Below are 72,089 nucleotides of genomic sequence, written 5' to 3'. Positions count from 1 at the left end.
TCTTTACTGTGGAATGGACTTCCAGCTGACTCATGTTGGGAAAAGGTGAGCTGGGGCATAGGCACCTCATAGCTAGCTTCTAATAATCTGAGGTTCTCATTTGGTAGCAGAATTAGTTGTTTTGAGCATGACTCTGGTGAAGAAGAAATCAAGGAAGAGGGACAGAAAGGGCATTAATAAGAATCCCTGTCTTACTGTGTTACAAAGTGTATAAAAGGGGGTTTATATATGTTATCTCATTGCATTCTGTACATGCTGTATGGCAGTTAACCTTGATCACATTTTAAAATGAAAGACTCAGAGATATTAAGTGATGTGCCCCAGGTCACGTGGTCACATGGTTACAAAAAGTGTACACACACACACACTACATGCCTAGAAAGCTGCAAACTTTCCTCTCTATCAGTCTTAGAAGTGGGGAAGCTACTTCTAAGTTGGCAACTTCAACTCAGTGAAGCAAAGTGCCCTCACAATTAGAGTTCTCTTCGGAACGGCTGTTCTGGTGAGCCCGTGTACTTTCTCTCCACGGAGTTGTTGCAACAGTAGCTGGAAAACATCTTAGGGCAACTGGGAGGTTATCATGAGCATGCACATAAGATCTTTTAAGACCTTCTTGCAGCTGTGAGCATTTGTCTCTCAGCTGGAAGAGATCTGATCTGGGATTCGATTGCCAATTTCTGGGCCTCTTACCATCACCTATCAAAAGAGGATATGGGCTATAATACAGGTTTTAAAATGTTTTTAACTATAGAATCCTTTCTTCAAATGGATTACGTATGTGTTAAGGTAGCTTTTTGGAATCATATATCTATATTTATCTATATTCTGTATACCTAAACCTATATCTCTATTTTTACGTTATCTGTTTACATATCTATTTACACATATCTTTACATATCTTTACTTATCTTTACATATATATTTACACACAGACACACTGAAATATACATAATTGTCTATATTCATTTTGTATATAATTACAAACACACAACACATGTGTATATGTGTGTGATATGTATATGCATGTTCATATATATGTGTATGTGTTTGTCTGTTTAGTTGTTGTATATTTTTGTTTGTTTTGATCACTTCATTTCCCTTTCCAAGCACGATCTTGGTATATTTATCTCAGGAGTATTTTCAGAAGGTGTGAAGTCAACTACTCTCCCCTTATTATGAAAGTGGCCAAGACCAATAACATATTCTGCTTGAGATTTTGAAATTACCTGGCACATATTTCATACAAACTTGAAGATAATTGAAGGGAATAAGACAACATGAAGTGTCATAATAGATATGATAAAGAACTAAATAGATCTTCCAAAAATAAAAAGTGAAATAAAATTAAACGCTAAATGAATATGTTTTCTTGCAGATTGAAGGCCAACAGAAAAGAGAATTATCAACTGAAAGAACAATCAGAATAAATTAGAGTACAACACACAAAAAACAAAACTAGTCTAGTAACTAGAAACTACTAAAGGAAAATGAACACTTTTTATATAGGATGATAATCACAATTCCTATTGGCATTTAAAAAAACAGTATAGAATTAAAATACAAAAATGTTCAGAGACGATAAACGAGGTTAAAAGTCCTAAGTTTCTTGCATTTTCAGGGAGGAGGGTAAATTATTGATTAAATTTAGTTTTGATAGGTTTAACAAAATATGCTGTAATTTTGCCTTTTATTTTTAGTTTACATGTAATAATTGTACATATTTATGAGATACAGAGTGATATTTCAAATACATATATACAATGTATAATGATAAAATCAGCATAAGTAGCATATCCATCACCTGAAACATTTATTATTTTTTTGTGTTGGGAACCTTCAAAATCCTCTCTCCTAGTTCTTTCAAAATATACTATAGATTATTGTTACCTATATTCACTCCACAGTGCTATAGAGCAGTAGAACTCATTCCTCTTATCTAACTGTAACTTGAATCCATTAGCCAACCTCTCCTTCCCTTCCTCCATCCTTTTCCCAGCTTCTAATAATTCTACTCTCTGCTTCTACAATTCTACTCTCTACTTCTATGACTTCATTTTTTTTTAAGATGGAGTCTTACTGTGTTGCCCAGGCTGGAGTGCAATGGCATGATCTCGGCTCACTGCAACCTCCACCTCCTGGGTCCAAGCGATTCTCCTGCCTCAGCTTCCTGAGTAGCTGAGATTACAGGTGCCCACCACCGCACCCGGCTAATTTTTGTATTTTTGGTAGAGACAGGGTTTTGCCATGTTGGCCAGGCTGGTTTTGAACTCCTGATCTCAGGTGATCCTCCTGCCTCAGCCTCCCAAAGTGCTGAGATTACAGGCCTAAGCCACTGTGCTCGGCCTATGACCTCAATTTTTTTTTTTAGTGCCTATATATGAGTTAGAAAGTGGTATTTATGTTTCTGTGCCTGAATTATTTCACTTAGCATAATGACCTCCAGTTCCATCCATGTTGCTGCAAATGACAGGATTTTCTTCTTTTCATGGCTGAATAGTACTCCATTTTGTCTATATACTACATTTTCTTTAGCCATTCATCTGTTGATAGTCACTTAAATGATTTCATATCTTGGCTATTGTGAATAGTGCTGTGATAGTTTTCTTTTCCAAGATGGTAGATTGAAGTCATTGTTAGCATGCCTCTCTTATTTGGAAAGACAAAATAGTGTGTAGAGATTCACGCTGTGAACTTTTTTTTCCAGGAAGCAACACAGGAGCTTAAGAGGAAAATTGAAAGAAACTACAGACTCTTTGAAAGAAGTGGCAAACTGCAGCTTACACCATGAGCCAGGCAGAAAACTCTGAGTCCTCAGAGTGTGAAAGGAAGAGAAACTGCCTCTGGGATATGCACTCCCCCTGGGGAACCTGGCAATCCAGGCCACGGGGAAAACCTTAACCCTACCCAGTGCTGGAGCTTATTTAATGAGCTGAGGGGAGTATATGAGAAGGAGCAGCTTCAGGATGTGCTTTGCTTACACTCCCAGACTCTAATGGGGACAGAGGGAAGCCATTCCTGATCCTACCTCACAGAGGACCATGCAGAAGTCAGCCAGCTAGCTCAGGTGGTGGTCACGGGCTGAGAGAAGCGAGAAGCTCCCAAATGAGATTCACAATATAATCTCTATCAGGGATGGACCTCCTTGACCAGAACGGAGGGGCAAGTGGGAAGTGTGCTGTGCCCACAGGTGTAGGAGCTGGGTGCCCCTGCTTCGCTAGCAGGTCAGGAGGGGCATGGCCTGAGCAGTTTTTATCTTGGCAGCCAGAGAAGGCTTATGGCCTGGGACAGTTTTCAGCTCTGAGCGCAGCCTGCTTGCAACCTAGCTAGCTGCTGCTAGTGGAACACTGTGGGTCTGAGACCTGTCTTGCCAAGTGCAGAGGAGCTGGGTGGGGCTCACTGCTACCTGTACTCCGCACTTCCTACGTGGACTATTCTGTGCAGCAGGGGCAACTGCACTCCTACCTGGAACATTACCCCAGCATCCAGAGAACTGCCCTCTGATCCCCACTGGGGCCACTGATTGCACCTGCATGTGGATAGCCAGAGCGTGAACTTGCCTGACTCAGCCCCGACCTGATTTGCCTTTTTACCCATCCTGGTAGCTTAACAGAAAGGACAGAAACTTTTGGGAGCGTTATGGACCTGCCCATTGCTTGAGACACCAGAGTACCTCCCCTGGTCACATAAGCCAAGCACAAATTCCACCACTACTACTGCAGTCAGTGCTCTTTTGTACCAACTGCACCTCCCGGCTATAGGCCAATCAACATAGTCCATTACAACATCTGTAGGCAGAATAACACAGCACCGGAAGGAGAAAACTTTTGCATGACTACAGCTACCACCATTGCCTGCATCACCCTGGCTAACCAGGTCTTGAGTCTGTTCACGTGACCAGATCATTACTACTACAACTGAAATTAGAGAAAGCCAACACACTAAGGCTATTTGTAACCAAAGAATCTCACGAGTTTACATTACTCCTCTGCCAGCCCCATCAGAGCTGGTGCTGGTACCCACTGCTGGGAGACTTGAGGATAAGTCACATCACTGGACCCTTTGCAGACATTCCCTAGCACCAGCCTGGAATGTAGCAGCCCCACTGGGTGGCCAGATCAAGAGCAGCAGCAGCAATCATAGTAGTCTGGCACTCAGGGACTCCTACTCCTAGGGTAAGCAGGAGTGCACCACATCAAGGGAGCACCCTGTGGGACAAAGGAATCCAGATGGCAGGCTTTCAGTCTCAGAACTTTACACTTGTGGGAAGTTTCTTTCAGCAGAGAGACAGGTGCAGTGCTGGGCTCAGTGAGGAAAGTCTGTGGCTCTACCTCAACAGTCAGGCAGCCCTGGTGCTTGTGAAGGATCTTGGAGAAGAGGACTTCTCCCCGTCATGCACCACTGCTGGCACAGCTGGGGTTTCTCACAAAGGAACTCGGCATGAGTTCACCTGTAGACAGCCTTTCTGGGACACTTGAGGTGACTGCATTCCCACAGGACAAGTGCCCTCCAGGCTCAGGCTTGTATGAGAGATAGAGTCACAATTCATCTCCACATTCTTGCAGCTGAAAAGACGTGTCTATCTGAAGGTCTAACATCCGGTATCTGTAAGGAACTTAAACAAATTTACAAAAAACCCCTAAACCACTCCATTAAAAAGTAGGCAAAGGATATAAACAGACACTTCGCAAAAGAAGACATACATGCTGCCAACAATCATATGAATAAAAACTCCACATTGCTGATCATCAGAGAAATGCAAATCAAAACCACAATGAGATACCACTTCACATCAGTCAGAATGGCTATTACTAAAAAGTCAAAAATAACAGATGCTAGCGAGGTTGTGGAGAAAAAGGATCACTTTCACACTTTCGATGGGAGTGTAAATTAGTTCAACCATCGTGGAAGACAGTATGGTAACTTCTCAAAGACCTAAAGTCAGAAGTACCATTTCATCCAGCAATCCCATTACTGGGTATATACCCAAAGGAATATAAATTGTTCTATTATAAAGACACAGGTGTGTGTATGCTTACTGCAGCACTATTTACCATAGCAAGGACAGGGATCAACCCAAATGCCTGTCAGTGATAGACTGGATAAAGAAGGTGTGGTAGATATACACCATGGAATAGTACACAGTCATAAAAACAATGAGATCATGTCCTTTACAGGGACATGGATGGAGCTGGAGGCCATTATCCTCAGCAAACTAATGCAGGAACAGAAAACCAATACTGCTTGTTCTTATGAGTGCGAGCTAAATGATAAGAACACACATACACACAGAGGGGAACAACACGCATTGGGGCCTTTCAGAGGGTAGAGGGTGGGAGGAGGGAGAGAAGCAGGAACAATAACTGGTAGATACTAGGCTTAATACCTGGGTGATGAAATAATCTTTACAACCAACCCCCCTGACACATGTTTACCTATGTAACAAATCTGCACATCCTGCACATCTACCCCTTAACTTAAAAGTGAAAAAAAAAAAAAAAAGAAAAGAGGTGCCTGTCTGATCTGAATAGCTAGAACACTGGGTCAGGAATGTGACTGGGAGACAGATTGCTTTCCTGGTGGTCTGTGAGGGGATCTGAGGTGGGTCCCTCCCTTCCACCTGAAAAGACCTCAGTGAGTTTCACTGAGCACTCCCCTAGCCACCTCTGTGAAGGCTGGTACTTCCGCCCACCATTGGTTATTGCATTTACCTACCAGCTTTAGCCACAGCCAGGTTTTGCCAGTGGCCACCTCTTACCGGCCTGAAGCCTGAACTGTTCAACCTAGTGAATAAAATACTGGGTAAATAAATAAAGAAATAAATGAGTGAACACCACTGGGGAATGAGATAAGCTTCAAGAGACCTCTGCCATTCCAACTCCACAGGAGACAGTAAATTTGCTCACAACCAAGCACATTGCTACTGTAATCAGCATCTGAGGAAGCCATCATATAAAGAGTCTCTATAACCAAGGAGCTCATACAGAATCTTCACCCCTGTAAGCACCCAGAGCCAAATTAGGTTACAATAACTTATAAACATTAAAGTCACATCCTTAAGGGGAAAAAAAGAAACAAACAACAACAAAAAACACAGTCAAATAAAAAGCGAGCTAGAAATAAATTCAAAAATAATTAGAAGAAATAGTCTACCCAAAAGAGAAGAAAACAGAAAAATAATTCTGGCAATGTGACAGAATAGGGTTCTATAACAACTTCAAAAGATCACAGCAACTCTCCAGAAATGGATCCAAACCAAGATAAAATATTTGAAATACCACCAGCCTGGCCAACATAGTCAGACTCCATCTCTACTAAAAATACAAAAAAAAAAAAAAAAAAAAAAGAAAAGAAAGGAAAATTAGCTGGGTATTGTGGCTTGCACCTCTAGTCCCAGCTACTCAGGAGGCTGAGGAAGGAGGATTGCTTGAACCTGGGAGGCAGGGGTTGCAGTGAGCTGAAATCATACCACTGCACTCCAGCCTGGGTGACACAGTGAGACTGCATCTCAAAAAAAAAATTCTTTGAAATACTAGATAAAGAATTGAAACGGTTGATTATTAAGTTACGGAGATAGAAGAGAAAGGTGAAAACCAATATAAAGAAATGAAAATAACAATTTAGAATATGAGTGAAAAATTTTCTAAAGAGGTAGATCTTTTAAGGAAAAACCAGTTAGAACTTCTGGAAATGAAAAATATATTTAGAGAATTACAAAATGCAGTGGAATTACAAAATGCAGTGGAATGTTTTAACAATAGACTAAACCAAGTAGAAGAAAAAATTTAAAAGACAAGGCTTTAAAATTAACTTAATCAGACAAAAATAAATAAAAAAAATTCAAAGAAATGAACAAAGTCTACAATAAATATGGGATTATGTAAAATGGCTAAACCTAAGAATGGCTGGTGTTCCTGAAGGAGAAGAAAATGCCAAAAGTTTGGGAAATTTATTTGAAGAAATAATTGAAGAAAACTTCCATGGCCTTGCTAGAGATTTAGTCATCCAAATACAAGAAATCCAAAGAACTTCTGGGAGATTTATTGCAAAAAGGACGTTACAAAGGCATATAGTCATCGGGCTATCTAAATTTACTGGGAAGGAAATATTTTTAAGAGCAGTGAGACAAAGGCATCAGGTAACCTATAAAGGAAAGCCTATCAGACTTCTCAGCAGAAACCTTACAAGCTAGAAGGGACTGGGGCCCTGCCTTTAGCCTCCTTAAACAGAATAACTGTCAGCCAAGAGTTTTGTATCCAGCAAAATTATGTTTTATAAATAAAGGAGAAATACAATATTTTTTAGACAAGCAAATGCTAAGGGAATTTGTTACTACCAGGCTAGCCCTAAAAGCAATGCTAAAAGGAATTCCAAATCTTGAAACAAAAGGTTGATATGCACCAGAATAGAACCTTTTGAAAGTATAAAACTCACAGGGTCTATAAAACAATAACACCTGTTCACGCTGATGATAGTTTCTTTTGCTGTGCAGAAGCTCTTTAGTTTAATTAGATCCAAGTTGTCAATTTTGGCTTTTGTTGCCATTGCTTTCGGTGTTTTAGTCATGAAGTCTTTGCCCATGCCTATGTACTAAATGGTATTGCTTAGGTTTTCTTCTAGGGTTATTATGGTTTTAGGCCTTACATTTAAGTCTTTAATCCATCTTGAGTTAATTTTTGTATAAGGTGTAAGGAAGTGGTCCAGTTTCAGTTTTCTGCATATGGCTAGCCAGTTTTCCCAACATCGTTTATTAAATATCATCAGAGTGAACAGGCAACCTACAGAATGGGAGAAAATTTTTGCTATCTATCCTTCTGACAAAGGGCTAATATCCAGAATCTACAAGGAACTTAAACAAATTTACAAGAAAAAAAAAAACAACCCCATCAAAAAGTGGGCAAAGGATATGAACAGATACTTCTCAAAAGAAGACATTTAAGTGGCCAACAAACATATGAAAAAAAACTCCTCATCACTGTTCATTAGAAAAATGCAAATCAGAACCACAAGGAGATACCATCTCATGCCAGTTAGAATGGTGATCATTAAAAAGTCAGGAAACAACAGATGCTGGAGAGGATGTGGAGAAATAGGAATGCTTTCACACTGTTGGTGGGAGTGTAAAGTAGTTCAACCATTGTGGAAGACAGCGTGGTGATTCCTCAAGGATCTAGAACCAAAAATACCATTTGACCCAGCCATCCCATTACTGGGTATATACCCAAAGGATTGTAAATCTTTCTACTGTAAAGACACATGCACATGTATGTTTATTGCAGCACTACTCACAATAGCAAAGACTTGGAATCAACCCAAATGCCATCAAATATAGACTGGATAAAGAAAATGTGGCACATATACCCCATGGAATACTATGCAGCCATGAAAAACAATAAGTTCATGTACTTTGCAGGGACATGCATGAAGCTGGAAACCATCATTTTCAGCAAACTAACACAGGAACAGAAAACCAAATACCACATGTTCTCACACATAAGTGGGAGTTGAACAATGACAACACATGGACACAGGGAGGGGAACATCACACACCAGGGCCTGTCAGTGGGTGGGGATCTAAGGGAGGGATAGCATTAGGACAAATACCTAATGTAGATGACGGGTTGATGGGTGAAGCAAACCACCATGGGACTTGTATACCTATATAACAAATCTGCATGTTCTGGATGTGTATCCCAGAACTTAAAGTAAAAAACAAAAAACAAAGAACAATAACACCATGAAGAAAACAAAGTAACTAGGTAACAATCAATATGATGATGAGGACAGTACTTCACATCTCAATATTAACACTGAATGTAAATGGTCTAAATGCTCTACTTAAAAGATATGGATTGGCATAATGGATAAAAAAATTACAAACCAAATATCTTCTGTTTTCCAGGGATACATATAACACATAAGGATTCTTATAGACTCAAGACAAAGGGGTGGAAAAAGATATTCCATGCAAATGAAAATCAAAACTGAGCAGGAGTAACCATTCTTATATCAGATAAAAGAGACTTTTAAACAACAACAGTAAAAAAAAGACAAAGAAGGTCATTATATAATGATAAAAGGATCAATCCAACAAGAAGATATTACAATCTTAAATATATATGCACCTAACTCTGGAGCTCCCACATTCATAAAACAATTGCTACTAGACCCAGGAAAAGAGATAACAGCAACGCAATAATAGCGGGGGACTTCAAAACTCCGCTGATAGCACTAGACAGAACATCAAGACAGAAAGTCAACCAAAAGACACTGGACTTAAATTGCACTCTAGAACAAATGGACCTAACAGATATTTATAGAACATTTTCCCCAAGAGCTACAGAATATACACTCTTCTCATCAGCACATGAAACATCCTCCAGGATAGATCATATGGTAGGCCACAAAACATGTCTCAATAAATTAAAAACCATCAAAATCACATCACCTATCTTCTCAGACCACATTGGAATAAAAACTAGAAATCAATTCCAAAAAGGAACCCTCAAAACTATACAAATATATGGAAATTAAACAATCTTCTCCTGACTAATTTCAGAGTTAACAATGAAATCAAGATGGAAATTAAAAAATTATTTTAAATAAATGATAATGTGACACAATTCATCAAAATCTGTGGGATACAGCAGAAGCAGTGCTAAGAAGAAGGTTATAGCACTAAATGGTTTTATCAAAAAGTCTGAAAGTAACAAGTTGACAACCTAATGTTATACTTCAAGGAACTAGAGAAACAAGAAAAAATCAAACCCAAAGCTAGAAGAAGAAAATAAATAGCAAAGATCAGAGCAGAACTAAATGAAATTGAAATAAAAAATCCATACAAAAGGTCAAATGAAACAAAAAGTTGGTTCTTTGAAAAGATAAACAAAATCGATAGATCATTAGCTAGACTAAACAAGAAAAGAAGAGTGAAGATTCAAATAAGCTCAATTTGAAATGAAAATAGAGACATTGCAATACAACCAACACCACAGAAATAGAAAAGATCATTCGAGATTGCTATGAACACCTCTATGTACATGTCTAGAGGAAATAAATATCTGGAAACATACAACCCTCCTAGCTTGAATCAGGAAGAAACAGAAATTCTGAGCAGACCAATAACAAGTGGTGAAATTGAATCAGTAATAAAAAAATTGCCAACAATAACAAAAACAACAACAAAAAACTCAGAGCCAGTGGATTCACAGCTGAATTCTACCAGCCATTCAAAGAAAAATTGGTACCAGTCCTACTGAAACTGTTCCAAAAGATTGAGAAGAGGGAATCACCCCAAATTATTCTGTGAAGCCAGTATCACCCTGATACCAAAGCCATGAAAGGTCATAACAACAAAAAAAGAAAACTACAGACCAATATCCCTGATTAACATAGATATAAAAATTCTCAACAAAATATTAGCAAACTAAATCCAACAGAAAATAAAAAAGATAATTCATTATGATCAAGTGAGTTTCAACCCAGGGATGAAGGAATAGTTCAACATACTCAAGTCAATAAATGTGATTCATCACATAAACATAATCAAATACAAAAAGTACACGATAATTTCAATCAACACAGAAAAAGCGTTTGATAAAATTCAGCATTGTTTTATGATAAAACTCTCAACAAACTAGGCATAGAAAGAACGTACTTCAAAATAATAAAAGCCATATATGGCATACCCACAGCTATCTTACATTGAGTGGGAAAAAGTTGAAAGCACTCCCCCTAAGAACTGGAAGAAGACAAGGATGCCCACTTTCCTTTTTTTTCTTCTTTTTTTCCTTTTCTGAGGAGTCTCGCTCTTTCACCCAGGCTGGAGTGCAGTGGCTTGATCTCGGCTCACTGCAGGCTCCGCCCCCCGGGGTTCACGCCATTCTCCTGCCTCAGCCTCCCACGTAGCTGGGACTACAGGCGCCCGCCACCTCGCCTGGCTAATTTTTTGTATTTTTAGTAGAGACGGGATTTCACCGTGTTAGCCAGGATGGTCTCGATCTCCTGACCTTGTGATCCATCCGCCTTGGCCTCCCAAAGTGCTGGGATTACAGGCGTGAGCCACCGTGCCTGGCAAGGGATGCCCACTTTCACCACTTCTATTCAACATAGTACTGGAAGTCCTAGCCAGAGCAATGTGGCAAGAGAAAGAAATAAAAGGGCATCCAAATTGGAAAAGAGGAAGTCAAACTATTTGTGTTTGCCAGTGGTATTATTGCATGCCTAGAAAACCCTAAAAATTCCTACAAAAGACTCCTGGATTTGGTAAATGAATTCAAAAAGTCTCAGGTTGCAAAATCAATGTACACAAATGAGTAGCACTGATACACACCAACAATGACAAAGTTAAATCAAATGAAGAACTTGATCCCTTTTATGATGCCTGCAAGAAAAAAAAAAAACCTGACTATCTAGGAATATACTTAACCAAGGATGTGAAATATTTCTGTGAGGAGAAGTATAGAACACTGCTGAAGGAAATCATAGATGACACAAACAAATGGAGATACATCTCATGCTCATGAATTGGAAGAATCAATATCATTAAAATGACCATACTGCCCAAGGCAATCTACAGATACAATGCAATTCCTATCAAAATACCAATATTGTTTCTCATGAAATTAGAAAAAAAATTAAAATTCATATGAAACCAAAAAAGAGCCTGAATAGCCAAAACAATCCTAAGCAAAAAGAACAAGTCTGGAAGCATCACATTACCTGATTTCATGTTTTTTTTTTATTTTTTTTATTTTTTTTATTTTTTATTTTTTTTATTATACTTTAGGGTTTTAGGGTACATGTGCACAATGTGCAGGTTTGTTACATATGTATCCATGTGCCATGTTGATTTCCTGCACCCATTAACTTGTCATTTAGCATTAGGTGTATCTCCTAATGCTGTCCCTCCCCCCTCCCCCACCCCACAACAGTCCCCGGAGCGTGATGTTCCCCTTCCTGTGTCCATGAGTTCTCATTGTTCAATTCCCACCTATGAGTGAGAACATGCGGTGTTTGGTTTTTTGTCCTTGCGATAGTTTACTGAGAATGATGTTTTCCAGTTTCATCCATGTCCCTACAAAGGACACGAACTCATCATTTTTTATGGCTGCATAGTATTCCATGGTGTATATGTGCCACATTTTCTTAATCCAGTCTATCATTGTTGGACATTTGGGTTGGTTCCAACTCTTTGCTATTGTGAATAGTGCCGCAATAAACATACGTGTGCATGTGTCTTTATAGCAGCATGATTTATAGTCCTTTGGGTATATACCCAGTAATGGGATGGCTGGGTCAAATGGTATTTCTAGTTCGAGATCCCTGAGGAATCGCCACACTGACTTCCACAATGGTTGAACTAGTTTACAGTCCCACCAACAGTGTAAAAGTGTTCCTATTTCTCCACATCCTCTCCAGCACCTGTTGTTTCCTGATTTTTTAATGATGGCCATTCTAACTGGTGTGAGATGGTATCTCACTGTGGTTTTGATTTGCATTTCTCTGATGGCCAGTGATGAGGAGCATTTCTTCATGTGTTTTTTGGCTGCATAAATGTCTTCTTTTGAGAAGTGTCTGTTCATGTCCTCTGCCCACTTTTTGATGGGGTTGTTTGTTTTTTTCTTGTAAATTTGTTTGAGTTCATTGTAGATTCTGGATATTAGCCCTTTGTCAGATGAGTAGGTTGCAAAAATTTTCTCCCATTGTGTAGGTTGCCTGTTCACTCTGATGATAGTTTCTTTTGCTGTGCAGAAGCTCTTTAGTTTAATGAGATCCCATTTGTCGATTTTGGCTTTTGTTGCCATTGCTTTTGGTGTTTTAGACATGAAGTCCTTGCCCACGCCTATGTCCTGAATGGTATTGCCTAGGTTTTCTTGTAGGATTTTAATGGTTTTAGGTCTAACATATAAGTCTTTAATCCATCTTGAATTAATTTTTGTATAAGGTGTAAGGAAGGGATCCAGTTGCAGCTTTCTACATATGGCTAGCCAGTTTTCCCAGCACCATTTATTAAATAGGGAATCCTTTCCCCATTTCTTGTTTTTGTCAGGTTTGTCAAAGATCAGATAGTTGTAGCTATGTGGCATCATTTCTGAGGGCTCTGTTCTGTTCCATTGATCTATGTCTCTGTTGTGGTACCAGTACCATGCTGTTTTGGTTACTGTAGCCTTGTAGTATAGTTTAAAGTCAGGTAGCGTGATGCCTCCAGCTTTGTTCTTTTGGCTTAGGATTGACTTGGCAATGCGGGCTCTTTTTTGGTTCCATATGAACTTTAAAGTAGTTTTTTCCAATTCTGTGAAGAAAGTCATTGGTAGCTTGATGGGGATGGCATTGAATCTATAAATTACCTTGGGCAGTATGGCCATTTTCACGATATTGATTCTTCCAACCCATGAGCATGGAATGTTCTTCCATTTGTTTGTATCCTCTTTTATTTCATTGAGCAGTGGTTTGTAGTTCTCCTTGAAGAGGTCCTTCACATCCCTTGTAAGTTGGATTCCTAGGTATTTTATTGTCTTTGAAGCAATTGTGAATGGGAGTTCACTCATGATTTGGCTCTCTGTTTGTCTGTTATTGGTGTACAAGAATGCTTGTGATTTTTGTACATTAATTTTGTATCCTGAGACTTTGCTGAAGTTGCTAATCAGCTTAAGGAGATTTTGGGCTGAGACAATGGGGTTTTCTAGATATACAATCATGTCATCTGCAAACAGGGACAATTTGACTTCCTCTTTTCCTAATTGAATACCCTTTATTTCCTTCTCCTGCCTGATTGCTCTGGCCAGAACTTCCAGCACTATGTTGAATAGGAGCGGTGAGAGAGGGCATCCCTGTCTTGTGCCAGTTTTCAGAGGGAATGCTTCCAGTTTTTGCCCATTCAGTATGATATTGGCTGTGGGTTTGTTGTAGATAGCTCTTATTATTTTGAGATACGTCCCATCAATACCTAATTTATTGAGAGTTTTTAGCATGAAGGGTTGTTGAATTTTGTCAAAGGCCTTTTCTGCATCTATTGAGATAATCATGTGGTTTTTGTCTTTGGTTCTGTTTATATGCTGGATTACATTTATTGATTTGTGTATGTTGAACCAGCCTTGCATCCCAGGGATGAAGCCCACTTGATTATGGTGGATAAGCTTTTTGATGTGCTGCTGGATTCGGTTTGCCAATATTTTATTGAGGATTTTTGCATCAATGTTCATCAAGGATATTGGTCTGAAATTCTCTTTTTTGGTTATGTCTCTGCCAGGTTTTGGTATCAGGACGATGCTGGCTTTGTAAAATGTGTTAGGGAGGATTCCCTCTTTTTCTATCGATTGGAATAGTTTCAGAAGGAATGGTACCAGTTCCTCCTTGTACCTCTGGTAGAATTCAGCTGTGAATCCATCAGGTCCTGGACTCTTTTTGGTTGGTAAGCTATTGATTATTGCCACAATTTCAGAACCTGTTATTGGTCTATTCAGAGATTCAACTTCTTCCTGGTTTAGTCTTGGGAGGGTGTATTTGTCGAGGAATTTATCCATTTCTTCTAGATTTTCTAGTTTATTTGCATAGAGGTGTTTGTAGTATTCTCTGATGGTAGATTGTATTTCTGTGGGATCGGTGGTGATATCCCCTTTTTCGTTTTTTATTGCATCTATTTGATTCTTCTCTCTTTTCTTCTTTATTAGTCTTGCTAGCGGTCCATCAATTTTGTTGATCTTTTCAAAAAACCAGCTCCTGGATTCATTAATTTTTTGAAGGGTTTTTTGTGTCTCTATTTCCTTCAGTTCTGCTCTGATTTTAGTTATTTCTAGCCTTCTGCTAGCTTTTGAATGTGTTTGCTCTTGCTTTTCTAGTTCTTTTAATTGTGATGTTAGGGTGTCAATTTTGGATCTTTCTTGCTTTCTCTTGTGGGCATTTAGTGCTATAAATTTCCCTCTACACTGCTTTGAACGTGTCCCAGAGATTCTGGTATGTTGTGTCTTTGTTCTCGTTGGTTTCAAAGAACATCTTTATTTCTGCCTTCATTTCATTATGTACCCAATAGTCATTCAGGAGCAGGTTGTTCAGTTTCCATGTAGTTGAGTGGTTTTGAGTGAGTTTCTTAATCCTGAGTTCTAGTTTGATTGCACTGTGGTCTGAGAGACAGTTTGTTATAATCTCTGTTCTTTTACATTTGCTGAGAAGAGCTTTACTTCCAACTATGTGGTCAATTTTGGAATAGGCGTGGTGTGGTGCTGAAAAAAATGTATATTCTGTTGATTTGGGGTGGAGAGTTCTGTAGATGTCTATTAGGTCCACTTTATGTAGAGCTGAGTTCAATTCCTGGATATCCTTGTTAACTTTCTGTCTCGTTGATCTGTCTAATGCTGACAGTGGGGTGTTAAAATCTCCCATTATTATTGTGTGGGAGTTTAAGTCCCTTTGTAGGTCACTGAGGACTTGCTTTATGAATCTGGGTGCTCCTGTGTTGGGTGCATATATATTTAGGATAGTTAGCTCTTCTTGTTGAATTGATCCCTTTACCATTATGTAATGGCCTTCTTTGTCTCTTTTGATCTTTGTTGGTTTAAAGTCTATTTTATCAGAGACTAGGATTGCAACCCCTGCCTTTTTTTGTTTTCCAGTTGCTTGATAGATCTTCCTCCATCCCTTTATTTTGAGTCTATGTGTGTCTCTGCACGTGAGATGGGTTTCCTGAATACAGCACACTGATGGGTCCTGACTCCTTATCCAGTTTGCCAGTCTGTGTCTTTTGATTGGAGCATTTAGCCCATTTACATTTAACGTGAATATTGTTATGTGTGAATCTGATCCTGTCATTATGATGTTAGTTGGTTATTTTGCTCGTTAGTTGCCATAGTTTCTTCCTAGCCTCGATGGTCTTTACAATTTGGCATGTTTTTGCAGTGGCTGGTACCGGTTGTTCCTTTCCATGTTTAGTGCTTCCTTCAGGAGCTCTTTTAGGGCAGGCCTGGTGGTGACAAAATCACTCAGCGTTTGCTTGTCTGTAAAGTATTTTATTTCTCCTTCACTTGTGAAGCTTAGTTTGGCGGGATAGGAAATTCTGGGTTGAAAATTCTTTTCTTTAAGAATGTTGAATATCGGCCCCCACTCTCTTCTGGCTTGTAGAGTTTCTGCTGAGAGATCAGCTGTTAGTCTGATGGGCTTCCCTTTGTGGGTAACCCGACCTTTCTCTCTGGCTGCCCTTAACATTTTTTTTCCTTCATTTCAACTTCGGTGAATCTGACAATTATGTGTCTTGGAGTTGCCCTTCTCGAGGAGTATCTTTGTGGCGTTCTCTGTATTTCCTGAATCTGAATGCTGGCCTGCCTTGCTAGATTGGGGAAGTTCTCCTGGATAATATCTTGCAGAGTGTTTTCCAACTTGGTTCCATTCTCCCCATCATTTTCAGGTACACCAATCAGACGTAGGTTTGGTCTTTTCACATAGTCCCAAATTTCTTGGAGGCTTTGTTCATTTCTTTTTATTCTTTTTTCTCTAAACTTCCCTTCTCTCTTCATTTCATTCATTTCATCTTCTATCAGCGATACCCTTTCTTCCAGTTGATCGCATCTGCTACTGAGGCTTCTGCATTCTTCGCGTAGTTCTCGAAACTTGGCTTTCAGCTCCATCATCTCCTTTAAGCCCTTCTCTCCATTGGTTATTCTAGTTATCCATTCTTCTAATTTTTTTTCAAAGTTTTTAACTTCTTTGCTATTGTTTTGAATTTCCTCTCGTAGCTCAGAGTAGTTTGATCGTCTGAAGCCTTCTTCTCTCAACTCATCAAAGTCATCCTCCATCCAGCTTTGTTCCCGTTGCTGGTGAGGAACTGCGTTCCTTTGGAGGAGGAGAGGTGCTCTGTTTTTTAGAGTTTCCAGTTTTTTTGGTCTGTTTTTTCCCCATCTTTGTGGTTTTGTCTACTTTTTGTCTTCGATGATGGTGATGCACAGATGGGTTTTTGGTGTGGATGTCCTTTCTGTTTGTTAATTTTCCTTCTACCAGACAAGACCCTCAGCTGCAGGTCTGTTGGAGTTTACTAGAGGTCCACTCCAGACCCTGTTTGGCTGGGTGTCAGCAGCGGTGGCTGCAGAACAGCGGATTTTCGTGAGACCACAAATTCAGCTGTCTGATAGTTCCTCTGGAAGTTTTGTCTCAGAGGAGTACCCGGTTGAATGAGGTGTCAGTCTGTCCCTACTGGGGGGTGCCTCCCAGTTAGGCTGCTCAGGGGTGAGGGACCCACTTTAGGAGGCAGTCTGTCCGTTCTCAGATCTCCAGCTGCATGCTGGGAGAACCACTACTCTCTTCAAAGCTGTCAGTCAGACAGGGACATTTAAGGCTGTGGAGGTTCTTGCTGAGTTTTTGGTTGTCTGTGCCCTGCCCCCAGAGGTGGAGCCTACAGAGGCAGGCAGGCCTCCTTGAGCTGTGGTGGGCTCCACCCAGTTCGAGCTTCCTGGCTGCTTTGTTTACCTAAGCAAGCCTGGGCAATGGCGGGCGCCCCTCCCCCAGCCTCGTTGCCGCCTTGCAGCGTGATCTCAGACTGCTGTGCTAGCAATCAGCAAGACTCTGTGGGCATAGGACCCTCCGAGCCAGGTGCGGGACACAATCTCCTAGTGTGCCGTTTTCCAGGCCCGTTGGAAAAGCGCAGTATTAGGACGGGACTGACCCGATATTCCAGGTGCCGTCTGTTTCCCCTTTCTTTGACTAGGAAAGGGAACTCCCTGACCCCTTGTGCTTCCCGAGTGAGGCAATGCCTCACCCTGCTTCGGCTCGTGCACAGTGCGCTTCACCGACTGTCCTGAACCCACTGTTAGGCACTCCCTAGTGAAATGAAACCGGTACCTCAGGCAGAAATGCAGAAATCACCCGTCTTCTGTGTCGCTGGGGCTGGGAGCTGGAGATGGGAGCTGTTCCTATTCGGCCATCTTGGCTCCACCCCTGATTTCATGTTATACTACAAGGATATAGTAAACAAAACAACAGAGTACCGGTACAAAAGTAGGTACATAGAGCAATGGAACCACATAGAGAATCCGGAAATAAAGCCAAATACTTACAATCAACTTATCTTCAAGAAAGCATACAAAAACATGAACTGGGGAAAGGACACCCTATTCAATAAATGTTGCTGGGAAAACTGGCTAACCACATGTGGAAAAATGAAACTGGATCCCTATCTCTGACCATATACAAAAGTCAACTCAAGGTGGTTTACAGACTTAAGTCTAAGACTTGAAATCATACAAATTCTAGAAGAAAACGTAGGAAAAACTCTTCTGGACATTGGCCTAGGCAAATAATTTATGACTAAGACCTCAACAGCAAATGCAACAAAAACAAATATAAAGAAATCAAATCTAATTAAACTAAAAAGCCTCCACACAGCAAAAAAAAAAAATCATTACAGTGAACAAAATGGGAGAAAATATTTTCAAACAATGCATTTGACCAGGGACTAATTTCAAGAATCTACAAGGAATTCAAACAAATCAGCAAGAAAAAACAAATAATCCTATCAAAAAGTGGGCAAATGACATGAACAGACATTTCTCTAAAGAAGATATATAAATGGTCAACAAACATATGAAAAAATTCTCAACATCACTAACCATGAAGGAAATGCAAATTAAAACCACAACTTGATACCACCTTACCCCAGCTAGAATTGCCATCATTAAAACGTCAAAATATAGCAGATGTTGGCATGGATGTGATGAAAGGGGAATGCTTATACACTGCTGGTGGGAAGGTAAATTAGTACACTCTATGGAAAACAGTATGAAGATTCCTCAAAGAACTAAAAGCAGTTCTACCATTTGACTTAGTAACCCCACTACTGGGTATCTACCCAAAGGAAAAGAAGTCATTATATGAAAAAGGCACATGCACACATATGTTTACTGCAGCACTATTCACAACTGCAGAAACATAGAACCAACCTACGTGCCCATTGGACCATGACTGGATAAATAAAATGTGGTGTATATACACTATGAAATACCACTCATCCATAAAAGGAATGAAATAATGTCTTTTGCAGCAACTTGGATGGAATTGGAGGTCATTTTTCCAAGTGAAGTAACTTAGGAATGGAAAGCCAAATACCATATATTTTCACTTACAAGTGAGAGTTAAACTATGGGTACATAAAGGCATAAAGAGTGGTACAATGGACATTGGAGACTCAGAAGAGGGGAGGATGGCAGTTGAGTGACAGATAAAAAACTATATATTGGGTACAAAGTACATTACTTGAGTGACTGGTACACTAAATCTGACTTCATTACTATACAATTCATCCATGTAACCAAAAACCACTTGTACCCCTAAAGCTATTGAAATTTAAAAATAAAGGAAGGAAAGAAGGAGAAAGCAAGACAGCAAGCAAGCAAGCAAGCATGCAAGAAAGAAAATAGTGCTGTGATAAACTTGAGGGTACAGGTATCCCTTTGATATACTGATTTCCTTTCCATTGGGTACATACCCAGTAGTGGGATTGCTGGACCTTATAGTAGTTCTATTTTTAGTTTTATTTAGAAACCTCCATACTGTTTTCCATAATGGTTGTACTAACTTACATTCCCACTAACAGTGTGTAAAAGTTTCCTTTTCATTCATCCTTGCCAGCATTTGTTATTTTTTATCTTTTTGATAATAGCCATTCTAAGTGAGGTGAGATGACATCTCATTGTGGTTTTGATTTGCATTTCCCTGATGGCTAGTGATGCTGAGCAGTTTTAAATACATGTATTGGCCACTTGTATGTCTTTTATAGTGAAAAACGTCTGTTCAGATACCTTGCACATTTAAAACATCAAATTATTAGTTTTTTTTTGCTGTTGAGTTCCTTGTATATACTGGACATTTGTTCCTTATTGGATGCATGGTTTGCAAATATTTTCTTCCATTCTATAGATTGCCTTTTCTCTCTTGATCGTTTTCTTTGCTGAGTAAAAGCTTTGTAGTTTGATATAGTCCCATTGTCTATTTTTTTATTGCTTGTGCTTTTGAAGTCCTACCCATAAAGTCTTTGACTAGACCAATGCCCTGAAGAGATTTCCCTATGTATTGTTCTAGTAGTTTTACAGTTTTTGGTCTTTCATTTAAGTCTTTAATCCACTTTCCTTTGATTTTTGAGAGATAGGGGTCTAGTTTCATTCTTCTGCATATGGATATCCAGATTTCCCGGCATCATTTATTGAAGGGGATGTCCTTTTCTCAGTGTATGTTGTTGGTGCCTTTGCTGAAAATCAGTTGGCTCTAAATTCGTATATTTAATTTGGGGTTCTCTATTCTGTTGCACTGGCCTATGTGTCTGCTTTGTTTATTGATACATAATAATTGTATATATTTATGGAGTACATGTAATATTTCGATCCATGCATACAATATATAATGATCAAATCAGGGTAATTGATCACTATAATCACCTCAAACATTTATCACTTCTTTGTGTTGACAACATTCCAAATCTTTCTTTCTAGTTATTTTGAAATATAAAATAAATTATTGATAACTATAGTCACTCTATTGTGCTCATACAGTAGAAATTATTCCTAATATTTTACTGTATTTATGTAGGATTAACCAACCTCTCTTTATCCCAGCCTCTGGTAATCACCATTTTACTCTCTACCTCCATGAGATCAACTTTTTTAGCTCCCACATGTAAGTGGGAACATGCAACATTTGTCTTTCTGTGCCTGGCTTATTTCACTTAACATATGGGCTTATCCATGTTGCTGCAAATGATAGGATTTTATTCTTGTTTGTGGATGAAATAATATCCCATTGTGTATATATATATATAACAGCTTATGCATCCATCCATTGGTGAACACTTAGGTTGATTTTTCTTTTAAAGAAGAAATAACACAAATGCTTCTCAAACTATTCCAAAACACTGAAGAAGACTAAATTATTTCTAATTTATTCTATGAGGCTAGCTTATCCTGATACAAAAATGAGGCAAGGTCACAAGTGAAAAAGAAAACTATAGGTCAATAACTGATGGACATAAATACAAGACTCCTAAAAAATACTGGAAAATTGAATCTAACATCACATCAAAAAGGTAATGCACCATGATCAAGTGAGATTTATCCCTGTAATGCAAACATAGTTCAACATGCACAAATAAATTAATGCGATATATCACATCCACAGAATGACACACAAAAACCATATGATCATCTCAACAGATACAGAAAAGGCATTGATAAAATTCAACATTCCTTTCTGATAAAAACCATCAACAAATTAGGCATAGAAGAAACATAGCTTAACACAATAAAGGCTGTATATGACAAACACATAGCTGATATCATACTGAAGATATTCTCTAAGAACTGTAACAAGATAAGGATATCCACTTTCAAAACTCTTATTTAACATAGTACTGGAAATCCTAGCCAGAGCAATCAGGCAAGAGAAGAAAATAAAAGACATCCAAGTTGGAAAAGAGAAAGACAAATTGTCCCTCTTTGCAGATGACATGATTGAATGTATTAAAGAACCTAAAGACACTACCAAAAATCTGCTAGAACGGATAAACAAATTCAGTAAAATTGCAGGCTATGAAATCAACGTACAAAAATTGGTGTTTCTATACACCAATAACAAAATAGCTGAAAAAGGAGTCAGGAAAGCAACCCATTTATAATAGCTGTCCAAAACAAACAAACAAAAAGCCCCAAAAAACAAAAACAACAACAACAGAAAAAACAACTAGGTATACATTTAAGCAAGGAGATGAAGGATCTTTACAATGAAAACAACACAACACTGGTGATGAGTTTCTTGCAGGCAGTATAGAATAGGATCTCTCTCTCTCTCGTTTTTTTTTTTTTTTTCTTTCGAGACAGAGTCTTACTCTGTCGCCCAGGCTGGAGTGCAGTGGTATAATGTCGGATCACTGCAACCTCTGCCTCCTGGTTTCAAGGGATTCTCATGCCTCAGCCACCAGAATAGCTGGGATTACAGCTGCGTACCACCACGCCTGGCTAATTTTCATATTTTAAATAGAGACAGGGTTTTGCCATGTTGGCCAGGCTGGTCTTGAACTCCTGACCTCAAGTGATCTGCCTGTCTTGGCCTCCCAAAGTGCTGGAATTACAGGTGTGAGCTACTGTGCCTGGCCTGGATCTCTTTTTAAAATCTGTTCAGCTAGTCTATATACTTTAATTGAGGGAATTTAAAACGTTTATATTCAAGGTTGTTGTTGATAGATGAGAACTTACTTCAATCACTTGTCTTCTGATTGTTTTTTATATCCTTTGTTCTTTTATTACTCTCTAATTATTTATATTTGCAGTTTGGTGGTCTCCTATAGACATAACATTTGATTCCTTTCTCTTTCTCATTTGTGTATCTGCTCTACTAGTGAATTTTATACTTTCATGTATCTTCATTGTGGTATATATTATCCTTTTGTTTACAGATATAGGCCTCCCTCGAGCATTTCTTGTAGAGCCAGTCTAGTGGTGACGAATTCTCCCAGTTTGTGTTTGTCTGGGAAAGACTTTATTTCTTCTTCATTTTGGAAGAAAGCTTTTCTGGGTATAGTACTCTTGATGGGATTTTTTTTTTCTTTTCTTCAGTACTTCGAATACATCATCCTATTTTCTCCTGGCCTGTAAGGTTTCTGCTGAAAAATCCACTGTTAGTCTGATGGGGATTCCCTTATACGTAACTTGATTGATTTCCCCTTGCTGTTTTTAGAATTCTGTCTTTGATTTTAACTTTTGAAAGTTTAATAATTTGCTTCAAACATATATGTTTGCGTTGAATATATTTGGGAATCTTCAGCCTCCTGTATTTGGATGTGTATATTTCTTCTAAAACTTGGGAAGTTTCAGCTATTATTTCATTTAATATATTTCTATGCCTTTTGCCACCTCTTGTCTAATTCCCACAATGAAAATATTTTTTTCACTTAATGGTATCCTATATGTCACATGGGCTTTTTTCATTCATTTTAATTTTTATTTTGTCTGACTGGGTTATTTCAAAAGACCTTTAAAAGTATGAAACACTTCATGAGTTTGCATGTCATCCTTGTGCAGGTGCAATTTATTGTTCCAATTTTAGTATATGTACTGCTGAAGTGAGCACTGTATTTTTATGTAACCACTAAATTAATATAAACAGGTGTATAACTTTCTTATTAGTGGAAGGGAGGAAAGGAAAGGTAAAAAGTAACATGTCCAAGAAAAGGTAAGAGAGAAGAGAAGGGAATGAAAGAGAGAAAGAAAAAATAAATTACCAAGCCATTAAGAGTCATGGAGGACTTTAAATGCATGTCATTAGGTGAAAAAAGCCAATCTGAAAAGCCCACATACTGTATTAGTCCAACTATATGACATTCTGGAAAAGGCGAAAGTATGGAAACTGTAAAACATTCAGTGGTTGCCAGGGGTTGTGAGTGGGGAGAGATAAATAGTTGGATCACAGAGGACTTTTACAGCAGTGAAACTATTCTGTATGATACTGTAATGATGAATACACAACATTATACATTTGTGCAAACCCATAGAACGTATAACACCAGGAGTGAACCCTAATGTAAACTATGGATTTTGAGTGATTATGTTCTGCCAGTGTAGGCTCATCAATTGTAGCAAATGTATTACTCAGAAGGAGAATGTTGATAATGGAGGAGGCTGTGCGTGTGTGGAGTCAGCGGGTGTATAAGAAATCTGTGCATCTTCCTCTCAATTTTTCTGTGAACCTAAAACTGCTCTAAAAAAGTCTTAAAACAACAACAATCCCCTCATCCCCAGTAGAACAGTTGAGGCAAATATAAGTATAAATTAAGTATAGATTTAAAAGCAAATATACCAGGCTTGGTGTGGTGGCTTACAGACATAATCCTAGCTCTTGGGGAGACTGAGGCGGGAGGATCACTTGTGGCCAGGAGTTTGAGACCAGCTTGGCAACATAGCAAGATTCTGTCTCTACAAGAAACAAACAAACAAACAACAACAACAAAACATTAGCCAGGCATGGTGGCACATGTCTGTAGTCCTAGCTACTAGGGAGACTGAGATGGGAAGATAACTTAAGCTCAGGAGTTTAAGGTTGCAGTGAGCTATGATCATGCTACTGCACCCTACCTGGGTGACAGAGCAAGACCCTTTCTCAAACAAAAACAAACAAACAAACACCAAATATATTAATAGCTATATTAAATGTAAACATTATAGATACTCCAGTTAAAAGTCAAAGAATATCAGACAAGTTATAAAAACAAAACATAAATATGTGTGCAGAGCAACAGATTTTTAAAAGTTGAAAGTAAAAGAAAGGAAGCATGTTTGCTATATTTGTAGTAACCAAAAGAAAACCATTATAGTTGCATTAATACCAGATAAAATTGACAAACAAAAATTGAAAGAACTCCAAGAATAAATAAATCTATCAGTATCTCAGGAATTGGCACAATAAAGATGATTTAAACAGGTCATTTAATAAACTAGACCTAAGGGTTCTAGAACACTGTGCCCACCCACTGCAGAATATATATTTTTGTAAGTTCTCCACTGCAGAATACATATTTTTGTAAGTTCGCTAAAAAACTTTGCCAAAATCAATCACTTACTGGGCTGTAAAGCAGCTCTTGAGAAATTTCAAAGATGTATTTCTTTCAAATGTTGTCTAGTCACAGCATAAGCAAACAAGAAATCAATAACATAACTATAAAAAACTCAATAATATTAGAAAAAGAGAAATAAACTTTTAAATAACGCATAATCCAAATAAAATTTATTAAAAATGAAAAGTTTAGAACTGAATAACAATAATAGCACTTATTAAAATTGTGGAATGCAGCAATAGCAGGTAGAGGATAGTTTTTAGTCTTAAAACTCATAAATCACAACAAACTGAAATTATTGAACTGATCACTTATCTCAGGGACTTAGAGATTAATAAGTGAGATAAACTCAATAAAGTAGGAGGAAGAAATAAGAAGAGACAGCAGAAGTTAATAAAATAACAGGCAAACACACAATAGAGAGATTTAATACAGCAGAGATTAACTATTTGAAAAGACTAATAAAGTTAACAAACTTTTGGAGAAACTAAGGAAAAAGAGAGAAGGCACAAATATTTAATATCAGGAACTCAGAATATAATACTTTTACACATGCTGTGGACAATTAAAAGATAAGCCAAGAATATTATAAAAACATTTGTGCTAGTAAATTTGAAATTTTAAACAAAATAGAAATATCACCACCCAACATGGACTTAAAAAGAAATTGCAAAGTTGAGTAATACTAGAACAATTAAAGAAATCGTGCCAGTAGTAAAAAATTTTTCTACATAGAGAACTGACCTAGATGACTTTACTGTTAATTTCTACTGAAACTGAAGAAAGATTTTTATTACTCTAAAAACTTTTTCAGAGAAGAGAAAAACGAACACTACCCATCTCAGTTTATAATGTTGGCATCACCTTGATACAAAGAAGAGAATAAGGAAGGAAATTCATAGGTCAATCTCATTCATGATTCACTGAATCAAAGCCCTACACAAAGTATTAACTCTCAAAATTAGTCCACCAATATACAAAAAGGTTGATACATCATGAGCAAGTTAGGCTTGCAGATCTAAGAATGCAGATCTCACTCATTTAACCTTAGATCAATTAACGTAATTTGCCACACATATTTAAGAGAACAATCCTAAAATCAGCTCAATAAACTTGAGCTGTTGATAAAATTCAACATCTCTTCATAACAAAAATACCCTTTTAGTAAACAAAATGGAAATAAATTTCCTTACCCTAATAAACAATATTTGTAAAACCTACAGAAACCATTTAATCCATCCCTCCTCTAGTAAGAAGACTGAGGTTTCCATCTTTCCCACAAGAATGCATGAAAGCCCTTCTCTCCAGGCTGCTTTTCACACAAGCCTGTGATTCTGGTATTCTACTATCAGCTCTTTTCCTTGAGCAGGCTTGAATTTAGAAGTGGTCCCCAGTGGAATGCTGTTAGGGAAATCTTTCGAGATTGAAGAGAGAGCATGTGAATAGACTAAAGAGAGAAGCAGAGCTAGATCAGAGATGGGGAGAGTTAGCAGCGCTAGCAGGTCTTTTTCTACCTTTAATTACCACTCCCTGGACCAGATGCTCTACTCTGACATGTGTTCCGGTGTTTGGAGACCTGGGGTTCTCTTATTCAGGGGAGATCACCAGGGCACGGAAACCAAGTTCTACTCCTTCCCTGATAGGGCAAACCTGCAAATTACTGTTATGTAGTGGGTCCAGGTGTGGTAAATCCCTGGCAACAGGGATCATTGTAATGGTCTCTCATGAGTTGCACAGTGAAAAGGCTTTGGCTTTTTCATGTTTTAGGTAAAATCAGAATCAGACATTTATGGAGGGCAGTGTGGGGATAGTAGTTTGGGGTCAAGAGTTCCATTCATTTTTGAAGGAAAACTGAGAAAGAAGACGAACTGAGATTCTTAGTAATTCTGGGATATTATTCCCTATAGATAACCCCCACTTTGGTCCCCTTATCAAGAAAGTCTTAGTCTTCACGGTCCAGGGCCAGGCTCTCCAAGTCATCTGCTAACTTAATGTTCCATGACTAAACTAACAGTACTATTTCTTTCTTTTTTCTTCCTCTCAGTTGGTTCTCCATCCATACCAGGTTGCTATTCCATGTTTGGACTTGGATGAAACAGCATACTATGAGGCACGAAACCTGGCTTCCTGAGTGGCAGCTGAGGGGAGAGATGTAGCTGAACCAATCAGCTACAACCTCATTCCAGCGTCCATACTTACATAGTGGAAAATCCCCTAAAGCCCACTTCTGAGAGCCCACTAATTTCTAGATTTCGCATTTCCCAAATCCTGTATAAGATTAGTTCTTGCTTGGTTCAGAGGCACTATTTTACAAGTATTGTTCTCCATTGCCTAGACAGCAATAAACTTAGCTTTTTGTTTCAGACACTGAATGCTATTCTTTCCTGTGACATTCCTTGAAATTGTTCTAGAGAAGTAAGTCCCACATGCTGAATGTCGGAGCTTGCTAAGCAACTTGCCTTGTCTCTTAGCAGCTTGTTGTGAAGTAGTGGGCAGCTATGGTACTATAACACACCAAATTGCATGGCATCTTTACTTGACTCATTCTTTTTCCTCACTATCGTTGCCCTGGATTTGTACCTCCCAAACAAATTGTTATCATTTTTATCCTTGCTTCAGGCTCTGCTTTTATAGGAGTCTGGATAGGACAAAGTGGGAAAGTACAATTTTTGATACTTCTTCCTTTGTCTCAGGCTGAAGTTAAAAGGTAAGAGAGAATCTTCTCATAAATTAAAACAAGATAATTTCCTTAGACATCATGCTGTTAATTTTTTTTCTCAGCTGAGTGAGGTGGTGTGTCCTATAGTATCAGCTATTCAAGAAGCTGAGACAGGAGGATTGCTTGAGCCTGGGTGTTTGAGGCTGTAGTGTACTATGATCATGCCTGTGAATAGCCACTGCACAACATAGCAAGACCCTATTTCTAAATGAAAAAGAAAAAGTCTTTTATCTCCTGGAACTCTTTAAATATTTCTCCCCTCTGTTTAACCAAGGTTTGTGATGGAGGGTCTTTTCTTTTTCCCTTTTACAATATGTTTCTGGGATACTCACCAGGAATTTCACCTAAATACTTCCCATTGGTAGAGTAAAGCCAGCATTGCAGCCTTATAAAGAACATTATGAGATTCTCAGCCCAAGTGAGGGAAGGAAGATTATCTTGTGCTTTGATATAGTTTGGCTCTGTGTCCCTTGTAAGTTTCCTGAGGCCTCCCCAGCCATGCGGAACTGTGAGTCAATTAAACTTCTTTTCTTTATAAATTACCTAGTCTTGGGTATTTCTTCATGGTAATGTGAGAACGAACTCATACATGCCTTCTACAGGCAAAGCACCTCATTGGGAAAATGAGGTGTCTATATTGGCACATAATTTAGTGACAAAGGAAGAGCTGTGGCTCAGTCCTCCAGAAGAAACTGCTGGCCTCAAAAGAGACTGTCTTTTCTTTCACACTTCCAAATACTTCATTATTCTTGTGTTACAGTTATGTGATTATCCAACCAGACAGTGATGCCAACAACAGCCAAAGAATAATTGAATGTGCACTACGGTGTGCTCAATGACAGCCTTGAGGACAATGGAGAGCTTTTATGTTGTCAGGGAATGATGCAGATGATAGGAAATGATGCAAAATACACAAGATATGGATGTTAAGGCATGGGATGAGTATGGAGTCATAAGGAGAGAGGTAGCGAGAAACCGATAGTTTGTAAGTTACTTAGTAGATACTCAGAAGACTGTTGAAGGATGAGTGATAGAATAAAAGAGTGACTTTCCAGTAGCTTCTTGAGATCTCTAGTGAATCAGGCTTGGAGGAAACTTAGAATGAATGAATTATCTGCAAGTGAATTTTTGCATTTTTCTCAGTTTATGCAATAAACCCATGCAACTTTTTATGTCTCTCCACAGATTATTTGATTTCTGACATTTGATCTCATCCTCTTTGTCTATGTTTTAATGGTTGTTTTTAAATTGAGTGATGTTCAGGCCCCTTCCTGCATATCTCTACCTTCCACCACTAAGGCTCCTTTCTGGGAACATGACATTCTAAAAGTGACGACTAATTGTGTATCTTCAGTGTTGCCTTTTTATATAAAGAATAGATTTTCATCTTTAGGAATTCCACTAACTCTCTTTAGTTTATGTAATTTCCATGCCAGTTTTTTCTTTATTATAAAGATTTCTTAGCCAGGCGCTGTAATCTCAGCACTTTTGGAGGCTGAGGCAGGTTGATCACGAGGTCAGGAGTTCAAGACCAACCTGGCCAAGATGGTGAAACTCTGTCTACTAAAAATACAAAAAAATTAGCTGGGCATGGTGGCAGGTGCCTGTAATCTCAGCTACTCAGGAGGCTGAGGCAGAGAATTGCTTGAACTCGGGAGGCGGAGGTTGCAGTGAGTGGAGATCGTGCCACTGCACTCCAGTCTGGGTGACAGAGTGAGACTCCATCTCAAAAAGAAAAAAGTTTCTTTATTGTAAAACGATTGCACACTACATGCCTGATGCTCCACCTCAATGTTTGCCTCTGGCATCCTGCTTCCAACCTGAACTCTGACCAGATGGAAGGGAGGAGGGCACAAATGATACACTTGGGGAAACCTGCAATAGGCAGACACCAGGAGCATGGTGGGTGGAATCCATGTGTGAAAACCCTCTGTGCTATGGCTTTCAGACGGATGGTAGACATTCCAACGTGGCCTGAGTCAGTCGTGATAAAAAACCTTGGCAACATTTTCAGTGCCCTAAATTTGATAAAAACAAAATAATACCTTGAAGAAATGTCATAGAAAAATGAAAAATATTGAGGGAATGAGTTAGGGCTGAGAACGTATTGTGATTACTCAATAACCACAAACTTGCAATTAACTGCTGTAACCACAAATCACCCTTCTAGGGTTCGCCATGTAGAAAGAGAAAGAGCCGTTGATTTTTCATAGTCATTGTAGCCGCAGCTGGAACCTCATAAAGAGTTCATGGTGGGCCTTCGATCAAAGGTGGAGATGCTATTTCTTGCAAATTATGAATGTTTCTGTTGCTGTGAGCTGAAATAGGGGATAGCCAAATTAAAGCAACATTGGAGAATCAGTCCCTAGCAAAGGGTTTTTGCATAATACAGATGAAGACAGACTGTCTCAAGTCTGGGAAATGCTTTCATTAAAAAAAGGTGCATTAAGTACTTGCCCTGTAAGTGTTAACTGTCAAAGCACTGGGAGTTAACTGGTGAACACTAACAGATTTAGTTTCTTTTTTTTTTTTGAGTCAGAGTCTGGCTCTGTCCCACAGGCTGGAGTGCAGTGGCACCATCTCAGCTCACTGCAAACTCTGCCTCCCAGGTTCATGCCATTCTCCTGCCTCAGCCTCCCGAGTAGCTGGGACTACAGGCGCCCGCCACTACACCCTGCTAATTTTTTTGTATTTTTAGTAGAGACAGGGTTTCACTGTGTTGGCCAGGATGGTCTCGAACTCCTGACCTCGTGATCCGCCCACCTCAGCCTCCCAAAGTGCTAGGATTACAGGCTTGAGCCACCGCGCCAGGCCCAGATTTAGTTTCTAATCTTGAGGAGTGAGACATAATTAACCAAAGAGAACTTACTTACATGATTAAAAATGGTGGCAAGTAATCTGAAGGAAAAAAATTACCAGAGAGTATGATAGGCTAATTGGATATTATATAGGGGTAAGGAAAGACTGCCAGTAATGCAAACATACAGCTGAAGATGAAAAGTGTTCTCTTGCCTGTCAAAGAAATCATCTTGAGGCTCACATATCTAGAGTTTCTGGAGTGTTCTGAGAAATAATGATAAATTATGCTCAAAGTTAATTTCTTCTGCTTTCCATCAATAAGTGGAATTCAAAGGTAATTGGCAGAAATCAATAAATTGAAATCTTTGAAAATGTAAATCTACTGTTCAACCAAAGGTATCATACTGTGCAAAAACAAGTCTCGATTGGGAAATAATATTTATAATGATTTACCTGATGAAAATTGGTATCATAGAGTTGCTTCACAGAGTTGCCAGAATGAGATTTTCATTTTAAAATCCGGTTAATGAGACTTATTTTCTAAAAGTTGTTTGATATTTTCAAATTTCATATCAGATAAAACTTAAGTTTCTTAAATGCCAAAAGTGAGAGTGCGGGTGGGGTTTGGGAAGGCCTCAACCAGCTCAGTCTTGTCCAAATCGCTAACCCTTCTATTTGGTAACAGAATAACACAGAGTTACTTGAGGTTATCAGGAAATGCCCAGTTTTGACTCTCCAAGCTGCATTTACATGGGCTGTTTGGCACACTCAGAGTGCCTTGAGTGTGTCTCCCTTTGGTCTGACCTCTGTTTGAACACTACCACCTCTAGGAGCCTCCCTTCATGCCCATGATGTTTAGGAGGGGTTTCCACTATACTTCCATGTCTTTCTAACTTCATTATACAACTTATGATGACTTAGGACTGCTTTGTCATAAGTTACTGGCAGATAGTACATCTCCTTTAGACTATAAACATTTTAAAGGCAGGAGGTATGCCGTTTAACCTTTGGATTCTGAGCCCGTAAATGTTCCAGATGGTAGAAGCTGTTTGTTTCTGGGTCTATGCCTGTAAGGCTGAGGCATTATGGAGTTCCAGGAAAGAGAAGGGCTTAGGACCATTTCACTACAAACCCCTCTCAAAGGGGACAGGACTCTCAGATGCAGCACTAAAGGGCATGCCCTAATCCTGCAAAGAGGTCAGGAAGACATTTTTTCAGCTAGGGCAGCCAGTGTACAGACAGTGGGCAGAATCTAGAGAGGGGAAACCCAAGCAACTTAACCTCCAGACTGAGAGATGGACAGCCTGTCTGTCTGTGGACAGATCAGAAACCCAGGGTAGGGTACTAACTAATGAAGAAAAAAAACTTTATTTTATATCTTGACTTTTTTTTATTATTCCCCAAATGAGTAAAAGTCCAGAAAAGTCTTTATGTGTATAAGAATAAAAGACAAAATAGTAAATGATAACATCGCTAACATTTATCAGGTGTTAGTAGGGGCCTGGCTTTTTTCAAAGTGCTTTATGTGTATTAACCCTTTTAATTCTTAAAACAAGCTCTTGAGTGGGTACCATTATGAGGAAACCAGGGCAGAGGTCTGTAAATATCTGGCACAGTGTCTCAGAGCTAGAGGCAGAGCTGGGTTTCAAACCCAGTGGTGTGGCTGCGGAGTCCATGCTTGTAACTGCTATTCTTGAATGCCACTTATGAGTGAATCCTTAATCTTGTACGTGTTGTTTTAATCTGAGGTCTTTTTGATTTGCATTTGAACCATTGTTACCAGAGACTGTGATTGAAGAGGAAAACCTCTCCCTGTATTGTTAAAAGTTGGTATATTGGATACCCGGGGCACACCAGTACTTTCATATAAGAGACAGTTATTGATGACCCAGGCTGGGAGCTTTAAATAGAAGTCTAGATGCTATTTTCCACCAACTTCAAGCCTGTAGAGGATGACAGCCGAATGGAGGAATACAGATATCACTGTGTTTATATAAGGAGCACATTACATAGAAAGTTTTTCTACAGGAAAAGAGAAAGGGTGGCAGCAAATATAGCACAAAATAGTCACGCTGAAGGGTAAAAGGGAATGCAGTTAAAGAGACTGTTCTGGGAAGTTAGCCTCACTTCCTTACTACCCCCTTCACTAGTTTCCTGACATTGTCAGTTGAAATCACCCAAGGGGGGCTGGCCTCACTTTGGCAGCTTCTGTGGATAGGAAGTTGACAGGGAACCCAGGCCAACTTTGTTGAGAATTCGGGGAAGTCTGCTCTGGGGTGGCTCTGATTGCCACAGGTCCAGTCGCATCTGTGGTAGCTGCTAGGGTGAAATAGACCTTCTATTCCTTTGTGGTCTCCTGCTGCAGAATGGAGATCCTCATTCTAATGTTATGCTTTCTGCAGAGCGCACAGTTTATGAGAGGCGGTTACTACAGACGGAATGTTGAGGTGGGGTGGGGCAGATGGTTGTCATACACAAGTGGAGCTCCAGTCCAAGAGGTTTCCATGGGCAGGATGGCCACGGGGCCTCTGCTGGCCCGTATGGTGCCATTATACAAATTAGGAAAAGGCACCTTTTTTCTGAGATTGTTTACTTCCGTCTATCAGAAAATTTTCACAATATAGTGGCTGAGTTAGAAAAGGGCACTTTGCTAAAATCTGTTGTTGAATTTGTCATAATAAATACATAAATCAGCTGATGTCTCCAGTGTGAATGATCACCCTGGCAGGTGTCTAAGGCCTGTTGTCTTTTAGTTCTGCTCTCAAGGAAAAGAGAACCCATCCTTTCCTTGGGTACCTCCAACTGGAGGATAAGACCTAAGCTTTAATAATCGCTTGACAGTTTCTCAGATCACTAGCCCAGTCTTCCCCCTCATTATTAAGTTCCTCTTCTTTGCCTCCTGCTAGCCTAGACTTTTCCTTATCACTGGAAGGTGAACCAGTCTTCATATTTCTTGGAGGAACCCATGAGAAGAAAATACTCTTTTTCTCACAGGGTCCACTGAATGTCCTGACTTTCCACTGATGACTTGTGGTCCCTAAATCCTGGTCTCCCCTGACCTCCCAGGTCAAATCTAGGTGACCATGGGCCTGCCCACAGGTCCACTTGCTCTTGTTTCTACCAAGGCCTCTGTGCCTTCTAATTGGATTAGTGTTCACTCCCTTAGTGTCTAAGCCTTTGAGGTAATCTTGAACCTGATCCAGAGAAGGTCTAATGTCCTAGGAGGGAGAGATCCCAAACTGAGCTCTTCAACCGACCCTGAACTTCTTTCTGCCCGTTTTTCTCAGTTATCACTATTGAACTTCATGGCATTTGTGGCAGGCAGAATCCTAAAATGACCCCCAGTGATCCTTACCCTTCTATAATCCCTCCCTTCTGAGTGTGGTTGGAACCTGCAAGTAGGCTGGAATCTGTGGCTAGGATGATTATGTTAGATTGTACAGAAAAATGGGGGTTGTCTGGGTGGGTCCAATCTAATCATATGAGCCCTTCAAAATCAGAGCATGTTCACAGCTTGTTGCAGCAGATAAAGTCATACATAGAGGTTCCAAATTTGAGAAGGATTTGAGGTACTCCTGCTGGCTTGAAGATCCTGGGGTTCCTGTGCTGAGGACTGAGAGCAGCCTCTAGGAGCTGAGAGCTGCTCTCTACCGAGGGCAGCAAGAAAATGGGCCTGCAGTCCTACAACTGCAAGGGATGAAATCCTGTCAACAACCTGAATGAGTTTGGATGCTCATTCTTCCCCAGAGCCTTCAGATGCAAGCTCAGCCTGGCTGACACCTTGATTTTGGCTCTTTGGGATCTGGGCAGAGAGCTCAATTGAGGCTGCCCAGACTTTTAGCCTACAGAACTATGAGATATTAGGTGTTATAGTAGGCTGATGAATTTGCGGTAGTTTGTTACAGAACAATAGAAAATGAATAAGCATTAGTTAGAGATAGTCCACCTAAAAGAATCTTGATATGTTCTCAGCGTTAAGCAAGAAAAGAGGAGGAGAAAAAAAGAAGACAACAACAATTTCACCCAGAATGTGACCTAAAGAAATAAAAAATGACCTTTCTTTTATGGTTTTTTTTTTTCTAAGTTAACTTACTCTGCCTCATCTGAATCTTTTTATTTCCCCCTTTTCCATTTCGCCTAACCCTAACTTTCATCTCACACCTAAATTGAGACTCTGTGTGTGTGACTGTGTGTGGAGTACGTGGGAGTGCATGAATGAGAGGTGTGGGATAATAACCAGCAGATATTTATTGAGCATCAATTCTGCATTTAGTAATATTTTAAATGATTTATATAAATTCACTTCACCTATGAGAGTCTTGGGAGGCTATGCTAATATTGTGACTGTTTTATAGTTGAAACCAAGGTATTATATAAAACTATATAACTATATAACCTGGATAGCCAGGATAGCCTGGTTAAAACTATATAACCTGGATAGCCAGGTTAAGCCAAGCTTGTGTATTTAGGCAATGGTGGAACCAGGATTGAGTTCTAGGCAGTATGGCTGTAGAGTGTGCAGACTTAACTACTACATAGAAAATCTTTATCAAAGTTAAACTTCCTTTTGGTATAACAATATATCCCATGTGTGATGGTGAATTCCAAGCCCCCTTGAAACTTCCCTGCACCATCTGCATAGCGACTGTTCCCTGGTCCCCTTAGAGGCCTCCTGATGTACAGATAAGGTCAGATCTCCTGCACCTCCTAAGGGTGGTGATGGTGGGGAGTGGTCTTGTGATTTTCTTGCATCAGGAGTATTCTTGAGCAGATTTCTGAGTTAAATTGAGAGGGAAAATTCTGAGAGAGAAAGTTTTATAGCTCACCTGGGCCCCAGCTAGGCTAGGTCAGGAACGGGAAATATCAGATCAAGGACTGAAAGAGAAAGTGCCAAGGTGGAAGAGTCTGAGGATCATGGAGACTCGCCCCTGCATGGCCCTGCTTCCTGAGATTCCAGGGGAGAGTGCTCCTGCCACAGTCCACCTGCACACAGTCATCAACTCTGCCCAGGCAGGGAGCCCAAAGAGACCTCTGCCCCACCCCTAGTCTGATTAAAAAACATCTGATGGTTTCAGAATGAGTTTCCTGTCACTGGCTGGGGAAGATTCCGTAAGACCATAGGTGCTTGGGACGCTACAATGAAGAAGAAACATAGGCTTGTGGCTTTTCCCACTAACCCTTCAGCTGCACTGACTTGAAGACATGGTGAGATAGGGTGGGCCAATTTTTTTTTCCTGTGCACTATCACAGGTCTGGTTGCATGGGTCCCCTCAGTGGTGACTAATCAACCACATCCAAATGTCTCTTACAGCTGCAAGCTATAGCCAGGACCCCTTATATCTGGGCTGCCAATCTGAAGTACATAGTTTCATTACAAAGTCCAAACCTGTCTGCCCTGGGAGATGAGTTTTATTAAGATCCCTCCAAGCATCCCCAAGATTTTCATGGTTCATGTTTGTGGAGAAGGCGGTAAGATTCAGTGGTTTTACTCTTAAAATGGGGATATTATTTGTGGCTGACACAAATACCCTGTTGCCTGCCCAATACCCATCTCCTCTTCCTTTAAAGAACTCAATTTTTTATCCAGTGGTAATGTACCCAGCTAAAAATATTCAAGTGTCCCAGATTCTTTTGCATGTAAGAATTTACAAGTGATACAATTCTAGCTAATGAAAGTCAACAAGCAAGGTTTCAGGAGAGATTTTTTTTAAAGGGTGTCTTCTCTTCAGTCTTTTGTTCCTTTCTTATCCTGCTTGGAACTTGAACATTCTGCCTAGAGAAGGAGGAGTCGTCTGATGACTATGAGATGATAAGATTGAGGGCTTCTCTCTCCCTCTTTCTCTCTCTTTTATTAGTTGGCTTTCTTCTTTTATCTCCATCACAATGTCTTGTGTACAATCTAAATTTTCTGCTCATGGAATAGTTGGTGATGCTCTGGTGAAGCACTCTATTGAATTCACTACTCTGTTATGGTTTCCAGAGGATGTCACCTTCTCTACAGGATGTTCAGTGATATCTCATTCATGTGGAGATGTGGGTCTGGAAACATCATGCATCTGGAAGTGAGAGGGGTAAGCTCATTACAAAGACCATAGGGCTCATACATTGTCCTAATAAAATGTGACAATTCTCTGATCTCATGGAAAGAAGCCTTCTTACTAAGGGAAGATAACAATAAATGCCAAATGCTCTTAGCTTAAAATAAAAAAAAAAATCAAAGAGGCAAGAAGAAGAGAGAAAAAGGAGAAAGAGAATAAGGAAAGAAAACAGAGGGAAAGGAATCAAGATGAAAAACAGCCAGAAGCATTAGAAAGTAGCAGTGGAGGTGGAAACTTGAGAAGGGCTCCCAGGGAACAACCCTGAAATACAAAAAAGAGAAGCCCTCGGCAGAAGAAAGCTGGATCATCTCTGAAAGCTTAGGGGCAGAGCACACCTGACTTCAAGAACCCTCCAAAAGCAGTACTGCACCACAGTAATTAAAGATACATAAAATATTGGCAGTTTGCAGGAATATTTAGATATACAAGGCAAGCTATTGGAAGTCTCTGCAAAAGCTTCTGAGACATGCCGATTGCTCAGCAAGTAGACTGTGGAAGATTCTCTGCAGTACAGCAGAAGCTAATTCACAGCACAGTAGAGTTTTCATTCCCAGAAAGTAGTGTGAATACAAGCAGGACTACAGAAATGGGCATGTTGACAAAGTTATTATGTTATGAATATCAACATTTTTCATTTAAAGGCAAAAAATTAAAATAAGTAATAGTAAAGAAGAAAAAACTTGGAAGAGGTAAGCATACAAAAATGTTGTCAAATCAGCTCAATTTCTTCATGGCGGTTATGTGATAGTAATTCTCAGAAATGATGGATGATTGAGTTCCTTGTAGAGTATGAGTATCTTTAAGATTTGAGCACCATTTTATGTAGCCAGCAGGATACATTGATGGTTAAGACATGTTAAATTTGGAAATGTAAATGTTTTATTTTTCTTCCTTCGAGAGAAGGAAGAAACTAGAAACTCCTGAACTAGAAAGATGGAAAGAAATAATTCTCCCCAAACTTTGTTAGGGTTTGAAAATTAAGCCCGGATTCTGGGTTTGGAAGTTTGTGAAAGCCTATCGGGAAAGGAAAAAGGAAGGATAAAGTTTGAGGGGGAAAGCAATGTGACTTGAAGAATCAGGAGGTGGGGAGGGGTTTTCCTTAGCCGAGAAAAAGATATCCCTTGCCTGGGGGTTGGATGAAGGCTGTGCATTCTGAGACCTCTGAGACTTTCTCAAGCTCTTTGGAGGCAGAGACAGATGAGATAGCCAGATTTCATGGGAGTGGCAGAAAAAATAGAGCACTAGGCTTAGGGCTATTAGCTTCCATTGAAATTCCTGTCATCCTAATGGTTGTGAACACTGCAGAGAGTCACAGAATGGTAGGAGACTCTGCTCAGAGAGAACAAATGTGTTATCAGTAAACCTCCTGGATTGATGGCATGTGACCAGGGAGAGAACTTGCCAGCCTGTCAGGTTAAGACCCTGGAAGTATGACTTGTCCTTAGGTTGAAGTAAGTCTCAAGAATGGCTAACCAAAGTTAAATTCCTTGCCAGCTCAAATGCATGGCATGCTTGAGTCAAAATTACATCAATTTATAGAAAATAAAAGATGTGTTATATTTCAAATTTTGTGATTTTAGACTTTACACATGTATGTTGATAATTTTGAGTGCCATATTTTATACAAATGCAATGCTTATTTGTGAAAAGATAACTGAACAACCTAATAGAATCTACAAACTAATAAAAAGTTCAACAGAGTTGCTAGATACAAGATAAATATCAGCATAAATTAAGTTCTAGACACTTACAAAAATTATGACATATAATTTTAAGAAGAATTTTATTTACAGTAGAAACAAAGTCTCTAAGGTATCTAAAAATAAGTAATAGGTACCTGAGGCTTTTATGGAGAAAGTTATTTAAAAAAAAAAAAAAAAAAAAGAAAAGTAAACAGGAAAACATACTTAATCTCTGGATGAGAAGACTCAACATTTTTAAAGATGTCAATTCACCCCAAATTAATTGATATGTGAAACCATTCTCATCAAAAGCCCAGTAGGGGTTTTCAAGGAAATTATGTTGTTTTAAAATTTGACTAGAAAACCAAAAGGCCTAGAATAATGCAGAAAAAAATTAGAGAAGAAAAATATGAGAGCTTACCTTACTAAATACGAATATTTGCCACAAGACTATAGTTATTAGGACAATGCAGCATTTATACAGAAATTTAAAAACAAAACTAGTAGAAGAAAGTAGAAAGTTCGGAAATTGACCTCCTCATCTATGAACTCAATATACTACAAAGCATGAGGAACTAATAGGGAAGAAAATGGAGCCTGATCAGTGGTGCTGGATGATTCATTATTCATGTGGGGGAAAAATTAAATTACACTTTTAATTTACACCATTACCAAATAGAAGTTAAAGACAGTTATAGACCTGAATGTAAGAAACAAATGTTTATAAGTTTAAAAGAAAAGATAGAATATCGTATGACTTTAGGGTGTAGATAGAGTATCCTATGACTTTAGGGTGTAGATAGAGTATCCTCTGACTTTAGGGTAGAGAAGTTTCCTTAACTAAACACAAAAAGCAGAGACCACAAAAGAAAATGTTAATATATTAACATTTAAGTGAAAAAGATCTGCAACTAAAAGAAACCATAAACAAAGTTAAAAGACGTGAATTCCAGAGCAATCTATTCCCATGAAGCATGTTCTTTTGGCAAGACATAGATTTGGCAACAGATTGACTCAAGTTTGAATATTAGCTTGACCATTTACTAACTTTGTGACTTAAGACCAAGTTATTTGAACTCTTTGAGCTGTTTCCACATACATTAAAAAATGTCAGCGCACAGGACTGCTAAAATGATTAAATGAGATAAGGTATGTGAAATACCATGCCCAGAGCTTGGCACGTGGTCGGTACCAACCATAAACCAATTTAATGGTGTCCTTTTACCCAGGTAAATGCTGGTGAACTTTACATCTTCATTGTGAGCCAAATACATAAGGCTGACCTAGTTCGCAGATTTTAAACCTATAATTTCCCCTGCATATGCCAGCCATTTAGAAATAGTTGAACAACTCTTATGTCCCTCTTAATTATTTTATTTTTTTAAAGAGGGCTATCTATCTTTAATTTTCTATTTCTCTTCTGAGATTATTTCAAATCTTCTTATCCATGTCAAATTTTATCTTCACTTCTTATTGACCCAATGGATGTTAACCATCTTCATACTCCGGAACATTCTTTATGGTAACCTAAGTGTAGGCTGTTATTTAGAATAGGAAACCATCATCAAACTGGTTTACTCTGCATACACTAGTCATGTATGAAACCACCTAACTTAGTACCTGGAACAAAATTGATGCTTAATAAACTTGTGTGGAATATAAGTCATCATAATGTTAAAGATTCTATTAAAAATTATAAATATTTCAACACATAAAACATGGAGAAAATAGTATCGTAATACCCATGCACTCATCATCCAGATTAAACAGTTATCAAGGCTTACTATATTTTTTTAAAAATGCTACTTTAAGTATTGCACACTGAAACCTGTTCTGAGTCAAACATTAGAAAAGATTTGGAAAAAAGTATGACCTGGTATTACCTCAGCCATGGCATCACATCCCTTCTTGTGACACATCAGTCACGGGTGGGCTCTCCAATAGGCTCACCACAAACACCTGGGATCGAATGCCAGGAAAGGTGAGGGAGGACACTCCTTCACACTTCAGGCACACAGAAATGAAAGTTGAAGAAGAGGTGACTGTGGTTGATTGTTCCAGTAATGTGCAAATCATAGGTCAGGTCTTTTAAATACTATTCTGTCATATCAAATGAATCCAACCATATTACAGCAAAGGCTTTTCTGGAAGGTGAAAAATTTACATGCCATACTCCATTTTAATTAAAAACAATGAATGAATGTAAAGTCCACATCGACATGGAAATTTTTCCTGGAAAAATGGCAGGGTTTCTCCACTGGGGCCTATACTCCACTTCATTTGTGTTAGGAAACTCTGAGGAGAACCCACACTCACACGTGTAGATTGAGTTTCCATTATCCACCTGATGATTCTCAAATATAGAGGTCCAGTCCAGAATTCTCTTCCTAGCTCCAGATTGATAATCCTAATTGACTTCTGGCAACTTCAGTTGGATTCTCTATGGACATATCAAACTCAAGGTACAAAACTGGGCTAATTATTTCCTCTCCCTTTCCAAATGGAATCTTCTGGAACACCTCAGTATTCTTGGGTTTAACTTTCACAAACTACTTCTACTTTTAGAAAATTGAAGTAAAATCCACATGACATAAAATTAACCATTTTAAAGTGCACAGTCCAGTAGCATTCAGTACATTCATAGTGTTTTGAAATCATTATCTCTATCTAGTTCCAAGACATTTTCATCACCCCAAAAGGAAACTTCCATACCCATGAAACAATCATACTCCATTCCTCCATTTCCCCCAGCCCTCGAAAAACACAATGTATATCTATGGATTTATGTATTCTAGATATTTAACATAAATGGAGTCATGCAATATGCAACCCTTTGTGTTTGTCTTCTTTAACTCAATGTAACGTCTTCAAGGTTCACCCATGTTGTAGCATGAATCAGTACTTCATTCCTTTTTAAGGCTGAGTAATATTCTACTGTATAGATACATCACATTTTGTTATCCATTCATCAGTTGATAGATATTACCCACTTTTTAACTATTGTGTACAGTGCTGCTAATGTTGAGCAACTGTCAAACTGTTCATCATTTTACATTTACATTCTACATTTTACATTCCTGCAGCAACGTACAAGCATTCTAATTTCTCCACATTTTTGCCAACACTTGCTTTCCTTTAAAACATTAATTTTTATTTTAGCTATCCTAGCAGGTATGAAATGGTATCTCATTGTGGTTCTGATTCCTGTTTCCCTAATGTCTAATGATGTTGAACCTCCGTCTCCCTATCTGCTCATGTCTAGTCATGTGACATCAGGAAGAGGCAAATTTATAGCTCATTTTAGAAACATAACTGAAGTTTAGGGCAATGCATTCTTGGATACCAACCTTAATCCTGGCTTCATTTATATTAGCATGCCTACTTCCCCTTTATTTTTAACTCTTCATTTAAAATTTTTATTTATTATGTGGTACAAAATTTTTGCAAGCTGCCTTGTTTGTTTTTTAAAATCCAGAGTATAAGTAAATTTAAAAGTCCCATGTCATTTACCTCTTATCCTTTTTTAAAAAGCAAAACAAAACAACTTTTATTGTTTTCTTTAAACACACATAAACTAAATGTTTATTTTGGAAATTTACAAATTAGACTCAACAAGTAAAAAAGTAAAAAGAGTAAAATAAAAATCTTCTATAAACACACAACTAACCATGGTTAGTATTTTGGCATTATTTATTCAGTCTTTACCTATCTACCTATATATCATCTCTCTAGACACACTACTTTTTAAAAATGAGATTATATTATAAATTCTTTTTTCATAACATACTATTTTCATCTAACAATATAACATGATCATTTTACCTCATAATTAACTATACTGCCACGGTTGTAAATTTTTAAACTTTGATTTACATTATCACTGGAGTTACCTATTAAAATAAAGATTCCAAGTCAACTCCCAGTGCTTCTGATTCCGTCATTGGGATCCACATCCAGAAATCTGTATTTTTTACAAGCTTCTGAGTGATTCCAATGTGGGCCATCCTTGGGCTCTTTGAGATTACTTCCACATCACTAAGTTCAACTATTGCTGAATTCTTCATTGTGTGGATACAGCACTATTTATTCAAACAGTTACTTATTTGGGGTCACTTAGATTATTTGTATTTTTTCATTATTTTATTCATCTGCTGAAAAAATCTTTATTCCTACAACTTTGCTGTCATCCATGACTGAGCATTTGCTGCTTATACCCAAACTGTGTGGTATGTTACAGTGATGGGGCTTGGTGAGTGCTCTTCTCATCACTGAATGGGGATTGAGACGCAGATGCAGGAGAAAGCCTCTCAAAAAGCCACATCAAGCCCTGAAATGTGATTGAGAGGATTTAGGGTTTCATAGGAGAAGTGGAAAGGGGAAGCAGCTCAGTGTGTGAGGAAGTGAGATTCAAATTCCATGTGCTTGAACCTGGAAGCCAAAAGAGCTTATACACCTGGGGCCCAGCCAGCAGTCACTTATTTCTCTAGAAACTAGGAGAGGGACTAAAATAATCCCTTTTGTTGAAAATTTCAAAGTGGGGCAACAGCCTTGGGTCAAAAAGAAGGAATAATGGGAGGAGAGAGAGCAGAATGAGACAGCACAGCTTTCTGTCCCAGCACAGCTCATGAAAGAGAGGCCATGCAAAATGAAAGCATTCTTTGCACTAAACATTTCTGAGAGACACCAAGGCACAAATAGAGTTGCTTTGGTGTTGAAATGTCTAAAGAGGTGTAGCCACCATTTAGGGATGTGACACATTGAGGTTTGAGTGCTTTAAAGAACTTCAAAGAAAATGCAGCATCTTTTTGGGTCTTGATGGCCGGTGCCCATTCAAAGAACATTAGAGAAGATGATGGCTCAGTGGTGTCACCACAGATAGTGCTGAGGTGCTTTGATGTAGCTTTGTGGGCTGTATCAGCCTCAGCAGGAAGGAGGGTGAGTCAATGTCGAAGAAAGGAAAACCTAGAGTTCCGGGGACTGGCCAAGGACTTGCGTGTGAGGACTTGCGATGCATCTCCTTTGAGGGACTTTCAGGAATTATGTGGAAGGAGGCAAGAGGTGAGGATTTGAGTAATGTACCTGGAATCCCAAAATTCTACATTAGGAATGGAGACAAAAGCCAGAAAAATTCAGGTCACTCATGGACCAGAGCTACAAGGGCAGTGCCCACCTAAGAAGTTGTGGAGGGCAGTGTGTGCCTGGAAAGGATTGCTCATGTCCATGTGGGGTGTGTGATCACAGGAGTGGGTGAGGGAAAGCGTATCCCCTGAATCATTTATCAGAAGCCCCTCAGGAGCAACCAGACCCCCTAGGTTATTTCTTAGCAAACTCAGCCTCTTTTCTCATTTTGAGGTGGGTGAGGAAAACCAATTTTCCTCTCCGCCCCCATTTCCCCTGCTCCCCACCCTAAGCTCACTGAGAGTGAATGTTTGCTCCTGAAATAGAATCAGCTCTAAGAAAACTCCCTCGGCATCCTGCTCTATGTCGAAACAGAACACGACTGTGGGTGGGGGAATGGAAAGAGGGGTGGTCTGGGGCTGAGGTCACTGCTGGGGATGGGCTGTCCCTGTGCAAAAGGAGCTTATGGAGTGGCCCCTTGGAAGAAGCAGGTACGTGCAGTAAGTAAAGCACAAAACTTCTAGGTGTCTGTGTTGGTCCCAGCAAAAGCCTAAGAGTGCCCAGAACCGGATGTAGCAGCTTCCTGTTTGCTATTTCACACAACTCTGCAAAGAGCAACAAGGTTTTTCAGCCATATCCAGATTACACTTGTCTACTTGAATTTATTAATTAATCTGGGGAGAATTACCATTTTTAAAACTTTGTGTGTTCCCATCTGTAACATTCAGCAATATTTTTGATTCAAGTGAGAGAAACCTGACATAGTAGTGCAAACAATAACGGTTTCTATTTCTTATATGACAAGCAGTCTGGAGATGGGCATTCCAGGGCTGCTGAAGTGACTGTGTCATGTTTCTTGTCAGTGTCTTGGACTTCCGTTTGTATATGTTGATTTTCCCCCTTATGCTTATTGCTTCCTTGCCACAAGATGGTTGCAGCTACTCCAGGCATCAAGTCAGATTTGTATCAGGAAAAAGGAAGAAGAAAGAGGGTTGATGCCTCACCCAAAAAGCAAAAGAAAAAATAAAATAACAATAAAATAGAAATGATTTCAGACTTTTGTTTACCTTTCATTGGTCAGCACTTTGTAAAATATTATGCCTATCTGAAAGAAAATTTAGCAAAAACACATTTTATACTCCTCTCTCCCTAAATTTTGAATTTTGTTCACAAAAAAGGTGATGACAAGATTTCATATAGATAACTTGTAGCTCTGCTACACCATCCATCAATATTGTATATCTTTTCAATTTATTAAGTCTTCTGTTATGTTCTTTGTAAGCTCTTATTATTTTAATCTGTACATATCTTACATCTCTGTTGGATTTGTTTCTAGACATCCTGTACTTTTATTACTGTTACCTTTAAAAATACATATTTTCATTGGTTGTTGTATAGGAATTGGTTTTTGTATATTGAGCTCATTGAGTATAATTAGTTGTACTAGTTTGTAGATTCTCTTGGGTCATCTATGTAGAGAAGATAGACAAGCACATCATCTGTAAATATTACTACTTTTTAATTTCCCAATCCTTACATTTACTCCCTTTTCTATCTTATTGATAGGTTGGGACCTCAAATACAAGCCCAATTAAAAGGAATGCTAGAAAGGTAAAAGTTTCTAAGATTATACCATTGAGATATTTGCTATTTTTTTATTATTTGTTTTTGTAGTTCATGCAAGAGGGGTGGTTTGTATTAGGGTAGTGGCGGTAGAGAAAAATAGAAGTGACTATGTTGTTGAGGTATTCAGGAAATGGAATCACAGGGACTTGGTGATTGATACATTTGTGGGGTAAGGAAAAGAATGAAGCCAGTTAAAAAAACATTGTATTTTGACATAATTTCAGGATTACAGAAAAGTTGCAAGAAAAAGACAAAGAATTTCTGGAAACCCCTCACCAAGATTCAAAATGTCAACATTTTCTACATTCCTCACTCTCTCTTTCTTCTTCTTCTTCTTATTATACTTTAAGTTCTGGGATACATGTGCAGAACGTGCAGGTTTGTTACATAGGTATACATGTGCCATCGTGGTTTGCCGCACCCGTCAACTCGTCATTGACATTAGGTATTTCTCCTAATGCCATCCCTCCCCCATCCCCCCACCCCCTGACAGGCCCCAGTGTGTGATGTTCCCCTCCCTGCATCCATGTGTTCTCATTGTTCAACTCCCATTTATGAGTGGGAACACGCGGTGTTTGGTTTTCTGTTCCTGTGTTAGATTGCTGAGAATGGTGGTTTCCAGCTTCATCCATGTCCCTGCAAAGCACATGAACTCATTTTTTTTTATGGCTGCATAGTTTCTATGATGTGTATGTGCCACATTTTCTTTATCCAGCATTTATGCGGCCAAGAAGCACATGAAAAAAAGCTCATCATCACTGGTCATTAGAGAAATGCAAATCAAAACCACAATGAGATCATGCCAGTTAGAATGGCGATCATTAAAAAGTCAGGAAACGACAGATGCTGGAGAGGATGTGGAGAAATAGGAACGTTTTACACTGTTGGTGGGAGTGTAAATTAGTTCAACCACTGTGGAAGATAGTGTGGTGATTCCTCAAGGATCTAGAACCAGGAATGCCATTTGACCCAGCAATCCCATTACTGGGTATATACGCAAAGGATTATAAATCGTTCTCTTTCTTTCTTTTCTTTCTTTTCTCTCTCTCTTCCACTTAAAAGTAATTTGCAGGTATATTGCCTTTCTACAACTAAATTCTTCAGTGTGTTTTTCCAAAAGCAAGAGATTCTGTTTTAAACCTTGACCATTATTAAAATCCAAAGTTAATACTGCTATATGCTATAATTTAATCTACAGAATTTTTTCATATTTTTCCAATTTTTCTAATAATGTCCCTTATAGCAAAAGAAAATTCGAGATCATGCATAACACGTAGTTGTCTTTCTTTCTTTAGTTTCCTTAATCTGGAGCAGTTTCTGAGTCTTTCTATGTATTTCATGGCTTTGACAGTTTTTAAGAGGACAGGCCATTGTTTTGTAGAATGGGCCTCAGTTTGGGTTTGTCTGATGTTCCACATGATCACATCCAGATTATGGACTTTTGGCAGGGATCTCACAGAAGCAAGGCTAAGTTTTTGCATCACATCAGGAGGCTCTGCTGTCAACGAGTTTCATTATTGGAAATGTCACATTCCATCAACTGGTTAAAATTAAACCTGCTTGGTTTCTCCAGTAAAATAGTACATTTACCAATTTACCTTTTGTAATCAATTAAGTATCTTGTGGGGAGATACTCTTTAAATGTTCTCCTACTAGCTGCAATCATCTTGTCTAAAAGAATTATTTTTAGGATGACTGACAAATTATTTTCTGATTTTGTCATTCCTTCTACATTTATTATTATCTGACTTTCTTCTGTAAAGAAAAGCCTTTCCTTCTCTCCTACTTACTGCTTATACATTCATTTATTTATATCAGTGTGGACTTTGGAATTCTTTCTTTATTCAATAGGTTATAATGCTATTATTTATTTTGATGCTCAAATTGTCCCATGTTTGAGGAAGTAGTTGATTTTAACTTTCGGTTGTTTGGCTTAGACAACTGATTGAGTGAGCCTGCTTTTAACTGAAATAAGAAACCAAGGAGGAGGAGAAAACCGTTTCCCATTGTTGCTTTACTTTGCATCCTTTGACTACTTGTGAACTTTAATTCACATGTATTTATTTCCTTTTGTGAATCATTTTTTCATATCCTGTGTCCATTTCCCTATTTGTTGTCAGAATCTTTTATTGTTTAAGGATATCAGTTTTTCTCTGACATGAACATTACAAATTGCTTATTGAGAGGATACAGTGAACTAGAAGTTTTACCAACAATCTTATTTAACCCTCACAACAATCCTCTGACATAGTACTATTATTATTTTCATTTTATAGATGAGAAGGCAAGAGGGCTTAGAAATATTGCTCCAAATCATGGGCTAGCAACCACTGAAAGCCAGGATTTAAACCCATATCTGTGATACCAAAACTTTGATTCTTCATCTATAATTTTGCATGCTGCAGGCATGCAAAACTTTTTTAATGTTTTAAGAATGCTGGGAAATTGAATGTCATCCCCACAGCCCTTTTAAAGTTGCAACCACAAGACCAATTATTGTAATTACATCTTAAATGCAGATTTATTGTATCTAGCATGGCAGTACGAGTTGTATCATCATACTTATGCCATAGCAGCATTCTACATTTGTACTTGACAGTTCATTTGGGACTCAGCAAAATAAATATGTGAAGTAATTGGGTGCTCACATTAAGGCTTGTTGAGAATGACGTGACATATAGCAGACACCTGGTAAGGTTCATACACTTTGTGAAGATGACATGGTAGGGAAATGAAGACCACTGACTGAGAGCACAGCAACCCTGGGATGCCTCCAACCTTAACTCCAGGAAGCACCTCAGCCTTTTATCTGGGAAACATAAGGTTCAATAAAAATGGTCTTTGGGCAGGACGTGGTGGCTCACACCTGTAATCCCAGCACTTTACAAGGCCAATGCGGGTTTATTTCTTAAGCCCAGGAGCTCCAGACCAGCCTGGGAAATATGGTGAAACTCCTTCTCTACAAAAAATACAAAAATTAGGCGTTGTGTTGTGCACCCGTAAGCCCAGCTACTCGGGAGGATGAGGCGGGAGGATCGCTTGAGCCCCCCAGGGTGGTCGGGGTGAGCTGTGATCACGCCACTGCACTCCAGCCTGGGTGTCACAGCGAGACCCCGATTAAAGAAAAAAATAAAAAGTCTCTGAGGCCGCTTCTGGCCCTGACTTTCTGGAATCCTCCCATTCTTCTATAATAGGCACTTCTTGGTTTCCCTCATTTTTGCTTACTTTATTTTTCTTTCTTTTTCTCCTTCACGTGTCCTCTCTCCTTAACTTCCTTTTTCTCCTCTGATGTGCCTTAAATTTGCCAGGGGCTCCCTTTGGAAAAACCCTGCCTGGCCCTATTATCCCCCTGATCAAAATGGTCACACGTTGGTGGCCTGGGGGCTGCCCTCCTTGACTCATAATGCCAGGACCCCTTATTTACACAGCAGGAGAGGGAGGATTCTGCGAACTCCTGAATTGCCGCCTTTCAGCTCCTGCGGCTGCTCTGACTGTCTGCATTGCGCCGTCTAGTGTCCAGACTGAGTTCTTTCACTGTCTAGACTAGGGAGTCCAGAGCAGATTCTTTTACCCGCCACGTGAGGGAGCAATTCAGGAAAAATAAAACTTAGTAAAACACATTATTTTATTTTCAAATAATCGTAATTTTACTGAGTTCCAAGAAAAATGCACATTCTTAAAGTTTATATTGTAAAACTTATTGAATAGACGATCAATTAGAATATGGGAAGAAAGGTTTGGTTTCTAAAATATTAATAAGCATTTTTGACATAGCAACCCAGGGGAAGCATCTAGTCACTTATTCCTTGTGTTCATACAGTCCTGTCCTTTAGAGATCCCCAAGAGTGTGCATGTGTTTGATCTAAGTTTAGCCCCGATATAGCTGGAAGGAGCTATCTCTAGCCCTGACCTTTCCATGAAGCTCCAGATGGCCCGCTCAACTCTCCACATGTACCCGACAGACAAAACAAATGCAATTGTGTGCAAAGCAGAACTCTGGATTTCTCCCCTCCCGACCCTGCTCCACCCCATTCCCCCTTGGCACCGCCAGCCACTTATTCCCATAGGCCCAAAGCCTAGGAGTCATTCTTGACCTCTCTCTTTCCTGCACCTTGCATCCAGTTCACTGGTCATTCCTGGTAGCTCCACTTTCAAAATATATTCCAAATATAACCACTTCTTGGCACGGACACTGCTACCATCTTAGTCCACGTCCCCATTATCTTTCTTCTGATGACAGCAGTAACATTCTAAGTGGTCTGCGTTGTTCTCCCCTCCACCTGCCCTCACTTGCTTCACTTAAACAACCACAGCAGTCTTGGAAAAATGTATCACATCTGTGTTCAGAACCCTCCAATGACTTCCTGCCTCATTTAGAATTAAACTGCAAAGTCTTTCCCATGGCCTACTCTCTGATCTTGCCCTCCTCCACTCTTCTCACCCCTCACTCCTTTCCACCTGCAGGAATGTCCTTTCTGAAATGCTCTATTCCCAGATCTTTATTTTCTCCTTTGCTTTCTTCAGGTCTCTACTCGAATGTCATCCCCTCAAAAAAGACTCTCTTAGCCACTCTGTCACAGGGAGCCACCTCCACACTCTCTAGTCCCATATCCTGATGTATTTTTCTTTCAGCATTTACCCCTGAGAGAAGATTCCCTGTCTCTGTGTGTTCATACTCTACCCTCCCCTAAGATGTAACTAAGATGTCAGATTCATGGCCAGAGCATCTGTTTTGTTTGTTGCTGAATCCTCAGCTTTAAGCATATAGTGGCTACTCATTGATGGATGAAGGAATAAATTAATTATTAGCTTGAACCTTGTGAAATTGTTGACATTCTAAAAATTCTGGCCCACAAAAATAGCAATTCCAATAGTTCATCTTCATAATATAATATCGTTAGCATTTTATACCTAGGAAAACTGAAACTCAGTGAGTCAAGTGACTTCCCCAAGTGAAATAAAGAAAGAATGAGAGGCAGACTGAGAGCATTTCATTTCGTTCATGCAACACTGAATTGTTTTCTAGACACTGCTAGGTTTGGGAGCCATTGAGGAGAAGGGCTTGCCCCATCTCCTAACTCAGCCCTCTACCTTTGTGGCTAAAGGATCTCGTCAGCTCTGGCTGGCAGGAATGGGCAGGGCTATGTGTGAACCCGGAGTAGCCACCACCTCTCTGCAGAAAGGCCGGTGTCAGGGCAGTGTGGACTGATTCCCACTGCTTCTATGACCTCTGGCACGCAGGGATCCTGCCTGGTGGGCCTTGACCCTATTCCTTCTGTCTCAGAGGAAATGTAGAAAAATGTAGAACTGCTTCTGCATAGTGCCACTCCTCTGTCTATCCCCAATCTCCTCTTCAACATTGTGAAGCTGGAAATGACACACACGGGCCACCCTCTTGACTGCTGCTCCCCATGCATTGCTGACCCTCATAAGAGAGCCTGGATGGGAAACCGCACTGATCCTCCAATACTTCCATGCTCAATAAGCCATCTATGAGTTGGAAAGGGATTCAGAAACGGGGAAGGGGGCAGGTCGACCTATTTTGCTTTCACAGCAAAGGGTGTGTAGCATCAGGGTGACATTCAGGGCTGATTATTAGGTTGGTGCAGAAGTTCTTGTGGTTTTTGCCATTACTTTTGCACCAACCGAAAAAATGTGTCAAATTTTTCTTGCCGAGACGGCTGGCCCTCTGAGTCACAGTAGGAGCAGTATGTAACAGGAGGGGGGAAGAAAATGAAAAAGCCACACAACTGTCTCTTTCTTTGAGCCCTTTTCCAAGCTCTCCTTAAATTTTCAGTTTCTCCTCTTGGTCATTTTCCCCAACCAGTGCTTTGTTTCAGAATTATTAATAACTGGAAAAGTTCTGTTTTTTTTTTCTCTTTAACTGGCATTTTGCTTGTCCTGTGGCTTATTGAGCCCTAGGGAATTCATGCCCTATAAATAAATAAGACGATTATTATTATGTAGCTGTATTCAGAGCATTAGTTGAAAGGGAGAAGTGACATTTTTCTTTATTTGCTTTAGAAATATGTTGCAGTCACAATAGCTCTCCTCCTGCCCAGGATTAATGGCATAATTATTCACACCGGGCAACAGAGATGGAATGAGTTTGAACTTGGCATGAATTAATACACCAAAATATGCCTCTTGTTCTCCCTCACTGCCTAATTAATTCTGAATTATGAAATTCTCTGTGAGCTACCCAAAAAGCACGGTCACTGGATTCTGGTGCAATTATTCTTTCTTTGCAATAAAAATCAAGTGATTTGATAGTTATGGGCTGTTTGGAAAGAGAATATCCATTTGAATATCCTAGGAAGGAGGGAGCAGACCTCATAAGGGATTTTGCTAGATATTTTATAGTAAATAACCTGTATATGATGGACATGCAAGGGCCCCCAGGGGAGACTGAACTTTGCATGAACCGGCTTTACTGCTAGAGAAATAGAGGACTTAGGAGTACTGGGCCTTGATGTCTAGAATTTACACTATAGAAGGCCACGCCTTTGGATTAGGATATTTTGTTCAGAGGTTTCCAGTTAAATATGAATGAGTTGTCCATGGCGAACAGCACAATCACCTACCAACTCCCAACATAGGGTAAGGAGAACTTGCCACTGCATGACCAACTTTACTCACACTTTGCTAGCTTTTGCTAACACCTCTTCCAGGGATGAAGAATCAGGTGAATTATTGGAGCTCAAGACATTGAGTATATGAGCAGTTTCTTATTGTGGCATAAGAAACACAAACACAGCCCCTGCTCCCTTGCTCTCTCTTTCATCCCATGGGGGTGTGAAAGTGAATTCAGGACTGATCACTCTCTTCAGTTGACCTTCCTGCAGTTACCTAGAGAGGATAAAATCCCATTAATTGGATTCAGGACTTGGACAAGAAGGTTGAGCTGTAGGGTCTTAGTCAACATTATTAGGACTTTGACCTGGAGTTTTGGGGCACTTGTACACCATCAGTACAGGATATTTTAATTCTTATTTGTTTTATTCTTTGTGGGTGCCCCTCCCACAGTCCTCGGAGAACTGAAGGGGAGAGAATAATTGGCATGACAGTATTTTAATATATTTCTTTATGTTTTTGGCAATGATATGATGTAACACTATGGCATATTCATTGCTCATCTGAGCATCAATTAGTGCATCCTCTTACCTTGAAATGGTAGCCTTCTACTGGATTTCCCCATCCACATGTACACATCCTATATTGTCTCTTGTTTGGAAAACAAAACAAGACAGGAGTCTGTAAACTTCTTCATTCCCTTCAGGTAATTCTTCATGTCTCTGCTTCCCTTTAACGAAAATTTATATAAAAAAAAATCATGTGTATTTTTGTCTTCATTTTCTTTTTTTCTCTTTTTTTTTTTTTTTTTTTTTTTTGAGACGGAGTCTCGCTCTGTCACCCAGGCTGGAGTGCAGTGGCGCGACATTTTCTCAACTTATATTCTATCCAATTCTTGCCAATCTATGTTTCCCACCAATTAATGGAAATCATCTTTGTTAAAGTCATCAATATCCTCCTCCTTGCTAAATTTAGTATCATTTCTGTATCTTTTTCTTTTCCTCAGCAGTATGTGACACCATGGACTATGCTCTCTTTCATAAAGCACTTTTTTTTTTTTTTTTTTCCTGGCCTCTCATCTGGTTCTTTCCTGCCTCCTTCTGACACCTTTGTCCACGGTTTCTCAGCCTGTTTTCTTGGAGTGTTCTCTTCCCAGGCTCAGTCTGTCTCTTTATCTATGCTTATTCCCTATGTGATCTCATTGAGTGCTATGGCCTTAAATACATTACCCATACACAGATGACTCCTGTATTAACTAACTGTTGTCACAGTAGCAGGTAGTCCCAATATCTCACTGCCTTACAAAAACGATTTATTTCTTGACCATTTACACTAAGGCTGTGGGTCAGCTGTGGCTCTGCTTAGCTTTGCTAAACTCAGTGTGACTTATCATAGATTGAAGAGCCCTTTTCTGGAATATGTTGTCTTATTATGGAAAACAGAGCAAGAGAGTGCAACACAAACCATGAAATCATATTTAAAGCTTTTTCTCAGATATGTACATGTCCTCACATCTTATTAACTGAATTATTTCATGTATCCAAATATGTGAAGTGGAGACACATTGTCTCTCCAAAAGGGGAAGACAACTCACATGACAGAAAGTGAGTGAGGATAAATCATCCTATTAGACTATGGGAACAAATAATTGGGAATAATAATTCCATCTATCATGATACAACATTGATCACATATATTTTCTTCTCTCAGAATACATCATATTCTTGCCCATAAAAACTTAGCCTAAGGGCTGGCTGACACCTGTGATTCCAGCACTTTGGGAGGTTGAGGCAGGAGGATCACTTGAGCCCAGGAGGTTGAGGTTGCTGTGAGCTGTGATCACACCACTGCACTCCAGCCTCTGCGACAGAACAAGACCCTGTCTCTAAAGTCATTTAAAAGCAAATTAGCCTAAGGGCCAACTTTGCTTTTCAAATAGTCACAGACTGGCAGCACTTTTGACAACTTAACTCTCTCAAACACTTTGTTGTATTGTTTTAATCTATTTGGTACCTGTTGGATCCATGTTCCAATAGACACAACCATTACTCATTTCAAGATAGACTTTCTCTAGACTTGATTATGGGCATGAGACTATATCACGCTTTCACAGGAACGTACTCTTGATCTCTTTTCCCTGAGCCATTTTGTCCAATGGTGGAAAAAAAATGTCTGCAAGTAACCTTAATCCAATCAGAAATCTTAACATAGGTCTGATGATGACACCTTTGATTCTGTCTTTGCCCTGAGATGGAGTATTAAAAGGCCTTTCTATTCCAAGAAATACTTACGTTTTATATTTTATAGGTGGGAGGTGAGAAGGATTTTATTTTCCAAACTTGAAGGCCCAGAATTTCTTTGCTGCCTATTTTCCATCTCATTCATTGAAATAGGTGAATTCTTTCTGAGCTCACTTCTTATTCATATTACCATCAGGCTCTCTTTCAAATTTTTAATCCTTCTATATTTGTCCACATGCAACAAGTCCATTAGGGACATTATCTGCCTTCCAAGTTTAGAAGACACAGTTTGACCAAACTTTTCACTACTGCATATCATGAATCTTACTTGTCCAGCCTCCTGGAAGAATTCCCTTGCTACCTAGCCTTAAAGTTAATGCCTCATATTTTATATTTTTAGATATGGTAGCACTTCTGTTACCAATTTTTTTATTAGTTGGCCTTTACTGAGGTTGCAAATAACTCCAACATATCAGTACTTAACAACAATAAACATTTATTGATTTCTTGTTCATGTTACATGAGGGCTGAGGGATTATCTGTGACTCAGTTCAGCTTGACTGTGTTCAAGTCCATGTGTCTTTTTATTTCAGGACCCAGACTGATGCAGCCACCCTTATCTTGGACATATTGTTCTTATAGTGGAGAGCGGGAACAATAGAAACAGAGGTAAACCAGATAATCACATCAGAAACTTCTAGTTTGACATAGGAAACTCACATCTGGGTGGCCAGAACATGCTCACAAATTCCATAAGGAAGGAAGGTGTAGTCATCCCTGGAACACAAAGTCACATGACCAGAAAGAGAGAAAATAGCTGGGGTCAATAATACAATCTTCTAAGACTCCCAGACGTATGTCTTTAGCACTGGCTTCTCTTCCTTTTGAGCACCATACATATATTTAACTGCCTATCCAACATTGCTATTGAGATGTCCAATAAGCATCTCAGATTTAATATGCCTTAAACAAAACTCCTGAGTGCTCCATTCACCCCTACCTGTTATACTCTGTCTTCCCCACCTCAATAAATACCATCAGTATCCTCCCAGGTAATCAGGAGGAAACCTCCAAGTTTTCTTTGATTCACTTTTCCCTTTTGTATCCAATGCATGAGTAAATTCTGCTGGTTCTACCTTCAATATACATCCCGATTTCTTACCATCACCAGCACCATCATCCTAATAATCTCCTAACTTGTCTCCCTGCTTCTATTCTTGCCTCCCTAGAATAAATTCCTCATACAGAAGACAGAGAGATCTTTGAAGCATGCAAACTGTATCTTGTTAGTCCCTGCCCCAAACCCTGCAATGTCCTGTCCTACACAGACACTGGGTTTCTATTCTACATGGTCAAGTGTCAAGAGTAGGCTCAGAGTGACAGAAAGATCAGTATTAGAAATTTGTACACTTGGGTAAATCAAAAGAAATCTACTTCTCTAAAGGATAGTAAAAGCTCCTGTAGACTACATATCAAATGTATCAGCAACATTTTTCTGGACAAGTGGTGATTGTAAGCTTTTGGATCTCAAAATGCTTCATCAGCTAGCCACAAGGCACAGATAGTAATGTCTGAGTGAGTGTCACATCAGAACATTTGGAAGCTCAACCATCTCATTTTATGTTCATTAAAAAAATTTGTATAATTTTAAGGAGTACAAAGTGCAGTTTTGTTACATGCATATATTGCATAGTGGTCAATTCTGGGCTTTCAGTGTAACCATCATCCAAATAATGTGCATCGTACCCATTAAGTAATTTCTCGTCCCTCACCTCATTTCCACCCTCCTCACTTTATAGTCTCCAATGTGTATCATTCCACACTCTATGTCCATGTGTCCACATTATTTAGTTCCCACTTAAGTGAGAACAAGTGGTATCTGACTTTCTGTTTCTGTGTAGTTTCAGTTAAGATAATGGCCTCCAGTTCCTGCATGTTCCATGTTGCTGCCCCCATCTCTACTACAAATACAAAAATTAGCTGGGCGTGGTGGTGCGTGCCTGTAGTAGCAGCTACTTGGGAGGCCGAGGCAAGAAAATCGCTTGAACCCAGGAGGAGGAGGTTGCAGTGAGCCAGGATTGCATCACTGCACTCCAGCCTGGTGACAGAGCGAGACTCCGTCTCAAGCAAACAAACAAAAACGCCAACAACCATGATTTCATTCTTTTTTTATGCTTTGAATAGTATGAGGCTGAAGAGTTCTGTGTGTCTGTTGGTATGGACTGTGGTTGGAGCCCAACTCTGCTGAGCCAGGTACATTCAGGGTTATCCAACATCTAAGATCACTAGAGAGAATACCATGCCACCATAGGTTTAGATGCAAGTACAGCCCTCAGTTGACACCCTATCTTCCCCAGACTGATAGAGCCTGATCCAAGTGATTCCTGAATGCAGTCATGTAGATCTAGGCTCTGTTATCCAGGAGTCCCTGAGAGTCATGCTAACTGGCCTTCAGTGTGGTTCTAGTCCTCTCCTGCAGTTCTCCAGCATACTTCAAATAAAATTCAAAGTCCTGAAACTGTTTTTAAGGCCCAAGATAATCTGGTTACTGCCTAATTTATTTCTTCTGCTGTGGCTACATTGGCTTCTTACTGGTCCTAGAAGATGCCAAGCTCATTTCTGCTTCAGAAATTGCACACGTATGGTCCCTTGGATGGCTGCTCTTCATAAATCCCTCAGATGCATTCTCTCACCATTTCATTCAGGTCTCTATCCACATGTCACCTCTCAACAAGCACTTTTGGTCACTCAGTCCAAAATAGCTCCTGCTCACATTCATATCACTTTATATTGCCTTTTTGTATCTATAATACTGACCACTCATCACTTGACATAATATGTTTATTTGTTTACTCTTTGTCTTCCCCACTAGGACATAAAATCCACGAGGGCAAGCACTTTGGCTGTATTGGTTCCTTATGTATTCCCATCAATCGGAACAGCACTTAAAGAATTAACAATGCTTAATAAATATTTGTAGAACAAATAATATAATGCACGAGTGAATAAATAAGACAAAAGAGTTTGAAGAGGAATAAAGAAAATGTCTAGATGATGAAAATACTTCTGACAACACCACACAGAAGTACAGTATTGTTTTATTGATGAGGAAACTGAGGCTTACTTATCTTCCCCACAGTTGGTAAGGGGTAGAGTCAAGGCTCATTCCCAAATCAGTCTGATGCCAATGACATAACTGCAAACCTTATGTCATGCGTGCATCCAGGGGGAGCCTGAGATGAAACTTGGGTGTGGCTGCAAAATGAAAATGTCTATTTCTATTCTTTTATAAACTTATGTGATTTTAATTTCTATTTTTATAATGTATGCATTCATATAGTATACCACTAATGCATGTATATTTTATTACTAAATATTCACCAAAAGGGAATATATGCTCTAAAAATATTTGGAGGCCACTTATCTGGGTTGCCATCTGTTTCTAGGAAGTTCTGAGCAGGGTGGGGGTAGTGGGTGTCCGTGGTGATAAGGAACACAGAGGAAGTGGAAACGGAAGGGAATAAAACGTTGCCACCTGCAGCCTGGGTCTGTGGGTGGGGCAAATATGTAAGTGTGACTGTAAGGGTCAATTTTCTCAGATGTGTGTCTGGTGAAAATCCCCAACTTGCCACCACCGTAGCGAATAGTGGTCTGCATTAGCTTCAGGACAGGACTGGGCACATAACCAATGGAGGCTAATGTCTCTAAAGACATACTTATCCATCCAAACTCAGGAGAGGGCCAGGTTGAGAATTGCTTCCTCGTTCCTTTCCTTCCTGCTGTCCTCCATCTTCTCACATGCATTTGCAACTGTGTGCTCTCGCACGCACACCCAGCACAGATACACACTTCTGCACTTAGGACTTCTCACTGGCTGAGAGGAAGACCTGGCTTGAAATGGGGACCTTAAGGAAGTGAAGAGGCAGAAGAAATGATCCATTCTAGATCTCTCATTCTGTAGATTAGGAAACCAAGACTCAGAGATAGAAAATATAGTAGTTCCTGGCAGAACTAGGATTAAGTTCTCTCAGTCTCTTGACTTCCAGCCTCTGCAATCCTCACCCTTCCATGGAAGCCATTTTACCTCATTTATGCCCATTTTCTTACAAGGTAGCTTTTACACAGAAGGCTGGCCACATTCTCACAATACCAGGTCTTTAGAGCACTGCAACCCAGGAGGTCCTCAATAAGGAGGGTACACATAGATGAACCTTCCACATGAAGCATCTGCTTTTCCTTCAGTTTCATATGATGTGATCCTCACTCAGTAAAGACTGTGAAATATATTCCAGGAAGCACTGAATACTTCTTTTATCTTTATTTATAAACCTCTATGAGTCCTCCCAGCCCGTCCTCCAACTAGCAGGTCCTCACTGCCTTACAGAGCAGGAACCCAAGCAAGTACTTGAAGCTTAATTGATCTGGATGTTTAGAATCAAACTTCATTAGCTGAAATTACTGCAGTTTGCCTAATTTGTTTCTCTACGTGAGCTCTGATAAGGTTGGTTTAACATCTTCTAAACTGTGGTGTTTATCATCATCAATGCCTACTCAAATTACCCCTGCAGAGTAATGGGCCAAGAGAAAAATGGTTTAAAAGTTATAGCTACTTTTTATGGACATTTCTACACATACCATACACAGTATGTGATGTCCAAGTCACTACAAAAAAGCACTTATTTCCACAGGGCAACTTCACTTTTTAAAAACAAAACACGGCCAGAAAAATCCTGTCAATCATCAATATTCAAACATTTTTAGGTGTTAGAAATTCTATACATTAGGAGATTTTTTTTCTATTTATAGACAGTGATAGACCCATTGTTTTGTTATTTTTCCAGTCTGCTAGAGACTTTTGACTAACCTGTGTGTGCGTATGTGTTTGCAAATACATATATTTGTGTTTGTGAACAAAGCATTAATTTAAAAGAGGTTTGTCTCTAAGAATGGTTCTATTGATCTATTCCAAATGCAAATAAACTTTTAGCATGATTGAAAGTTGTATTGAGTCTCTAGGAGGAAAAGTGGCTGCTTACAGAAGCAATGGTTGCTTGTATAAGGAACAATGGTTGCTTCTATAAGGAGGGGCACTGTGAGGGAAACTTTCTCCTATGAACCCATTTATCTGTCTTTAATTGCACATGTTATCTTCTCCAATAATTAAAAACAAAAAATGCATTGTCAGTAACAATAATCCCAAATAATCATTTTTTCATAATACTACTACCTGTTAGTTGTGCTATATATATACAGCTTATATTACTATCTACATACAAATATGTCATTTCAGTGTGTTCTGGCAGTAGCCAGGTAGGTGTCTGAGAGTTGTGTTGACAGTCTATCCACTGGTTATTGCTTTAACATGGAAATTTAATGTGAGGAAGCATGGCCAACACTGAGAATATAGAGACTTATTTTAACATCATCACACCTACCTCAATATTTTGTGTCCTTCTCCTAGGATGAATGAACATTTCATTCATTCATGCTGACAGAAGCTCTGGTTTCAAAAGGGACCAGTCACCATCAGATTTGTAAGAAGTGTGTCTTTTAGATGGTCCAGATAACCTTTCTATATTGACAAAAATCAGCATATTTCCACATTTCCTCATACTTCTTAAGTATACCCACTTGTGCTAGAAATGGAAAATTCAGAAAATGAAACATAAAATCCAGAGCCCAAACACCATGCATACAAAAAATAGGGAACTCAGATAATAAGCAAAATTTGTCTTTCTTATTTGTTATCTACACGATTGTATCAATTCTTGACTTAAATACCATGCACCCCTGGACTGACTGCATGGGAGTCCAAATGATGTAGGGAATAATCATGGTCACACTGGCATGTGTATTTAGGTTTCACTTGACAGTTCTCACCAGGGGAATTGTGAAGCACTTGGCCTCTTGTCCCTTTTCAAGGTCTCACCCACATCCATTATTTTAAGGAGCCCTCCAGGAGTCACTCTTCACTTAAGGGTCACTCTAGAATACCTCTGAACTGCTTCTCACACCTCTTGCGGCTTGTGCTTTGCTATTGTTCACTTGCAAGCCTCTTTCCAGGTGCTTCCTCCAGGTTAACACAACATCACTGGAGCTGCCCACCTGGCTCAGGAAATGCCACCTGCCCTGTGCGTGGGCCCTTGCTGCTGCCATCCACTTGCCAATGGAGAGGGAAATAGCCACCGTCTTCAATTGGTCTGACCCTCTTACTGGGATCCCACAGTCAGGTTTCATGGCTCAGAGCTGCTCCAGTGCTTCTGCTTTTTTAGAAAACAGCTTTATTCAGATAGTCACATACTATACAACTCGCCCGTTTAAAGTGTACAAATCAGTGTTTTTTGGTATATTGTGTTATTAATTTTTAAAAATTGTAAAATGTATACAACAGAACATTTACCATTTCAACCACTTTTAAGTGTACAATTCAATGGCATTAATTACATTCACAACGTTGTGCAAACATGACTATTTCCAAAACTTTTTCATCATCCCAAACAGAAACTCTTAACCATTAAAAAATAACTCCCTATTTCTCTCTCCTCCAACACCTTGTAACCTCTAATCTATTCTTTACCTATGCATTTGCCACATTCTAAGTACCTCATATATGTAGAATCATACAATACTTATCTTTTTATTTTGGTATCTTTCATTTAGCATAACGTCTTCCAATTCGTTCATGTTGTAGCATGCATCAGAACTTCATGACTTAATGGCTGAATAATATCTCGTATGGCTATACCACATTTTGTTTTTACCTGTTCATCTTTTGATGGACATTTAGGTGGTTTCCACCTATTGGCTATTGTGAATAATGCTGCTATGAAAATTGGCTTATTAAGTATCTATTTGATACAATTGTTGGATCATATGGCAATTCTATGTTTAACTTTTTGAGGAATTGCCAAACTGTTTTCCACAGCAGCTGCACCATGGTACATTCCCACCAGCAATGCATGAAGGTCAACACTTTTACACGAATACCACGTTTTCCCCCAAGGCAGGTAAACACTGTCAGGGCCGCTTGGAAGGGACAGTTTCAGTTCACAGGTGGATGCTCAGAGGTACCTAGTGCCTCATTCTAACCTGGCTTCTCTTTGCTCCTTCAGTTGTCTGCTAGTCATATTTGTTCATGCCTGGCCCCCAGTTATTAATACAGGTTGAGTTCTGGTCCCCGAAACTTTTTAATCCTTAATGCAAATTAGTCAAAAAACGCAGATATAAGAAAGGGGACCCACTGCAAGTTCCAGACCCAAATCTCTACTTTGGTTTAGGTGGGTGAAACTTTTAATACTGTTTTTACATAGAGACTGACCTGGTGGCTCTGCCTGAAAAGGCTAAACAATTTGTTGAAAAAAAAAATCAGTCATTCATTCGATGAGTTATGAACTGGTTAATAAGCCATGTAAGTCCAGGCCCTTCAAGAAGCAGGCACCAAGATGGGATGAAGGCTGGACATGGTGGCTCATGCCTGTAGTCCCAGCACTTTGGGAGGCCGAGGCAAGAGGATTATTTGAACCTAGGAATTTGGGATCAGCCTGAGCAGCATAGGCAGACTCTGCCTCTACAAAAGTAGAAAAAAAAAAAAAGAAAAATTAGTCAGGCACTATGGTGCACACTTGTGGTCGCACCTACTTGGGAGGCTGAAGTGGGAGGATGGCTTGAACCCAGGAACTTGAGGTTGCAGTGAGCCATGATCACACCACTGCGCTCTAGCCTGGGCAACAGAGCAAGACCCTGTCTTTCTCTCTGTTTCTCTAGAAATATATTATGATATATAATTAAACATATAGAAGTTATAATATATATTTATAATATAATTTAATTATAATTTTTAAAAAATTTAATTATAATTTAATTCCTACTTATTTAATTATACCATATAATTAAATATGTATTTATATTCATATATTTAATATTTATATTTATATTTAATATATAAATATATATTTATATTTAATATTTATATTTATATTTAATATATAAATATATATTTATATTTAATATATAAATATATATTTATATTTATATTTAATATATATTTATATTAAATATAACTAATAGATAACTAATAGATTATATTAAATATATTAATATAAATTAATATATAAATATATTAATATAATATGTATTAATATATAAATATAAATATATACTTATATATTAATATATATAAATATAAATATATACTTATATATTAATATAAATATATAAATATAAATATATATTTATACATTTATATTTATATATATTTAACATAAATATATATTTATATATTTATATAAATATATATTTATATATTTATATAAATATATATTTATATATTTATATAAATATATATTTATATATATATATAAATATATATTTATATATTTATATAAATATATATTTATATATTTATATAAATATATATATATTTATATAAATATATATTTATATATTTATATAAATATATATATATATTTAAATAAATATATATTTATATATTTAAATAAATATATATTTATATATTTAACATAAATATATATTTATATATTTAACATAAATATATATTTATATATTTATATAAATATATTATATTTATATATTTATATTAAATGTTTAAATATATATTTATATTAAATACATAAATATATATTTATACTAAATACATAAATATATATTTATATTAAATACATAAATATATATTTATATTAAATACATAAATATATATTTATATTAAATGTTTAAATATATATTTATATTAAATACATAAATATAAATATATATTTATATTAAATTCATAAATATATATTTATATTAAATACATAAATATATATTTATATTAAATACATAAATATATATTTATATTAAATATATAAATATATATTTATATTAATATATAAATATATATTTATATTAATATATAAATATATAAATATATATTTATTTATATATTATAAATATATATTTATATATTTAAATAAATATATATTTATATATTTATATATTAATATAAATATATATTTCTTTATATATTATAAATATATATTTATATATTTAAATAAATATATATTTATATATTAATATAAATATATATTTATATATTAATATAAATATATATTTATATATTAATATAAATATATATTTATATATTAATATAAATATATATTTATGTATTAATATAAATATATATTTATGTATTTATATAAATATATATTTATGTATTTAATATAAATATATATTTATGTATTTAATATAAATATATATTTATATTTATGTATTTAATATAAATATATATTTAAACATTTAATATAAATATATATTTATACATTTAATACAAATATATATTTATATTTATATATTGAATATAAAAATATATGAATATAAATATATAAATATAATATATTTATATAAATATATATTTACGTTAAATATATAAATATATATTTATTTAAATATATAAATATATATATATAAATATATAAATATATATTTATAAATATATAAATATATATTTATATAAATATATAAATATATATTTATATATATATATAAATATATATTTATATAAATATATAAATATATATTTATATAAATATATAAATATATATAAATATAAATGTATAAATATATATTTATATTTACATATTAATATTAATATATAAATATAATTTATATTTATATATTAATATATATTATATTAATATATTTATATATTAATTTATATTAATATATTTAAATATATTAATATAATATATAATTATATTAATATATTTAATATAATCTATTAGTTATCTATTAGTTATATTTAATATAAATATATATTAAATATAAATATAAATATATATTTATACATTTAATATAAATATATATTTATATTTATATATTTATTGGATAAAGAAAGAAAGAAAAAGAAAAGAAAAAAAGATGGGATAAGATGTGCAAGAGATCTCTTTGGGAAATGTCTGAGGTGGGCAGGAAGTCAAAGGGGCCAAGAGAGTCATCAGTTTGAGACATAGGTCTGACTCCTAGTCAAAGTTGGGCATCAGAGGAGGCCCTCGTTTCTCAGGAATGGGCCTGCATCAGTCCCGATCATGTTCAGTTTTGAGCTGGAAGCAGCCCTGGGGAGGCAAGGTCTCAGCACAAACACAGTGATGGGTTTCAGAGCAATAGCTGGTGCCTCAGTCAAACTTCTGAAAGGCGCAGTTCCATTGAGATGATCAAGTGGCTTGTCCATAGTGACATTTAGAGCGATTCTTGGAAAGTTTCTGGGAAAAAAAAATTCTACTGGGAGGATCTTTTGGCATTTCCTGTTAGAGGCCTTCTTTTCTGACAGCCCTCTAGAAATTTCACACTGTGCTCTATTTACTTATCACAGCAATCTGACAATGCCTCACCTTCCAAAGTGCTTGGGGTCTGTGGTCAGCTATGTGTTAACTTTTTCATCAAAGTGGGGAGTTCCAGCTAGAACACCTTTAACAGAAAGTCATTTGACACTGAATCTGCTGAGTGACTATAGCTCTGAGTGCTTTGACAACTATGAAACCACTCTATTTTGATTAAGTCCCTTATCCATATGGCTCAAGTGGTGGGGTCAGAACTGGAAAACAGAGCTCCGGATGCCCAACCCAATGCTTCTCTCAGTATCTTTTAATGGTATTTTATTTTCCCTTTAAGTTCTCCTTCATTGTTAGAGAAGTTTGGACCCCTGAAAACTTCACCCTGGCTTGCAAATTCCCTGGGACCTGTGGGACCTATGGGCATCTAAGAGGGATGTTTTGCTCAATGTGGTGGGAGGACTTCATTCTATGCCTTCTCACCTCATCTCTGATGTCTGCATTTACTATTCCCTCCTCATTAAAATCTTCTCTCAATTATCGTTTGTCTCCCAGCATCCTCTCTCAGTTCCAGCCACAAACCTTGGCTGTCTTATCCCTGCTGCATCTGGCTCTCCTCTCTTGACCCAGAGTCCCACTGCGTGGATCAACCAGGAGTTGTCTACACATTGGACATAGCTTGGGGACTTCCTACCCTTGTGTTAAGGGACCCCATCCAGGAAGGTTGGCACGTGCAGCTTGGCCACATATCAAGGAATGAATTACTGATGTCATGGAATAGGCTTTTGAATTCAGTGGACCTAAGATACCTTCCCACCCTCAGAATCTGTAAACTTTTAGAACTCTATTCATAGCAGGAATGTATTCTTCTCTGTGGCACTGAACTAAATTAGAGAAATGCATTGACTGCAGACAGGGCAGGGAGTTTGATTAATTAGGGGCCCATCTCAGGCATGGCAGCAAACTTTCACTGCTCCTGCTGTTGCTGTACATTAGCGTTCAGCTGTTGCCGAGTTTTAAATAGTACCTCTCCCCCACAGGAAAACTTCAAGGTCCATTCATTTACTAAAGCCTACAGATTTTCCCAGGGGATCAAATGCTAGACAGTCAGCCCTACAGTCAGGGAGGTTGTGCTTACACAGTTCAAGGAGAGCCTAGGGAAGGTTTATTTTCCCTGCTTTCTGTGCATGCTCCTGGGGAGGGAGTCTTGTGTTTGCTACACTGTCTTTCCTTATTGGGAATGGGGACACTGCAGTTTTTGCTGTCTGGATAAAATATTTTTACATATAAGACAATGGGGTTTAGAATTCTGTTTTCATTTCACTCATTAAAAACAAAATGGAGGCACTGAGACATTTTGGTCAAGAAAAATACAAGTCAAGGCTGGGAAATACAAACAGCAACAGCAGGACCCCATGTTTGTAGAGCCTAACACAAATTACAATGCCTTTCATACTCAGAAACTGATTTCATCTTACATATATCTTGAAGGGTTGACAGGGCAAATGCTGTTGTCTCCATTTTATATGAAAAACATTCATTCTTTTAGCAAGCAAGTATGTAGTATCTACTAAGGTTTCCTTCCTAATATTTATTGAGTGCCAGGCACAAGCTACTTGCTATCTAATCTAATGCCCAGAGTGACCCTGTGAAATAGCTGCTATTGTTAACCCAATTTGGCAGATGAGAAAACGAAACCACAGAGGAGTGATATGGGATGGCAGAGTTAGGATCTGAGTTTGTGCTGTCTGACTCCAGAACTAGTGCTCTGGACTCTTCTGTGGTACCTACAAGCAGTCGATTAACCACATGAAGAAACAATGACTCAGTTCGAGTGGATAAATGCTGTGAGGGAAAAGTGCAACGTGCCACAGGAAAATAGAACAAGTGTCCTAACAATCTAGAGATTGAGGAGAGGCTTCTCTAAGAAAATAACAATTAAACTGAGGCCTGAAGAAGGGGTAGGCACAAGACAGGGGAGTGGGGAGAGGGTAGGAAGAGTGTGCTAGAGAAAGAGAACAGCATAGGCAAAGTCTGAGTGATGGAAGGAGGCCACACTGTGAAGGACTTGAAAGAAGCTTGTCTCTTTGCTCTCTAGAGAGCATGGGGGACAGAGGGAGATGAGGTTAAAGAGATAGGCAAGGTAAGGCTTGATGGTTCATATTAGGAATTGACTCAAAGCACTGGTAATCCACTGGAGGGAAGATTTCAGCCCATGGAGATGCATGTGGCTGCTGTGAGGTGAGAGGATTAAAGGAGGCAAAAGCAGAAGTGGAGAGAGTGGCCAGGAGACCATGTCAGGAAGTGGACACAGAGAGAAAGGAGCAAGTCGGCTGATGTTGAGGAGGTAAAGTTGACATGACCTGGTGATTGCTGTGAGCTGGGAGGAAGGAAAAGCAGACAGCATCTAGATGCGTAGCAAACCCCTCAGTTGACAGTGATGCCATTTCCTCAGAGCAAACACCAGAGAAAAGCCAGGTTGGTGATGTGGGGAATAAATAGAACACAAGTGAAATTTTGAACAAGTTGAATTTCAGATGTCAGGGAAATACGCAGAGAAGCACATGAATGTGGAGCTCACAAGGGAGTTCTGTGCTAAATATACACATCCATGAGTCACTGAGACGAGCCCCAGGGAAGAGTAAAGATGAGGCTTAGATTATAACCCAGCACACTACCATATTTCAAGGTCCTGTAAAGAAAGGAGACCCACAAAAGAACAAGGAGGAAAAATCAGTGAGAAAAAAAGAGAACAATGGAGTTAATGAAAAGGCCGGGGTGGGGGGAAAGAGGGACTATGTAACTAATGTGAAGACAACAGGTAAAATGAGGGTTGAAAAGTGATTTAGGTTCTCAAGGGCATGAGTGGCCTTAGCAGGGGCCATTTCAGTGCTGTGGTGGGTAGAGACATTATGTTACAGTGAGTGGAGGAGTGAGGGAGTGGAAGGTGAGTGAGTGGAAGGTGAGTGAGTGGAGGAGTGAGTGGAGGAGTGAGTGGAAGGTGAGTGAGTGGAGGAGTGAGTGAGTGGAGGAGTGAGTGAGTGGAAAGTGAGTGAGTGGAGGAGTGAGTGGAGGAGTGAGTGGAGGAGTGAGTGGAGGAGTGAGTGGAAGGTGAGTGAGTGGAGGAGTGAGTGGAGGAGTGAGTGGAAGGTGAGTGAGTGGAGGAGTGAGTGGAGGAGTGAGTGGAAGGTGAGTGAGTGGAGGAGTGAGTGAGTGGAAAGTGAGTGAGTGGAAGGTGAGTGAGTGGAAAGTGAGTGAGTGGAAGGTGAGTGAGTGGGGGAGTGAGTGAGTGGAGGAGTGAGTGAGTGGAGGAGTGAGTGAGTGGAGTGAGTGGAAGGTGAGTGAGTGGAAGGTGAGTGAGTGGAAGGTGAGTGAGTGGAAGGTGAGTGAGTGGAAGGTGAGTGAGTGGAAGGTGAGTGGAGGAGTGAGTGAGTGGAAGATGAGTGAGTGGAAGGTGAGTGAGTGGAAGGTGAGTGAGTGGAAGGTGAGTGAGTGGAAGATGAGTGAGTGGAGGAGTGAGTGGAAGGTGAGTGAGTGGAAGGTGAGTGAGTGGAGGAGTGAGTGGAAGGTGAGTGAGTGGAAAGTGAGTGAGTGGAGGAGTGAGTGAGTGGAAGGTGAATGAGTGAGTGGAGGAGTAAGTGGAAGGTTAGTGAGTGGAAGAAGTGTGTGGAGACAAAGATTGCTGACAAGAACTCACAGTATTTCGCTGTGTTGTGGGGGATCTCCATGCTGAGAAAGATGCAGTGTCCCTGTAGGCTGCATGGTAAGCCACGGTTTCAGGCAGGCGCACAGGTGTGCCCGGTGGAGAGTAGTGGTTTTTCAGCCACCAGTACGGACTGATTCTTCGGTAACAAAACTTGCTCCTGTTGACTCCTACCCTGTGTTAATTTTTAAAAGTTTTCCTAATGACTGCTGAATGAGTAATATTCTGGGTCAGGTTTTTTTTTTTTTTTTTTTTTTTTGACGGCGTCTAGCTCTGTCACCCAGGCTGGAGTGCAGTGGCGCGATCTCGGCTCACTGCAAGCTCCGCCTCCCTGGTTCACGCCATTCTCCTGCCTCAGCCTTCGAGTAGCTGGGACTACAGCCGCCCACCACCACGCCCGGCTAATTTTTTGTATTTTTAGTAGAGACGGGGTTTCACCGTGTTAGACAGGATGGTCTCGATCTCCTGACCTCGTGATCCGCCCGTCTCGGCCTCCCAAAGTGCTGGGATTACAGGCGTGAACCACCGCACCCGGCCCTATTCTGGGTCAGATTTTACAATTTTTCTTCGGGTTGGACCTGTCTGTCTTATACGTAACTGATGGTTTTGGCTCCCTATAATAATGTAGAAATCATATCTATATTTCCGTTTCAGGCCTTTTGGTCCATAAGAAAATCTGTTGTTTTAGATAACCGAAGTGAAGACTATGCTGAGGTTATGTGCGTGCATTTAATTAACGTGTAGCGTCTCGTTTTGTGGCACTTAGGAAAAAGCCGCATGAAGAGGAGGGTATTTTAGGAAATCTAAGACTGAGCACTGGTTTGTCCATGGCCTGTGGCTTTAACAAAGCCCTCTTCCACCTTTGGGGTCACGTGCAAATCAAAGTGAGAAGCAGACAGCATTTTTGTGTGCTCAGCCACAAACCCTAGGAGTCCTGATGGACATTTCATCATGATGCACAATGGAGGAGTCTCGATGAATGCAGGGAAGACAGATTGTAATGCTACATTCATACGAGGCACTCCTTTGCCAATTATTCCCATCCAAGAGTCATTCATTTCTTATTGAAGAATGATATTAAATTATAACAAGAATGAAAGGTGAACTAAGAAATCTTATTGCCTGCATAAATCTTCCCTTCTGGTACCATCATTCTTCAAAAGGAAGAAGACACATTCTCCCATACTTGTAGAGGCCCTGCTTCTGCGGGTCCTAGGGACCCTGTAGATGTCTGGAGGACACAGCAAAAAAGGAAAGAAGCTTTCTAATTGTGTGTGTGTGTGTGTGTGTGTGTGTGTGTGTGTATGCGTTTGGAGCCAGTTTGTAAATTTAGATCACAAAATTCCTGAAGAAGTTCAAGGTAGTGTTTCTAGAATGTTGCAACACTTCATATGAAAGGAAAAAGTCAACTATTTACCTGGAATTAAAGGGTGTGTCTGCAGAAACGTTACCTGGATTTACTAGACATTTTGCCATTGAGTAAATGTAACCTGGTCTACATTTCATCCTAACTTGGCACCCATAGATTGCTTTGACATCCAGCTGTTATTATATCCTGGCTAATGGTAAAGTGGGTCATTATTTCTAATTTTTCAGTAGACTCATGTCTCAGGCTGTTTTGAGCACTTCCTTCTATATGGTAAATCATTAGTTGCAGTTCCCAAAACTCTGCTTCCTCTTTCTATCTTCTTCATGTGGTAGCAATAACAGTATAGAATAAAGCTAAATAGCACATTCATCTATGAAATGCCATCACATTCAAATGAAACTCACCTGTTTGAGGCTTTTGAGTCTGCAAAGTAACTACCTATTTGATGAACCAAAACGGAAGACAAGCCATTTGACTTAAGAGAAAAGACCAGGGGGTTTCAGGGTCTTTGCCGCAAAGTTATTGCTTCTTGAATGATATTGTCCCAGGCCTGGAAAGCAACTGACTTCTGAGACAAGTGCAGTTTGCCTCAAGCCTCACCGCATTGTGCCATTAGATAGAACCTGAGTGAGACCCAAAGATGATAAAACTGTGCAGCCTACCTGACTTCTTGAAATTCCTTTGTTGAAAGAATCCTTAATTGTGAATTTTCTCCAAGACATTTAATTTGCTCAATTTCTTAATAAATCTTCCTGTAATTTTTCAGTGGACTATGCAGGCAATATTTACTTTATTTGAATAATGACTAACAATATGGATAAGGAAGCTTCTCTTTAAAATGTATCGATTGATTAATGACTTGGGCAAGATTCACTTTATGGCTCTTGGCCGTATTATTAGTCATTTTATAATAATGAGTTTTTGTCACTTGAAAATTCAACTTTCTTTGTGGAAACCCAGTTATAGTCACATGTGTTTGGTGCTTTTAGCTAGTGAGAATGTGACCATACTCACCCTGTGACAATTCAATGACTTTGGCTTTGAAGGAAAAATTTACTAAGCTTTTTGATAGTACACCCTTGAAGAACACCCAAGAACACTCCAATAATATGGAGAATCACAAAGCTGGACAGGCCCTTAGATCTCTTCCAGCCAAAGCCCCTGATTTACAGAAAAGTAAACTGAGGCACAGAGCCGACCACAGGGTTACCTGTATTGTTAGGCTGCCCACCCTAGATCAGTACAGGTTTCCCATGTGCTTCTGCTATTAGGAAATACATGGGGTTTTGTCCCAAATTTACCCTCTAGTTGGGGAGGTAAAACTGGCACATGTAAACATTTAAAGATAGCACACAGCAAGATATCAAATATAACCAGATGTAGCCCGTACTCAATGTAACAGGCTGCATTTTATAGCCATGCTGCATATTAGGACCAGTCCACAGTTCAGGTTGGAAAACAAAGCAAGTTATGAGGCAGAGCAGAGCAGAGATAACCGTCATTCTGTGGTACAACATAAACCTGGGCCACCTGCCGCTTCAGTCTGGGTTACATGTGGCAAAACTGTCGAGTGGATCAGCCAGAGGGACTCCAGGATGCAGATGACCCAGCTTAGAACCACTCTGACAGGAAGATCAGGAAAACCTGAAGCTCTTGCCCCACGGGACTTTCTTCTGTCTCATTCTGGCAGTGTCTCCCAAACAGGATGGGGAGCTAATAGCACAGGTTCTGGAGCCAGATGGACCCGGATAGGTCCCAGCCCTGCTAGTATGTCATTGTGTGACTTTGAGCCATTATTTTACTCAAGTTTCATTTCCTCATCTGTAAAATGAGGATATAATTAATGCCTGCCTCACTAATTCTGTGAAGATCAATTGAGATAATGCATGGAAGTAAAATATCCAGCAATTTGTGACATAGAACAATGCTTATTGCAAAGATCTATTATTAATATACTCAAATCAACTATGCTATTAGCAATGAGAGAGAGTGTGTAGGGGGGTGCTCTGTGTGTGTATGTGTTTCCATATACCATTTTCTGGCTGATTTAGCCATCAAGGAGAGATTTGAATTATGGAATCCAATTGGTTGTACAATAAATAGCCATATAATGGCCGGAAACAACAAATGATGTTAAGGTGGAATCATAAGGAACGGCTCATTTGTAAGTGGTCCTGTGAATTGTTAGATGTTTATCAATGGGCTTCTTTTCTACAGGCACAAAAGAAGACTACATTTCCCAGGCTGCCTCACAGTCAGGTTCAGGCCATTTGACTGCATTACGACCAATAAGATGTGAGAAGAATTCATGTGCACCACTTCCATGTTGAATGTAAACCCACTTGATGATTCTCTACTCTTGCCACTCTTTCTTCTCCTTCCATGGTCACATGTTCCAGATGGAGTAACTACTACATGGAACGAGCACATATCCCTTAGTTATTGCTGGTAGCAGAGCCAAGGAGTGCAGTTACCCACACTTTATAAAATATTGCATGAGCAAGAAAGAATTTTTTACTGTGTTAAGCCTCTGATTGGCGATACCATAATAATATTGGAATAATAATTTGGAGATTATTATGGAAACTAGTGTTAATTATCCTAATGCCTAATTATGCAAACTGGCTGACTAGAACTGTTCAAATGCAAAGAAAATGAAGATAACAAAAATGTCCATATTGAAATAATTCAAAGACCAAGTTTAATAACACTCAATCATATTAATAAAACATACAAGCCATTTTTAACGTCATCCCCAAAATTATGTTATTGGGTTGAGTTTACTTTTGATTTTGCAGTTAACCAAATAGTTTTTTTTTTTTTTTTTTTTTTATAATACCCCAAAAGGCGACATTCTGACTTAGGACTGAAAGCAGGGTATATGTTTAGTTGTTGCCTGAAAATGCCCTTCACTATATGCTGCTGAGTGAAAAACCAAAGCATGTTTCAAAAGAGTCTAGATTGACTTCATTGAAGAAAAAAAACAATTACAGTGTCTACAGTGATGTTTCTCATGGCAGTGGGGTTATAAATAGTCAAGTAATTTTTCCCATGTACTTTACTATATTTTCTAAATCTTCCACAAAAGCACATATGACCTGTAAACATGGAGATAGTAAAATGCTATCTTTAAAGTATGCTTTAAATATTATTTTATTATTTCAAGTCCTTTATTCTTTTACAGATAAATAATCCCTGAAATTACTAAAATAGAACAACCACAAAATAGACTATTCATATAGATTTTGATAGCAAAATCTTGCTTT

The 72,089-nt window shown here is 38.7% G+C and overlaps 1 long non-coding RNA gene and 1 pseudogene across 1 annotated transcript; one reads left to right on the top strand and one right to left on the bottom strand.

Moving 5' to 3' along the window:
• Positions 1-23,000: 23,000 nt before the first annotated feature.
• Positions 23,001-23,094, bottom strand: LOC129490851 (uncharacterized; annotated as a pseudogene).
• A 19,727-nt stretch (positions 23,095-42,821) lies between these two features.
• On the top strand, positions 42,822-56,409 carry LOC129490539 (uncharacterized). The gene is made up of 3 exons (XR_010113638.1): positions 42,822-42,930; positions 44,557-44,601; positions 54,023-56,409. It is a non-coding gene; the product is annotated as an uncharacterized lncRNA (long non-coding RNA).
• The last annotated feature ends 15,680 nt before the right edge of the window (positions 56,410-72,089 follow it).

The sequence above is a fragment of the Symphalangus syndactylus genome, chromosome 9, assembly GCF_028878055.3.
Source record: "Symphalangus syndactylus isolate Jambi chromosome 9, NHGRI_mSymSyn1-v2.1_pri, whole genome shotgun sequence".
Lineage (NCBI taxonomy): Eukaryota > Metazoa > Chordata > Mammalia > Primates > Hylobatidae > Symphalangus > Symphalangus syndactylus.
The sequence above is the reverse complement of the archived record's forward strand: the minus strand, read 5'-3'. Positions and strand labels throughout refer to the sequence as shown.